The sequence below is a fragment of the Microtus pennsylvanicus genome, chromosome 8 (assembly GCF_037038515.1).
Source record: "Microtus pennsylvanicus isolate mMicPen1 chromosome 8, mMicPen1.hap1, whole genome shotgun sequence".
NCBI classification, from domain to species: domain Eukaryota; kingdom Metazoa; phylum Chordata; class Mammalia; order Rodentia; family Cricetidae; genus Microtus; species Microtus pennsylvanicus.
The window spans coordinates 92,564,398-92,636,486 of NC_134586.1; the positions used below are offsets into that span (position 1 = coordinate 92,564,398).

General features: G+C 41.7%; 2 protein-coding genes and 1 pseudogene across 2 annotated transcripts in view; 2 read left to right on the forward strand and 1 right to left on the reverse strand.

Annotated features, from left to right (window-relative positions):
* Positions 1-10,715: 10,715 nt before the first annotated feature.
* LOC142855626 (ferritin light chain 1-like) lies at positions 10,716-11,552 on the forward strand (annotated as a pseudogene).
* Positions 11,553-12,405: 853 nt separating this feature from the next.
* On the reverse strand, positions 12,406-40,645 carry Ddx1 (DEAD-box helicase 1). Its single transcript, XM_075984026.1, has 26 exons — positions 40,240-40,645; positions 37,575-37,626; positions 37,234-37,297; positions 36,491-36,520; positions 35,460-35,556; positions 33,840-33,887; positions 32,207-32,290; positions 31,635-31,718; positions 31,056-31,132; positions 30,230-30,302; positions 28,935-29,011; positions 28,714-28,828; positions 27,876-28,014; positions 25,763-25,823; positions 23,206-23,304; positions 22,002-22,091; positions 21,079-21,267; positions 20,408-20,459; positions 18,753-18,899; positions 17,482-17,573; positions 16,065-16,137; positions 15,919-15,991; positions 15,799-15,841; positions 13,989-14,084; positions 13,442-13,562; positions 12,406-12,732 (listed from the first exon to the last, which is right to left on the reverse strand). Exons 1-26 carry the CDS (start codon positions 40,253-40,255, stop codon positions 12,602-12,604), a joined length of 2,223 nt encoding a protein of 740 aa, XP_075840141.1. The 5' UTR covers positions 40,256-40,645; the 3' UTR covers positions 12,406-12,601.
* A 23,216-nt stretch (positions 40,646-63,861) lies between these two features.
* Positions 63,862-72,089, forward strand: part of Nbas (NBAS subunit of NRZ tethering complex) — a 327,757-nt gene continuing 319,529 nt past the window's right edge. Inside the window, exons 1-5 of the mRNA XM_075984028.1 lie at positions 63,862-63,995; positions 66,208-66,262; positions 67,830-67,866; positions 69,212-69,289; positions 69,615-69,662. Of these exons, the coding sequence (XP_075840143.1) occupies positions 63,882-63,995; positions 66,208-66,262; positions 67,830-67,866; positions 69,212-69,289; positions 69,615-69,662 (332 nt within the window). The 5' untranslated portion in view covers positions 63,862-63,881. The remainder of the gene's footprint in view (positions 63,996-66,207; positions 66,263-67,829; positions 67,867-69,211; positions 69,290-69,614; positions 69,663-72,089) is intronic.

Here is a 72,089-nt window from a genome sequence, read left to right on the forward strand (position 1 = left end):
AGGTGACCGCTAGAGTTGCAGGGTTGTGGCTGGGTATGTGTTCGTGTGTGTTCATGTGTGTGTTTGCATGTGTTCTCGTATGCAGGTGCATGTTAGTGTGGACATGTGTCCGTGTAGAGACCAGAGACCAACACAGAACCTTGAGCTCTCAGACTCTGCTAGACTGGCAGGCCAGAGAATTGCAGGCATCCTCCTGTTCTGTTGCCCTGGTGCTGAAACTTTTATGGCACTGTGGTGTGTGCCCCCCAAGACCAGCTTTTTACCTGGATGTTGGGGATCTGAACCCATGTCCTCACACCTGCATAGGAAGGGCTTTGCCCACTGAGCCGTCTCCCTCAGCCCTGAAGGAGCTTCTTTGAGGAAGGCGTGAGCTTGAGATAAGTACAGAGCAGAAAGCCAGAATGAACCGGATAACTGACGACAGAGGGTCAGCTTTATCAGCCCCAAACTACCTGAGGCCTCTATGTCTTTTTCAAGAGGGCACACAATAGAACCTTTGTGCCGAGCTCTGGCTGGCAACGCTGTGGTATGCGGCTGCACCGCGCAATAACTGATACATTCACGACTCACACCGGTGTTCATGGGTTACTGTCTCTTCCTTTCATTCTCGTCACCAAATGAACTAACTCCGTGTCTGACAGCTTGAGCAATGGACATGGGCGAGGCCTCGAGGTGGCACCCTCTGGGAGACACAGCCATTTCTCAGCTGGTCAGATACAAGCTCTTGTTCATCACTTTCTCTGGGGCAAAAAGTGCATCATCATCATCAATTTTACTAACTTTATGATATGGAAATTTGAGATCACTAATTCCAAAATGGAATTAAAGCTCCCATTTGAAAAAAAAATTTAAATGAACGGCCCTTTTCCCCATGCCATAACAACCTCTTTGACAGCAGGTGGGAAGGCTGTGGGGATCAGATCCATTGCCTGGCCCCTTCCTGTCCTCAGCCCCAGTGGATCAAAAGGCCCAGAGAATGGGGAGGCTCTGCTTCTGCAGGACAGCCCCCGGCTCTTGAAATGAATGACCAACTTCTTTAACAGACTTCCCCCTTAACCCCCACCTCTGAGTCTCACATTCCCCATGGTTGGTGAGGCAGAAAATTCGTAAGAACAAAGCTCTTGCCCTAAAAAGATCTTTTCAATTTAGGGTCAGTTCCACATCCGAGGCTTCCAGAGGAGTCACCTTTAATTGAAAAAAGAGAGCAAAGAAGCCGTTGCATTTAAGCTCCAGGAGAACCACACACGGATGTGCATGGTGTCTGCCTGCCCCCCCCCCATATTCTTCGTGGGAACCTGGCAGGTTTGGAGGCCCAGAGTAGCCCGAGGAGGTGGGGCAGTACCCAGAGGGCAAGGGAATCCTAATCCCTGGACTCCTTGCCCTCACACGGTGGGTTGAGTGCAAGGTTACTTCCACAAGCCTCGGCCGGCACTCTGCGCCCTCCTAGCTCCAATTAGGCAGAGAAGAAGACATCTATAAGACTTTGTCATCTCCGCTGGTCCTGAGCTGGCCGCATGCCACTCTAGTCCTGGCAAGTGGTAGCATCCATCCCACTGCACAGTTAGCTGGGGTGAGCCAGAAGAATATACACACCTGGGTGCATGAAAGTCAATACTGCACACATTTTTAATCCTTAGGAAATGGCAGAAATCTAGGTTCTATACATGGACCTGAGATCTTGAACCCTGTTCCTAATCTATGACTCTGCGGAAAAGCGGCTGGGTTTGAGGGCTCCCTTGAATCGGCTCCATCTGAGGAGGGGCCAGTCCTGAGTGTGGGCAGTATCCATTTCTCTGGGAGCCCAGAGTGGGGACAGGGCAGATGAGCTTCCCCGCCTGGTACCCAAGGCCAGGTCAAGGTGATCAAGTTTCTCTTCAGGCATAGACACCACCCCTCAGGCTCCAGGGTAATAAACTCGGTGTCAGGGCTTCAGCTCTAGCCCGGTTCATTTCTGGGCCAAATCTCTGAAGGCGAAGGGTTTATTTTTAAGGACTAGCAGTTTGCTGCTTCCAGCTTCTCTCATCAGAAATTGTGCGATTCAGCTCGATCTGCATGGGAAGCATAATTTATCATTGTACACAGATGGTAGCTAAGGACGGGGAGGAGTGCGCTTTTCATTTTAGTTCAGCAAACATTTCCGGAGCCTTTCTTGTGTGCCAGGCACAGAGTAAAACCACTAGGGATGTGCGAGTGAGTGACAGGAGTCCCTGGTCCTTGAGCACTTACAGGCAGAGTGGGGAGACAGAGCCATGTCTGAACCTGGCCACAAACCTTGTCTTATTTCTGACATTCCCTGTCGGAGTCACCTTGGGAAAACGACCTCATCTCTTTCTAGACAAAGCCTCGCCGGCTTTGTTGATCTTGCTGAAACACGAATCTTTGGTTCCATTGATTTTCTTCTGTTGTTTCCATTTTCTGTTTATTAACATCTGCTCTGATCTTTATTATTTCCTTCCATCTGCTTGCTTTGGGATTTATTTTCTACTTTCTTTCACCCTGCTTCCTTAAGATGGGAATTTAACTTAAGATTCTTTTTTTTTATTATTAAAAAATTGTGTGTGTGCGGGGGGGAGAGGGAGAGAGAGAGAGAGAGAGAGAGAGAGAGAGAGAGAGAGCCTACATGTGCCTTGTGCTGTCTATTGTCCTCAGAGGCAGAAGGGGCATCAGATCCTCTGGAACTAGAGTTACAAGTGACTGTGAGCCACCACCTAGGTGCTGGGAACCCAACTCAGGTCCTCTGCAAGAACAGCAAGTCCTCTGAAGGCCTGAGCTGTCTCCTTAGGGTCCCTCTCTTTCCCTTTTAAATAGGGTGATTCATAGCTACAGAATTCTCTCTAAACACAGCTTCGCTACCTCCCATATCTGTCTTTGCCTTTTCCACTTTCCCCGTTGTCAAAGCAGTTTCTAATTCCCTTCATGATTTCTTCCTTGGCATAGCGGCCTTTTGTTCCTTGTGTTACGAGCTCAGCCTTTCTGTTATTGACGTCTGAGTTCAGTCTGGTGTGTTTGGTGGATCTACTTTGTATGGCTTTAATCCTTGTAAGTAGACTGAGGCATTGTGGACTAGCTGTTGCCGGGTCCTCTAAAGATTGGGTCTTGTCAGCTTATATTCTGTTAATGTAATTAAACCTTTCCTGTTCTTGTTGAAAGTCAGGTATTGAAGTATCCAGCTAGTCTTCTTGACTTTGTTACTTTAAGTCATCGTTTTCCTTAAAGGACAATAATTATTCCTGCTTGACAGAGGGGTAAGAAACTCAAAACAGTGGTGACACATATCTTTAATGCCCGCACACCTTTAATCCCCACACTCAGGAGGCAGAGGCAGGCAGACCCTGAGTTTGAGACCAGCCTGGTCTACAGAGTGAGTTCCAGGATAGGTAGGGCTACATAAAGAAACCTAGTCTCAAAAAAACCAAAATAAATAAACTAGTGAATGAACCTAAACATAAACAAATGAACTGAAAACACCAGGACCCAGCCTGCCACACAGTGAAGCCTGCGGCAGGGGCTGAGAACAAGGGGCAGTGCAGCACAGTGTGCGAAAAAGATTTCCCCCAGCGTAACTGGATGGTTCTGTTGCATTCTGGAAAAACACAACCCACTTGGAAGGATCGTCAGCCCTGGATGGTCCTACAACCTAATTTCCAGGACCTTCCATCTAAAATAATAACTAAAGTTCTAATTTCTCATCCTAACTAGATGACTCCTCAGGAGTGTCTGGTCGCTTACACTGTCTACTCCTCTCTCCTCCCTGCCTTTTTTCAGTTTAACAGGTGCTTCCCAGCAGCCTTTGCGGGGCCAGACTGCCCTCTGTCCCAAGGATCCTGACCTTGGTTAGCCTGCGGTAACTGTCTAAACAGGTGAATCACAGGAACGGTACACTGTGGCGAGAGAAGGAACAGAAAGGCTTGCGGCACTGCCTGGTAGGGACAGAGGAGAAGCAGTAGGAGCGGTTCCCAACACAGCAGTATTAAACACTGACAAGTGCAGTCCTCCAGTTTCAGAGCCCTCCCTGTCCCTACCAGCCCTCTGAGGTGGGAGGGGCCCAGGGGAGGAAAAGGAGGAAAACAAGAGGATGTTACACCGAGTGAGTCATCCAGCCTCAAATAACCGAGAGCTGCTAAGGCAGAAAGTTCTCGACTTGGCACTTTGCCAACTCCAGTGCTGCAAAAATAGCCATGATGAATTCACATATTTCTTTGCGAGTGTCGGTCCTTCGAACCAGTGAGATCTCAGTCAGAGCAAACTGGAACTTGGGGCCCATATGCTCAAAATCATGCTCAGATTTTAGTCAAAGGTTTTTATTTTCTTGAGAAAGCTAGAGAGCTGTATTTCCTACTGAAAAGTTGTCTATTCTCCCATCCTGCTGGGGTTATTGGACTATGGGATATTGTTTCCTGTTCGGAGTGAAAACTCTTGTTTTCTTGTTGGAGGTTTCTAATACCTCAGCAGAATATTCCTGTCAGTCGGAAAGCTCCCCATGATAGGAGAGATAATGTCCTGCCTGTACCCACTCTGAACATAGTAGAGGGCGAAAAGGGGGTGTAGCCCATCCGCCTTTCCCTAGATGGCACCTTGATCCATCTGGAATAGGGAGGGGGCATGGAACTAAGTTAGAGTGTGTAGAGGTGACAAAGGGATGTGCTGAGGTGTTCCCTGAGGCCCACAGCATAGCAGGAAAGCCCACCTTCGAGGGCTTGACCAACTCAATACATAAGATCCAGCTTGACCTCCATTGAGCCTCAGGTTCAAAAAAGCTAGCACTGGTTCTTCCATGAGTCAGAACACAAACTATCTGGCTTCTGGGTGGCATTCCAGAGCATAGTTTCCAGAGTCTCTCAGCAGGGTGGAAAGGATGACTCAGGTCCCTGATCGTCAAGAAAGTGGGAAGATCTCTCAGCAGGCAACAGCACAAGAATAGAGACAGAGCCCCATTACTTCCCAGCCATGCGATCTCTAAACTAATCACTACCCTGCTGGTGTTTAAGCTTCCTCATCTGCAGAAGGGCAGAGTGATGATAACTCAGCTCCTGGGTCATCAGGACTGAACGAAGATGCCAGTTCACAGTCTAGACCAATAAATGTGGCCCTGTTATTTTTACATATGGAGGGGGCTGGAAAGACCAGAGGGTTGGTATGAAGTGAGAGGGAGTAAGGAGTGCTGAGAAATAGATTATAATGGACTTTAAGTGCCCATCTGAGTTGGGAGCCAAGTAACACAAGAGAGTCCTACCTCGGGTTCTTGAGTGGGTTTGACACTGATTAATAGGTCCAGCAGAGGATGCTATCGAGACAGTGTCGTAGTTAGGGTTTCTATTAGTGTGAAGAGACACTGTGATCACACCAACGCTTATAAAGAAAACACATCTGAGGTGGCGGCTTACATTTTCAGAGTTCAGTCTATTATCATCACTGGCGGGAAACACACTGGCATGCAGGCAGACATGGTGCCCACTACATCTTGACTGGAAGGCAACAGGAAGTGAATTTTCAAACTGAGTAAAGCTTAAGCCAAAGAAACCTCCAAGCCTGCATCCACAGTGAGTGACACACTTCCTTCAACAAGGCCACACCTTGCTGGGCTGTGGTGGTGTATGCCTTTAATCCCAGCACTTGTGGAGACAGAAGTTTCTGTCCTGTCGGTCCCCCAGCCATTCAGTCCCCACCAAACACACAGAGGCTTATATTAATTACAAACTGTTTGGCTTATTATCTCAGGCTTATTATCAACTAGCTCTTATAACTTAAATTAACCCATAATTCTTGTCTGTTTAGCCATGTGGCCTGGTACCTTTTCTCAATAAGGCATTTTCATCTTGCTTCTTCTTGCAACTGCATCTCTCTGCCTTTCCTCATCCCAGAATTCTCCTAGTCTGGTTGCCCTGCCTATACTATTCCTGCCTGGCTACTGGCCAATCAGTTTTTTATTAAACCAATATGAGTGATAAATCTTTACATTGTAGAAGAGCATTATCCCACAGCACACTCGAGAGGCAGAGGCAGGTGGAGCTCCATGAGTTCCAGGCCAGCCTGGTCTACAAAGTGAGCCAATTCCAGGCCAGGCTCAATGCTACACAAAGAAACCCTGTCTCAAAACACCAAAACCAACCAACAAACAAAACCCACCACCGCCGCCACCATAGCAACAACAAAAACAGAAACAAGGCCATAATTCCCTATAGTGCCAACCCTATGAGCTTATGCGGGTCAATTACATTCAAAGCACCACAGTTAACAACAAGCCTCCTGCTTCCAGCACCCAAGATAGCAGAAGGATGGGAGCTGATGGGATGGCTCAGCACTTAAAAGCACTTGTTGCTATTGCAAAGAACTGGGTTTGGTTTTCAGCACCCATATTTTGGCTCACAATCATCTGTAACTTCAGTTTCAGGGGATATAACACCATCCTAGGACCTCCACAGGTACCAGGCACACAAAACATGAATATACATCAAATAAAGTAAAAACAGAAAACAGAAGTCACTTGCTGAGGAGTGAGATTCTGGAAGAGCACCACTGGGATGACCAACATTCTCATTTTTTCAGAGGAGAGCTCATGCACTGCCATGTGAAGTGACTAGACTCATTGTGCTGGGTGAGCCCACGCAGCCTGCCCTTGTCCTCACCCACACCCACCCACAGGCAGGCAAGTCCACAAACTTCTACATCAGCTGTAGAAGAGGCAGGAAGTATGGTGGGAGTCGGCAATTAGTTAACATGATACCCACCTCTCTCCATTTGGGGCAGGCCTTTCAGAGACAGGCAGAGTCAAAGGAAACAACTGAGAAAAAAAGCACTCCAGGTTCTAGAGATGCTAATGAGCACAGCAATTAGCCTAAGCACGATCCTGACATGTATAAAGTTCTGTACACAGAGAAGTCTCCAGTGATGGGCCCTGGAGAAGGCAGGGGTGGTGGTTCACCATCACGTGACAGGAGGAACCACCCAGGCACTAACCATGTGGGGCCAATTCATGGGGGAAAAAATCCCAATACACGTTTCTTGGCCTTCAAGATCTAGGGGGAAAAAAAAGACCACAGCCTCTGTCAAATGTAATGGGGAAATAATTCCTTTGAATCTGTGAATTTGCTTAGATGGGAAAAAAGGGAAGTCAGGTGATCCTTAAGTGACCCCAGGTGGCAAAAATACACCAGCACATGCGTTCAGGCCTTTGTGGGTACTCATGGCGTGACACTAGCGCCACCTAGTGCACACAACTGGGACACAAGCCACAAACCCACAAACCCCGTCACATCTGTTTTGTTTTGCGGTGTTTTCTTGCTGCTGGGTTGTGAGCCAATAGCAGTGGGAAAATGAGCAGCAGTTTATGGATGGACATGCATTACAAGATTTGTTATCACAGCCTACAGCACTAATACTAGTATGCCAGTAAACAGTATGTAACTGTACAGAGAGGATCCAATCTCTCCACATTGCCTGCATTTTAAGCACCGAACAAAATACCTCAAACTCTAGTCTGGGTCTGCAGGCTAATGGTTCTCATGCCAGCACGTCTAAGAATTCTTCAGCTAGTCCTTACTAAGTCTGACTGCTGCTAAGCACGTCATTTCATCAACCTTAAATGGCTTCTCCAGAGCTTTCTTGCTCGCTCCCCTTGCACCCAGCCTCTCCTACTACAGTACTTTGCCCAAACACAGAAAGGACTTTCTCCTCTATACCCAAATCATACCGACATAGTTGGCTGTTAACACAAAGTAGCAAGCATGTGAGGGTCTCCAGGGATTCACAATGTGGGAAAGAAAGCCAAGCTCAGGCCAGACATCACCATAATGGACACGCAACAGTCAAGTAGAGTGGTCTCTCTCCTGTTCTGTCAGGGTTTCCAGCCCAGATTCTCCTCCACAAGACCCTGCAAACACACACATGCACACATGCGCACAGGTATGGCACTAAGGCGCGTGCAGAGGAGGAATCAGACTCCATGTACAGCAGCTTGGGACATCCGGGGCTCCAGTCCCGAGAGCAGCTAAAGCCAAGTTCCTAGAGGTGAGGTCCAGACACTGGTATGTCACTTACAGCACAATCAGCTGTCATGCCCTTTGAGTCACCTTTGGGTAAAACCATGCCGTGAGAACAAAAGCTCTGGGAGCTACTTCTTCAAGTGCTTCTCCAATCGTTCATGGTCCCTCAGCAATCCCGACTGGTTAAAATGCAGACATTGTGCGCCCCCCCTTTGGGCTGACAGACTCTGCATATGGGGAGGCTAAAGAGAAGTCTGTAACTATAACCGCAATCAAATGCAGGTCTCCTAGATTGCAAAGCCTTCCAGATTTCCCCAATAGTTTAACCAGAAGTGTACTATCAGAAAGAACCTAACTAGAGCTTTAGAGGATTTTACATGAACCTGAAACTGAAATGGACAGCAAAAATCTCACCCCTAAGGGAACCTCCTGTAACCCCCACCTTCTCATCCCCCTAAAGAAACCCTCTACAATGCCCAATCTCTGTCCCCAGAAGAACCCTGTAAAACCCATCTCCTCCTTCCCTAAAGGAACCCCATGCCCCCTCCTTCCTCCCTTGAAAGGGATCCTCCACAATTACTTTGGATTAGAAAAATAACATTCTTCCCTCTTCATCCTGCACCGTCTTGGTTTTGCTCTGACAGACTCCTCCCTGCCCTCACAAAAGATCACTTCAGCGTGCCTGGCAGTACTGTAGAAAACGCCTCTGTCTAGAGTCAAATGATGAGAGGGACGGGAGAGTTTACCCTGAGCTCCCTTGTATGTTTCCCCCACATTGTCTTCGTTCCACACCTCTCACTCAGACGGCAATGGGGCACATATTGTCTAAGCCAGAAAGTGAGTAAATGGCTCTGCCCCTTGGATTGGCCAGGAACCAATTCTTTTCTTTAAGTCTGGGGCAGTTCTGAGTCATTGCCACACAGTTCTACTTTGGGAAGGGTGGTGTGTGGGGTGTGTGTGAAAAAAGAAAGCCAAGTGCAAGCCTAAATCTTAGTTTATATTATAATTCAACACAGTGGTGGTGGTAGAAGCCACAGGGACGGAGGGTCAGGGCTAAGGGGACAAACGGGAAGGTCTTCTGTCTTCCTCTCACTGGCATTGAAGGTCTTCTGTCTTCCTCTCACTGGCATTGATCTACACACTCTAAACAGGCAACATGAAAGCAAAGGCTTAGGGGCAATGAGCTCTATTTTCGCTCATAAAATGTATTGCATAGGGTTCTTTCTGTGTTGTTAATGTGAACGCCAAACAGCACAACCCTTTCAGAAAGTAATTTGGCACTGGCAGCCTTGAAAGATATCCATAATGTTCATACTCTCGAAATCCATGTTTAGGAAAGCATTCTGAAACAGAGGCGGCACACTGCAGTACTGTATGTAACACAAGGACACTGAAAACAATGCGGACACTGAGAAACAGGGTATGAGTGCCTCTCATCTACTGAACTTCGCTGAATGCTTGACAGACTGCTGAATAATGCAAATTATTTTCACGAAGGAACCACAGCTTACAGAAGCTAGTGCCCGTGCCCTCTACTGTACTGAAAGTATGGGTTCAAACCAGATTCCATCCAGGCCTACGTGAAGTCCACATGCTTTTCAGTTCCCATTGGTTCTCGTCAACATTGGGGTGCACTCTGACATAATCATTGCACTGCTTCAGTGGGTTACAAGTTTAGTAAGGCTGGAAACATCCAAGCCCCCAAGCACAGAACCATCCAGTCACCAAGCAGGAGATGCCCTCACAATCAAAGGCTGAAGACAGTGGGTGCTGAAGTGGAGAAAGCTGTAGAGAGGACTGACCCTAGATCTGTGAGTAGCATCTCAGTTCCTGTAGAATTTAATAAACAAGGGACAACAAAAAAGTTGGGTCAGAAACACTACCATTTACAAGTTAATATTTAACATGTTCTAGCCTTTCAAAGGCTTCTAGTGTTCTATGAGGCAGAGGCCAAAGTTCTGTGACCAAGATCTGATCATACGCGCTCAGATAAGATCCAGTTACTTAACAGACAATTCACAGAGAATGGGCAGCTCTTTTCCAGGGTCAGCCAGGTCCCTTATTAGGTCTCTGCCATTTCCCACTATCACACTGAACTAATGATTTATCTACTGGCTCACTAGAACTGCCTCCAAGGTCCAGCCTGAGTGAGAGGAAGGACAGAAAGAGGAGGCCCAGAATGACACAGGCTCGGTCATCAGTGGGCACCAGACTTAAAGAATGACTACAGGCTCACCACCGACAAAGCAGAAGGGGACAGCATCTAAGAGGGAGCCAACGGAATGCACCAGTGAAGAGGTGGGGAGAGAGACAGTGGGTCAGGTCAGACCTCCAAAGAGCACCCCACAACCCCCTCCATCCTCACATTGGGTCCATTTACCTGAAGCTTTCTCCTGAAGTGAGACAGCAATCTGAACTGCAGACAAAGTTAAGCAACCCTCAGCTGCACTCAGCTCAACTCAGCACTGCTCTTAGCTGCCGGGGAATGTCAGAATCATTTTCTAAAGGGGTTTGGAGAGCGAACAATGAAACCAAAAATTCGAGTTCTGTTTATAGCTCTATCAACCAAAGGTTTGTTAAGCTCAGGTCTGTAACAGGAGGATTAGGTAGGGTCTTTCTGGCTCTTAGCATTTAGCCAACCTGAACTTCAGTCCTGTTGTGCTATGATGCATCAAAACATCCATTTCTAAAGTGGTTAAAGTGAGCAGCCTTCGGAGATCCCTTGGATGTGTCTTGCTTCAACAGTGTTTGGACGGAACAGACCCGGGGCCTCCCTTTGTTAGCTTCCACAGCTCCTCATCTGCAGCCGCAGCCTCTGGGACCATCACCTCGCCACCTTCTGCTCCCAGGACCAACCAGCACCGCCTCTTAGAGGGTAGCTCCAGACTACGTCTCAACCATGACCTCCCAGATTCGTCAGAATTATTCCACGGAAGTGGAGGCTGCCGTGAACCGCCTGGTCAACCTGCACCTGCGGGCCTCCTACACCTACCTCTCGCTGGGCTACTATTTTGACCGGGATGACGTGGCTCTGGAGGGTGTAGGCCACTTCTTCAGTGAACTGGCCGAGGAGAAGCGCGAGGGTGCCGAGCGTCTCCTCAAGTTGCAGAACGATCGCGGAGGCCGTGCACTCTTTCAGGATGTGCAGAAGCCATCTCAAGATGAATGGGGTAAAACCCAGCAGGCCATGGAAGCTGCCCTGGCCTAGGAGAAGAACTTGAACCAGGCCCTCTTGGATCTTCATTCCCTGGACTCTGCCCGCACAGATCCTCATCTGTGACTTCCTTGAAAATCACTTCCTGGATAAGGAGGTGAAGGTCATCAAGAAGATGGGCAACCACCTGACCAACCTCCGCAGGTTGGCTACTGGGCCCCAGGCATCTCTGGCCGAGTACCTCTTTGAGCGGCTCACTCTCAAGCATGACTAGGAGGCCTCTCCTTCCAAGGGGCTCCCACCTCTGCTCTGCACCAGCCCGCCTCAGGACCTTCACCTGAACCTCTTAAGAAGCCACTAAGCAGCTTTGTAACGCCCTGGAGCCCCTCTCAAGTCTTGGACCAAGTAAAAATAAAGCCTTTTGCAACAGCAAAAAAAAAAAAAAAAAAAAAGTGGTTAAAGTGCTGAGCATGCAAAGGCTGCCGCCATACAGCCATAAGAAGTGATAGGAGTTACAGGACATCTCTAAAGAAACTCGTCTAGAAGCTAAAGACTGGCATCCTCAAATCATTTGGCACAGAGCTTGGGAACTGAAGCATCAGTGATGGCTTTCTCACTAATCTGTTTCTATACTGGATTTCACTCAAGATATTGCTGTATGATCTCATTGCTAAAAGGTCTGAAATAAAATCCCATGCTCTTAGGGGATCCCTAGGATGAGAATAACTCTACCCCCAAAACTACTCCATCAACTAAAAGTCCAAAGGCACAAAAGACCAATTTAATAGTCTTTCTCCTTGAGGTATTATAATCAAGGGGCAGAAATTAACTGATTTTAGAACACAGAAGAACAGCAAAGTTGTTTTGTCCTTCCTTGCATCATCTGCAAAGGAAGGTTCGTGAAAAAAAGAAAATCCAGAGACACCTTCACTGGCATTAGTTATCAATACACATATACCAAACCATACCCAAGCCCTAAGCAATCCCCTGGCTTCCCAATTAGTCAAAAAGTCCTTCTACCTTGAGATCCTTGGCTTTTCTTTCATGTTGCAACTCTCCTCAGTTTCATGTACTTAGAAAGCCTTAAGTATCTGAAAAAATCACATGAACCTAGCATTGCTCCTGTAAAAAATTCTACTTAAAGGATATTTGATCTGGTTTCATATGAGTCCTGGGTCACATTCATGCATCCATAAAATATATTTCACAAGCCCATAGTATTCTTAAAAGAAAAAAAAATGTAACTTTAAAAGAAGACACAAACCTTCATTAAAATATAGTTGTCAAATTTATTTTCATTAGGTTGCCATTTTATGAAGAATTCCTAAGATTTGTGTTTCTTGACATGCAAGAGTTAGCAGTCATAGCTCAGTTACTATAAATACTGCTGCTTGGAAGCAGCACCACCATGTTAGAGGTTAGACTAGAGACTTTATTACTGAGAACCTATTCCGTCTACATGGAATCAGAAGGTTCTGAACAGCTGGTTGGGAAGGTAGCCAAGGTGCAGGAAAGATGTCTGTGCTTCCTTTTCAAGGGCAGCCAACTCCTGAACAGTAGGTGCCAGGATATCCACATGGCCTTTATAGTTTCCACCTGTACCACACACACAAATCATAAAGCAACGTAAATGACACGCTTGAAGACTTGTCAGGAAGACGTAGGCTCAAGTATCACTTCATACACTGTTTCCAGCATTAAGCTTCTGGGCGAGTTATCTGCAGCATATTTAGCTTTAACTTTTAAAGTCAAGAACTTCAATATAAATTAGTATTCAAGCTTCACTAATATAACAGTTGCCTCAATAGCCATACCCACCATTCCCTTGGTTTGCAAACCACTAGTTTACCCTGAATCAGAAACATTCTGGGCAAAGAGAACATTAAACAGGTTGCCAATTACATTAAAGACTTCTGATTCTTTGTTCAAAATCACCTATAATACCCATTTTCTAATATTTCATTAAAAGTTCAAGTACTCTTGATATGAATACTTTAAGACAATCAGCTAAATTGCTGTCCCTCATTCACATACAGATCACATAATAAAATGCTGCAAGCCAAGCAATAATAATAAAGCACTGGAGAATAATTAGTAGAAAATAATTAACATGCTAATAATATACTATTAGCATAATGGAACAAAATCATTGTCTTCATAAACTGACATTCAAATTTAGCTAGGTGTGTTAGTACAGGCTGAGGCAGGAAGATCCTGAGTTTCAGGCCAGTCTGGGCTACAAAACAGCGGTGCAGAGTGGAAAGGCAGGCAGGTGGACAAGACACTGACAGGTCTGACAGCTTACCGCCAGCAGCCCTCTTTTGACCGTAGGTAACTTTCCCATCAAACTCATCCACTGGAACCTTTATATCTGGCTCAACCTGGGAAATAGTGCAGTTCAGGTGTTCTTCTATCTCGGAAAGTAGCTAAGAAAGAATGAGAAAATGAAAATATTTCAAATAAGAATTTCACTTTAATAGTTTCACTGTAGCTGTACTAACTAAAATTAGGCAGGCCTGATGCTTGGACAAATGGAAGCTAGATCTCTGAATCACAACTCACAAACAGCATTATTAGCCAATACCGCTATCTCATCGCTGACAAATATATCAAAGTAGAGTTGTAATTTTTCTTTTTATTTAATAATTTATTTAACTTTATTTTATGTGCATTGGTGTGAAGGTATCAGATCCCCTGGAACTGGAGTTACAGACAGTTGTGAGCTGTCATGTGGGTGCTAGGAATTGAACCTGGGTCATCAGGAAGAGCAGCCAGTGCAGTACCACTGAGCAACTTATCCAGCCCCTAGATGTAATTTTTATAGATGAATGCACTGTTTATCAAGGTCTCACCTGCATTTCATTGTACCAGATGGTACAGCCACCATCTTCCTTGAGCCTCGTGTTATAGCATCCTTTCCCACGGTTGCTGCATACATGATACCAAACCTACAGTAAAGGAAGAAAGAAATATCAACACGCATAGAGACAGAGAGAAACTAAATAATTTGCTCTAAATTTTGGGGTTTTTAACTTTTTATTTCCTTAAAACACTAAAAAAAAAAAAAGGATTATGTGTTTCATGCAATGGCTCATTGTATTTTGTATTCTGAAAATACAAAAGGGTGAGAGCTACAGAAAGAAATTTTCAGAGTGACCGAACAGTGAACTGACATCACAACCTGAGGTCCAAGGGGCGCGGGCGGCGAGGTGTGGCGGAGCATGCCTGCAAACCAGCACTCAGGCCTCAGCAGGGAGGACTGAGTCTGAGGCCTGCCTGAACCACAAAAAGGTGGGTATGGGTAGGAAGGGGATAAATACTGGAGAAGGTTACATCAAAATTAATATTCTGAAGACTGTTATAGGCAAGAACAATAAAGTACATAAGGGACATGTGCACATGAATTTGAGAAAAAGATGTATGAGATCTTATAAAAGTTTTCCTACAAATCCCTCATTACATTTATAAAGAGCCTGTGTCACCCCCAAAGTGTCCTATACTACAATGTTTAGAGAGTTTTTGTTGACAACTATATTAAGGCTATTAGGAAAATTCATATATTGCCCTTTTTACTATAAATCATATGCTATTATTTATCTATTCAATCCATGCAGAGGAAAGAAATGCCATAAAATGTTCACTTAACCCAGACCTACAAAGACAAATATGGTATGCACTCACTCATAAGTGGGTATTAGATGTAAAGGATAACCAGGCTACAATCCACAACCCCAGAGAAGCTAGGTAAAAGAGGACCCTAAAAGGGACACACACACAGAGCCCCAGGAAAGGCAAATAGTAGAAGGGAGGGGATGGGGATGGGAGCATGAGGGTGAGATGGTCAAGTTGAGGGAGAGACAGAGGAAAGGAGCAATGAAAGAGATATCTTGATAGAGGGAGACATTGCGGGATTAGGGAAGTTCTCAGGAATTCACAAGGATGACCCCAATGAAGACTCCTAGCAATAGTGGAAAGGGTGCTTGAACTGGCCTTCCTCTATAATCAGTAACTAATGGAAGCAGTTGCAGAGATCCATAGCCAAGCACTGAGCTGAGCTCCCGGAGTTCAACTGAAGAGGGAAAAAGGATAGTATGAGCCGGGGTATGTGTGTGTGTGTGTGTGTGTGTGTCAAGATCATCATTGGGAAAACCAGAGGACAGCTAATCCGAGCTAGTGAGCGCTCTGGACTAACAGCTGAGGATCCTGCATGGGAGACTCAACTAAGTCCTCTGAATGTGGGTGACAGTTATGTGACTTGATCTGGGGGCGGGGACCGGCAGTGGGACCAGAACTTATCCTGGGTGCATTAACTGGCTTTTTGGAATCCATTTCCTACAGTGGGATATCTTGCTCAGCCTTGATACGAGGGAGGGGCTTAGTCCTGCCTCAATTTGTCATACCAGACTTGCCAAGGGAGGGCTTACCTCTTCTGAGGAGTAGATGGGGGGTGGAATGGGGGCAAGTAGGGGAGGTAGGAGGAGGGGAGGGAGGGGGAACTGGGGCTAGTATGTAAAATTTAAAAAAATTTTAAATAATAATAAAAAACCATTCACTCACTTCCATTTGTGACTGACTCCAGTTTCAGAGGGAAAACCAAACTGCTTTTACTTCCCAATCAAACCACAACTCACAATGACTCTAAGAGAACACAGGGAAGATTACCTTTTCTTTCTCTGTTGCCACCAGGGAAATGGCCAGGCCCATTCTGAAAGATTTTAAAGCCTGTATTAGACGTTAGTTCTGAAACACGGGAGCTCAAAGGGGGAAGAACCTGGGCAGTACCTTTCAGCTCGCCCTACTCGGCCAATCCGGTGCACGTAGTTCTGTTTTTCATCAGGCAGGGTGACATTTATAACTGCAAATAAAGACAATGGTTAACAACTGCCACGGTTTGTAAGGTTAGAGTGTAGGGCAGTAAGTCTTCTTACCATAAGGAACACCATGGATGTCAATGCCTCTAGCAGCTACATCTGTGCAAATCAAAAATCTTACGTCTCCTTTCTAAAAGAACCAAGAAAAAGGAGTCTGTCAGTGAACACACAAGACATAAAAGCAATCTTTCCACTAACAGAGCTAAATGCTACTTTCAGATTAGCTTTTTGGACATAATCTACTGGACGAAGTGTTGGCGTTTTCCTCTATTATCTGCAGAAACACAGTATAAATGTCTGGCCTTGTTTTCTTTACAGCAGTGTTATTAAACCTGGCTTTATCTTTAGAAATATGTTTGGAAACTCAAAACTATACAATAGAACAGAACATAGAAACTTAGGTGTTGTCCTTACTCATATTAAACTAAATCTAGGGGCTGGAGAGATGGCTCAGTGGTTAAGTGCACTGACTGATTTCTGGTGCTCCGTTCCCAGTGCCTACACAGCACTAACAACAATCTGTAATGTCAACTCTAGAGGACCCAACACCCTCTTCTGACTTCTGTGAGCACTGCACACATGTGGTGCAGGAAAAATACCCATACACATTCAAAAGAAAACTTCAAAACCAAAACCAAATCCACACTACTAGATGCTTTACCCCAAAAGTCACAAAGTAAAGGACAAATCCCCAAAGAGTGGCAGGGAATGAGCCCCTAGTGCGTACAAAAGACATACAAACTAGCCTTTGGATGCCTTTGTGCAGAGGAAACTTGAGATTTGGCGGTGAGAGGAGCACAGTGATTTTTGGTCTAGTATAATCCCCGAATGGCGGTGTACTTGTGTAATGAGACCAGGGAACACCAGCGATACACAGTATGGAAGCATAAACCAATCTAAGCCCAGTAAGTCCCACATTTTCCCATACCACGGGTTTTAGAAAAAAAACCTGCTCTGGTGAACTGGAATGTCAGTGGGAAGAAACTGCTGATGTTTATCTAAAAAGCTGAGGCCTACTAAACACACCAGGAGCTCTGAAAGCCATTAGTATGCAGAAGCACATGGAAGTGCACCTCAAACAACAGTAAAACACTACTAAACTCTAACGACAATTCCTTTAATAACAAAGTAAATTCTCTGTAAGTATTCATGTCCTCTCTAAAAAACTTCCACAGACATGGTTTACCTATGCCATATTTCCACAAAGTACCTATGTGAGGAAAGCAAGTATGTATTTATGTATGTCAAAGAGCAGGTTACCGAACACACCATCCAGGAGCAGTGGATCAGGTACTAACTACAGTGCTGTCTGCCTACCTGATGGGGAACATGACACTTTTTATCTGAGTGTCAAAGGACTAATTCCTGCTACAATGAAGATGTATGGGTAAGAGTTCAGTTGTTAAGAGACACAAGAAACACTATAATCAGCCAGTTTAAATAATAAGGAAATACAGGCAACCAGGCCCCGTACCTTAAATCTTTCCAAGTTCTGCTTTCTCTCATGAGGCTTTCTGTCACCGTGAAGACATACACATGAGAACTGGTGTCCTTTTTTATCAGGTCCTAATGAAAAGCATATTGAACAACTGACCTTGAAAAGCATTATGCAGAAGACTACAGACTAACAGCACCTGTCTATAAAGATCTGTATACCCAAGTTTGGCACAAATGAAAGCAACAGCTTTTCTGTCATAGGCAAAATGCCATTAAAATAAATTCCATGAAAGGCTGGGGAGGCAGCTTAGTTGGTAAACGTAAGCATGGGCAGTGTCGGCATCTTTAACCCCAGCTGAGAGTGGGGATGGACAGGTGGACTGGCGGAACTCGCTGGCTAGCAAGCCTAGCTGAATCCATTAGCTCCAGGTCCAGGGCAAGAGCAAGAAGATAAAGACCCCTTTGGCCTCCACAGGCATGTGTACACCCCACAGGAACATACACACCTCCCCTCCCCTCAAACACACAAAACACAAGTCAGCAAATGGTTTTTAATAATTTTCTTGAGTTTTTGGTATGTTCTTTGTAACGACATATGCCTAATGTTTGTCTAGAGTAATACTCTATGTGACCTTAGCATAAGACTTCAGTCCACTGAATTACTGAATATGTAATATATATTAAATATATATGAATTAAATATATTCAAGATTTTTACAATACTGATCTTATTCTGTGATTTCTAATATGTATTTTCTCCTCCAGGACTAGAGATGGAACTCAGAGCCTTACTCATAACCAGGCAAGTTCTATCACTGAGCTCTCTTATCTCCTGTTCTTTGGGTTTCTGAGATACCATCTCATTATGCAGCTCAGGCTGCCCTTAAGTGACCTCACGATCCTCCAGCTTCTGCCTCCCAAGTGCTGGGATTACATGTGTGTGCCGCAAGGCCTGGCTTCTTTCTTCCTTTAGTCTTATTTAAGGCTTCCCCCTCATTCCTCTTTTTCCTCTTTACCAGTTTAGAAAACACACATTCTGTATTAGTCATTATTCTTTAAATGTTAGTATTAATCCGAAACCTAGATCTACAGCCTTAGAATTCTGTGGTTCAGGTTTACTCTAATGAAGACTGCAGCAGTGTGGAAAGGTTCTCACTATTTACCCCAGGGTTCATCCATGAAAATGTAGACAGACACTGCTAAGTTACACTGTGCCATCACTGCTTCCAGCTCTGTGCACGCATTCTGGCTTTCATCAATGTGACCTCAACAGTCTGTGAAATGAGGATGTAAGTGAGAAAAATTTACCTCCTCCTTGTTGCATAAAGTACTGCTCCAAGTTATCACAGTCAATTTTAGTTCTACAGAAGATAATTGCTTGATCCATCTTGTGTTCCTTGATTGCTCGGACAGCATACTCCCCCTTAAGTATTTTAATAGCTTCAGACCACATCTCTTGATTACCATAGCAACAGAACAAGCAACAGAATGTCAATATGAAGCTATCATGAGCACACATTATCAGTCAGACATACTTAACGCTCCTAAAAATCTCTGCTGTACAATAGATAAGGCAGAGTATGGGAGTGAAATACTGAGTTAATTCATTACTTCATTTACTTTTGTTTCTGTCAAGGTCAATGTTACCTACTTTTAGGTCTCTCTCTCTCTCTCTCTCTCTCTCACACACACACACACACACATACACACACACACACAAAACCACAACCATTATAAACACAAATGTGCAAACAGACTAGCACAAAAGGCACACACACCAAAACTTGTTACTTTCCTCTCAGGCATTAGTTATATAATTGGTCTTGCATTAACTTCCCTTCCTGCTCAAGACATGATTATTGGATTATCTTAAGACTTAAGGAAATTAATAAATCTAACCAGCCTAACAGCACTCCACAAAATGAGAACCTGGCTAGAAGTTTCAGCCATGGGAAGTGGTGCTATCATGTTACCTGTCTGCTGATGCCCAACCTGTTTCTAAATGCTCTCTGGTCGTCTCCAGCTGCAGGGCAATACAGTAAAATGGGTATTTGGGAAGTGCATTCTCTATCCATGGGTTAACAGTATGGGCTTAACTAGTACTTTCTCTACTTTTCTCTCACAGGGAGGAAAAGTGAGTATAAATAATGCTAATCTGGAGTTACACATAAAACTGAATTCAAAGAAACTCCAATCAAGATTTCAGTCAATCCACCTTTCAGACGTATATCACAAACCTCTCAGTGAACTCAACCAAGAAGTAAAACAGCTCTGACCTCTTCTAAGGATCCACTCAAGACATCCGGTGTCAGACATGCAGTCTGATGAGTCTAAGGTCCTTCCCTTAAGTCTTAGCATCTTATATCCTACTGCACCTTCATAAATTCTTGGAACATTATGAACACAAAACAAATTGTCTCATAGGCTATCTTCACTGAGTTCAGACTAATGTTAATGCTTTTCAGAACTGATCACTGAGTAGAGTTTCTTGTTTGAGAATATGAAGTGTATGATTGAACAATACAAATGTTTAATGCCTTGAATCACATACCAAAAAAGTCACAATGATCACAAAAATAATCAAGAAAGCCAGACTGTCTTTCAACATTATAGCTAAAGGCATTTCCCCCTACCATCCCTCTTCTTCATTTTTCTAGAATTTCAAAGTCAATATAAATCTGTCGCGACAAATTTGTTGGTTTTCTATAATCTATAATCCAAGACTTATAATTTTGAAGTCATAAAAACAATGTCTAAGTTCACTGATTAACATTCCCCTTCCCCAAGCTAAATGGATTTAGTGTGCCCCATTTTTCAATTATTCTTATTGCTTTTATTTTTCCCATTCTAACTTTGTAGGTCATATCTCACATCCTTTGGGAGACTAGTTGGAGCAGAAACTCAACAGAGCCAACAAGTTATTTCCCAGATCTCTAACACATCCTAGTAATTTTTCAGCTCACCTGGACTGTTAGCACCAGGTCTTGTGTTATCTTTTGCGTGGACATCATCAGTCTGTTGGAAGGGAGAGACAGAAAGGGATGTGGATATTAAAGAGTGATTAAGAGCAGGTGCCATTCTATTCAAAGGAAGAAATTTATCTGTCTTTGGACTGAACTTCAAGCATGTCTTTATAATCTGTACACAAAACCATTTTCAGTTCAGAAAATTTCTTCATTAACTAAGGAAATTAAGTATAAATGTAACAAAAATAAAAATGTGGCTTTCAATCTATTATATTTAATAGTTGAAGTACACTTTTATTACATAAAAATAAGTGTAGCAAAAGTGGAGAAAAGGACAAGATGGGCAAGTGAAACTGACTTTTATGAGAACAGGGCACATCAAATAACACAAGGCAGCTCCTACTGAAATGTTACTAAAATGGAAGTTTCTGCACCTGAAATTTGACATAGGTAATCTTTTTTACAAAAATTTTATCAAGGAAGCTAATCACAAAGAAAAAAGTTAAAGATGAAATTTGCCATTTATTTGGTGCCTTTTACACACCTAAGCTTTCACAGTCAAGACACGGCTTAATGTGAGGCTTTGGTACAAAAGCTCAGTGCTTTCAGCACCACTGAGCGCCCAGGAGACTCGTTCACCACACCAATGTTCACCACACAGCACTTACTCGAATGTGGTTCTTCCCCAGCCTTTCCCAGAGCTTGTCAGTTTTCGGATTTACAGGGACGACTACATGGTGCACAGTGTCTGGAACAGAATCTTCCCCTTTCAAATCGACCCATGTGGGAAAATGCATTATCTTCTCGGATAGTTTCTTTACATCGAAAGAATGCAGAGTAGCAGAACAAACAATCACCTAAGACAGGAGAATATGGGTGTAGATCAACTCTATAACAATCAGCATCATATTACACTCATTTTTAAAATTTATTTCTTTTATATTTTGAGACTCACACAAATAATGAATAATATGAGAACAAAGTATAGTAACCAGAGGATCCAAAATACATCCAGTACCTGACTCCATGTACTAAAGAATAACAGTGTGACACTGGCAGGCTGTGGGCCAAGACAAATCCAATACCCCACTGCATGTAGTAACTATTAACTATGTGACACCGGCATGCCATCAGTACCCTCACTGTCAAACACAGAGCATGCTAGCTCTCCCTCTAGGAAGTTTTTTGTCTTGTTTATTTTAAAAGTCAGAGTTCATAAGTTATTAATCATCCCGTTCTCTAAAAAGTCTCTCTTCTCAAACCACTTCCTATAAAAGGATGAAGAAAGGAAGGGCAATGTTTTCAGAAAGAACCACGACAAAGATGAGTGACTTCAATAGCTGAACCTACTTCCGCGCTGCACAGGAAGCAGCACTGAGAATGTCTTAGGGTTATCAGTGGTGACTAAGAAATCACCATTATTTCTAAAAGCAGCTTTTAAGACTATCATCTGTGTGTGCATGTGCACTACTCGGTAACTAGATGATAACAAAGAAAGTGTTTAATCAGTGAACTTATTCAAAACTCTTGGTTCCTCCAGCAGTGGTACCGCTGGCTACACATAGTTGGAGAGGCACTGGCCACCCGATACCTGGAGTCTTTTCCCATCAGAAGTAATCTGAGGAATCTGACTGTGCATCCTGTTAATGAAGTCAGAGTAACCTTGAGAGAGAAGCCCATCCTGCAGAAGAAAAGAGTTTCTAATCAGTATTAAAATCTTTTAATTTTAAAATTTAAAATGCAAGGTAAACAAACAAACAAACAAACATATAAACATACATATCCCTGTATTTACAAAATAATTATGATCCGTTAAATACTTAAAGACAAGTTATAAATTCAACTTTAGTTTCCTTGTGACTACAATATGAAAAAGGTATAATAAATAAACCCAAACGATACCCCAATATTCAAAAATTAATACAACAGTTTATAACACATGTCTTTAAGATAATGACTTTAATTTGAAAACTGAGAAAGTTTCAGTGATGGGAAATTAACCCAACCATCTTGAGAATAATTTGGAAGAGTATTTCAAAGCTTCAAACACATTTATGTTCTTCCAGATGGTCCACATTTTGCATCTCTGATATAAATAATTTGTATAAGAAATAATGTATGCACAAAAAATCATTAGGAATAAAAAAGGCAAACTACCTATGTAAATAATTTGTTGTATAAGAATAATGTATGCAGAGTTATTAGGAATAAAAAAAGCAAACTATGCAACTAGTCAGATAATAAACATACCATGATATATCCATAAAACAGAACATTAAATAGCCTTCAAAGAGTAATTACGAATAGTGATGTGAAAAGTTTATAATTCTTTTTTTATAAATGTTTGCAAAACTCCCCAAAGTCGAATTTTAATGACCTACAGTAAGTCAGTGCCAGAACCCCTACTGGATCCCGAAATTCAGCTGCTCAAGGTCTTGGTGTAAAGCTATGTATATTCCTATGTATATTCTCCATCTACTTGAAAGCAGGCTTAGATTTCTCATACCTGTGTGCAATGTAAATAGTTGTTACACTGCATTAGTTATGCAAAATTATAAGTCTACATATGTTCAATATAAATGGGATTTTTTCTAATATTTTCTTTCAAGCTTGATTTAATATGCATATATAAAAAGCCAACTGCATGTATATCAATATGTAGTGTATGAAAATGTGTTTAACTGTGATATTTAGATAGTAGGATCATGGCTAAAGTGTATTTTTTTCATCTTATAAATCTTATATGAAAAAGCACAAGCATATTCTAAAGAAAACATGAACATATTTCAACATACTGCTTCATCCAGAACCAAGAATCTAACTTGAGACAAGTTGAGCTTTCCCGTTGATACCAAATCATCTAATCTTCCCGGAGTACCGACGACAATATCAACCTGAAAAGCCAAAAGCAACACCCAAGGCAAACTGAAAAATTACTATGATTACTTTAAACAGCTAAGTGTCCTTTTCCACTCACAACAAAACATAGAGTATTGACATAGTGACAGTGAACGCAAAGGACATTTAAGGTCACTACGAATAAATAATGCTATACATACATCATCTGTGCTTCATTTGAAGTTAATATGACGACTTTGGCAACTGATTTTGGACAGCTTTAACTTTTAAATATAATCTAATACGTAAAATTTGCATTTTACAAGAAGAAACATATGAATTTACATGAATTCTAAAATTCCCAAATGACAACTTCAATACCAGCTCCACCATTATCCCACTATGAGGCCATGAATGATGTCATTCAGTATCAATTTCCCATTTTGAGCAGGGGACTATCTTTATCTTACAAGATAGTTTTGATAATTAAGAGGAGGCCCACAGAGCACTGGATGCCTTGTGTGTGCTGAGTGCTCACTGTATTTTCTTATAATAAAGAGTAATTGTGATTAGACTGGTCAGGAAATAATTATAGGGTCTGTCAAGTAGTCAGAGTGAATAGACACAATGCTAAATTTCTTCCAGGTTCCATCCCTGTGACACAATTAAAGGAATAGATTATAGTGTGGACCCATTACTACGGTCACAGTACTGGATATACCACTAGTAAGTGCCCACACTGAGATTCAAACTGAATCTATTAAGAGGTCTGTGAGGCTGGAGAGGTGGCTTAGGTTAAGAGCACTTATTGAATTTGCCGAGTACTGGGTTTGGTTTCCAGTGTCCAAAGAACAGCTCATAACCATCCCATAGCTTAGTGCCAGCAGAAAGAACACTCTCTTCTCACTTCCACAGGTGGAGACAACAACAGTGGAAAATGTGGGAAGGGAAATAAAGAGAGCACAGCATCTCCTTTAACAAAACAATGGAATAATACTGCCTTTCCTTTGCCACTGGCTTCAGTAGTATCCTGAGCGTGTGAATGTCCATGCGTGTGCACATGCACTGTAGGTCAGAGGCTGACATCAGCTATCTTCCACCTTATTTTTTGAGACGGGGTCTCTTACTGAGTAGGCTACGGCAACAGGCCCTAGGGATCTTCCTGTGGTTACTTTTCTAGCACAGGGATTATACGTTCAGGCCACCATGTCTGACTTTGTCCAAGATGCTTTTCCTCCACCTCCCAAGTGCTAGGATGAGAGGTGTGTCCCTCCATGCATGACTTATGCAGTGGTGGATATTGAACCCAGGGATTCATGCATACTAGGAGAGCTCTCTGCCAACTGAGATTCATTCCCAGCCTCACATCTGGCTTTTATGCTGGGGTTGGGGACCGAACTCAGATCCTCATGCTTGCATAGCAAACGCTCTACTGCAGTCTAAGCCACAAACTATGAAACATGACTGATGGAAGCAGATCTAATGCTCTCAAGGTGAAAAGCCCAGTACATTATGGGAAAACTGACCTGAGTTTGAAAAACAAGGGCCATGAATGAAACTATTAAATTTACTAACCAATAAAAAACAAACAAACAAATAAAAATCACATAAGAATATAGCAGAGAAACACTATCCATTTTAAAATAGCATTGGCAAGTACATTATTATGATGCCTTGTTCTTAATATACTGTCAAGCCAAATTTACAGTTCATTCAACATCAAATTTAGTTTGGCAAGGATGGAACTGAAAGGAACCGGACATGGTCTAGATTTCACAATTAGATATTAAGGAAAGGAAATAAAAGGGAAATCTGTAAGATGTTCATTTCATAAACATAAATATAGAATTTTATAAAGTCCCAAATAATAGGGACCAGAGAATCTTGGCTTTGTCCTACACAATGGCACATCTAAGCAGTTTATAAGACTTTCTTCATGTGTCTGAGCTCAGAGGCTGTCTCGGTATTCTTCATCATTTCAAGGCTTGCAGAAACTTTGACATTTTATCTCCATAACCTACTCATCTCCATATTTATATTGGTTATACTTAGCACTGGGCTTTTTTGTTGTTGTTGTTGTTAAATAAATAATAAATACATCAGGCGGTGATGGCCCACGCCTTTTATCCCAGCACTTGGTAGGCAGAGGCAGACAGATCTCTTTGAATTCGAGGCCAGGCTGGCCTACAATGTGAGTTCAAGGATAGCCAGGGAGAAACCCTGTCTCAAAAAAAAAAAAAAAGAAAGAAAAAGAAAAAAAAGAATAAATAACTAAACATTGACTTTTAATCAGAAAGTCTAGAAGGAAATTTCCAGGGAACCAAAGCATAAACAAAAAGCATGGTGGAATTTTGGATGGGGAATTTAAAAAGGACCGCTGCCCTCTAACTTCTGGGTAAAAAGTAGGTGTGCCCACAAGGTGTCTTCCAGCATTTGGTCTTGTGCTCATTTAAGCTTCAGTCGATTTTTCTTGGAAAAAACAGAATTTATTCCCAAGTTAAAAGTACAACTTACCCCATTATCCAAAACTGAGAGCTGATCCCGAGCCGCCACTCCCCCAATTATGAGCAGTTCCCTGAAGTGAACAACAGAATAAGGGGGAGATTAAAGTCTGTCCTGCAGTTTGCTCTACACTCTTTTCAGGTAAGGTCACTGAAGAAGGGCTGCATTAACGTGAGTCCAGGAACATGGAAGCTGAGCACTTCACCCCCAAAACCAGAAATGGCGCTGGGGCAACTGAGCGCTTACAGTTAGTCAGTCCTCATCTACACAGCCTACCACATGGAAGCTCTTCAAAACCAGACTTCCACCTTTTAAAACACACTTGTCTGTAGTATAGAGAATAGGAGTCAGGGTAAAAAGAGGTTGCCTTCAGGAAGGATAATCAGAAACTGAAGGTAAGACTTGTATTTAGTGTTACTCATAGCTTGTTAAAAGAAAATTTCTCATTAAAAGAAGATTTATAAGCTGAGTGGTGGTGGTGCACACCTTTAATTCCAACACTTGAGAGGCGGAGACAGACAGAACTCTCTGAATTCGGGACCAGCCTGGTTTACAGACTGAGTTCCAGGACAGCCAGAGCTACAAAGAAAAACCCTGTCTTGAGAAACAAATAAACAAACAAAAATATTTTATATGTATGGATGTCTTGCCAACACGCATGTATGTGTACCACACACGTCAGCTGCCCATGGAAGGGTGTGTCAGATGTGCTGAAACTGGAGTTACAGATGGTTGTGACCCACCTTGTGAGTGCTGGAAACCCTCTTGATGGGTTGCCTGGTGCTCTTTACCACTGAGTCATGTCTCTAGCCACCTCATCCCCCCTTTTTGAAACTGGGTCTAATTATGTAGTCCTGGCTGGCCTCAGACTCACTGTGTAGGATGGGTAGGGTAGTTTCAAATAGTCACTAGGGCTTCAAGTAAGGCAAGGGCTTATTTGTATTAAATACCAAATAAGTAATCTATAACCCATAATTTCACCATCCTCCCCAGTGAACTGTTTTCTACCATCCACTTCCCCTTGCGGACTTTGTCTAAGCACATTCATTTTATAGATAATGACAGCAGCAAATCAAACTACAAAGGCATTTTACCTTTACAAAGGCTTCCAAAACTGCTCCTCTGAAGGTCAAGACTCTTACACTGAACAGGAGCTCTGTTACCAACTCCTTAGGAGCTTCCTTTTCCACATGCTCAAAATGCTTCCCCCAGTTTTCGTATTTCTCTCCTCTCCACACTATCCCACAATCCCACAATGAGTTCTGTGAAGGTGGGGGCAATTCTCACTACTGGAGCCCAGTCTAGATCTTAGGCACAGACTTTACAACACAGGGTTCTTAATATCTGCCAAATAAGTAATGTGTCAATCCATTCAATAAAATTAAGGATTATTTTGCCTAGTATAATTCATAACTAAATCAGTCTGCTTAACTTGTAAGTAAGGTCACTATTAACATCAGAACCTCTAAGTTTCTGGAATAAAGAGAGTAGCTATGATCACATAACATTGTTAATATACCAAAACCCACCTAAATGTACATTTCTGAACATGAGCTTTATCACCCAAATTGCTCCAAGAAAAAAAAAATTAAAAAGAAAAAGTTAAAAACAAAGTAACAAAAATTATTAAGCATGAAATCCACAAGTAGTTTTCTTAAAGGATTTGGCTTTTCACAAATTAAAAAGGATTCTGTGCTGAATATGGTGGCTCACACATGTAATCTTAGTACTTAAAATGCAGGAGGATGGTGAGTTTGAGGCCAGCATGATTACACAGCAAGATTCTATCTCACAAAAGGAATAAAGGAACAAAGAAAGTCTCCCTCCACGGAACACTTGGAGACGGAGAAGACAACACCGCAAGGGTCTTAGAGTCACTCTCAGGTTAGGGCTAATGACAGTCTTCACTGAGCCACACATTTTCTAAGCAGTGAAGAGATGAAATTAATTTAACACTGAATGAAATCAGCCTCTGCCCAAAGGAGGACAGTCTCAGTGGAAACACCGCTACTACAAAGTCATAGTGTTTTATGTTGTACACCAATGCCTCCTTTTGTTTAACTTTCCTCTTCCAGAACACTTTAAACAAAGACAATAAGCATCTGAGCTCGAAAGGAAGGCTTACCGTAACTTAGGGTTATCAATATATTTCTTAAACTGCTTGACGTTGTTCAGGGTTTGCTCTGCTAACTCCCGGGAGGGTTCCACAATGAGAGCTTTTGGAGCATTAGGGAGAAATTTTGTTTGTGAAACCTGTGCATTACCTTAGGAGAACAGAAAAGACCACAGGTCACATAAAACACACCTGAAAACACGTCAGTTAAAAACATGAGTGCTAATGTTTCAGTTATCAAACTTTAAGTAATAATTGTAAAATATAGGAGACAATCCAACAAAATAAAGCTAAAATTCCTAAAATAACTTGTGGGTTTTTTTTTTAAAGTCAAGTTGGGCTGAGTACAGTTGATTGAGGCTGTTATCTTGTGACAAGGCAGGAAAATGTACTTTAAGTGGGTGAACTATACCAGGCAATCATATAGAAAATAACATAAGCTTTCAAGTCAAAACTGCTTGGATCTGAATTCAGTTCTAGCACTTATCTGCTCTGAGACTTTGGGCAAATGATTTCAAATCCGTATTCCTCAGGCCCCCTGTAAAATGTAAAGGCTACCTCAGAGGGCTGTGGAAAGATCAAACAATCTGTGGCAAGCCCTCAGCAGGCTGCTATGGCACTTCAGAAGCACAGGAGCCAAGCACACCACTGCCATCAAGACTGAGATAGCCTAAATGCCTTAACAGACACAAAATAGCTAGCTCATCAATTGTGTTTGAAACTGAAGTTTACTAATCTGTTAATCACAGGGGTGGATTAAACTAGAGCAGGAGAAAAATGAGACTTACTAAGAGAAGCCCTTCCCATTCGGGTTCTCTAAAACCCTCACCCTCTCCGGTGCAGTAAGTACCTGTGTGCTGCGACTTGACAATATAACTATCAGGGGCCTTGGAAATAGCAACAAAACCATCTTTTGGTGGAAACTTAAATTCTTCTTCACCAAAGTTAAATTTCAATTCAGCATTCTGGCAGTGAATAAAAGGGGAAAAAAAGGTTTAACATAATGGCAAACTGCCCAGTAAAATATAATAAAAATCAAACAGTTTAGATCACAGCAAAACTTCTAAATACCTTCAAAACACAGGCGGGGAAGAGAGCTTGATTTTTTATATGTGCTGGTATTTCAAATGCTAGACCAAGGTCTTTTCCTTTAAAACAAGCAAACAAAACCAGAGAAATTAAAATGAAAAAGAATTTCCACATACACACTAAAATCTACCAACCTGCCTCTCTTTCTCATGCTCTCTGGAACCTATGGATAAAGGTGGGCTGCCCAGAGCCAACCTGCTCAGCGTTTGACTTCAATAACTGTCCCCTCTTCGTGTCTACATGTCTAATTACTCCCTATTTCCAAGACCTCTGCCTCTAGAGACATCATAGCTCACATACTCCACATTAGACACAAAATCCTCCCTTGGATCCACAGTTCCTTCCATTTCACTTGTATTTTTCTTCTCACTTATGAAGTAAAATCCCTGATTTCCATTTTTAGGACATCCTTCCTTCTGCTCATCTCACTGTCTACATGTCTGACTCATGATCACCTACCACCTTTCCCTACCAAATTAGCTACCAAGTACCAAATCCTGAGGCAAACTCACTCCTGTCTCTCTTGACAATACCTTCAGCAGTACTGGGCACAAACCAACTTCTCCCTTGAGTAGCAGGAGCCCATGCGCCCCATTCTCTCCTTCTCTTCTTCTCTGCTAGATTCTCCTCCGTTAGCCAGCTTTTAGCCACAGGAAAGCAGGCCTTGGATCTTTACTATTATTTATGTCCAGTTCCCACCTCCTCATCTGTTTTCGACACGGCTGGCCCATGCTGCTGAGAACCCCGGGGTTTCTCACTTACTCTATCTCACTGAGCTAGCACTTCAGCCCCTCACACCTGCACCTCCTCACTGTTGCTAAGGCAGTGTGGACACTTATACCTAGAACCTTCCTTTGCCCTTCCCTCTTCCTGAAATGCTCTTCAGTTCTCTGCACAAACCCTCCCCCCTCCATGACTTCCTTTTAAATGTCTTCTCATCAGCAGAGCCTTCTCTGAGCGCCCTCTAGAAAAGCACATATCCCCACACAGCAACTGACTCCTTTGCCTTGCTCTTCCTCTCCTCCCCACTCACTACCACCTAATGTTTTATTTGTAAATAATGGCTGTCTGCCTCTCCTCATCAGTGTGAAAGCACCACAGAGCTACCCTTCATTTGTTCCACCTTCTGCTGCGGTTTCATCACTTTCCCGTGCACATGGCACACAGCAAACACTCAACAGAACAAATACCCACTGAAATGAAAGGTAGGTGAATAGGGTAGAGGATTTAAAAACAGAGTAAGACAAGTAAGAAACAAGAATCATAAATATTCTTACCATTCTTAGAGAACTTCACATGCCCTTTATCAATATCTAAGTAGCACCCAATGGTATCATGCATAGTGAATTCCTGAAAACCCAGAAAGTGAAACGTCATGAACAGAAAGCTCTGAAACGAGGTTAACAAAGCACAGGCAGCAGCAGCAAAAACAATGGTGGTGTCTCTAAAGACTTTAAATGAAATGAGGGTATCTAAACGACTACCACAGGCGGGGATGGAGACTCACTCCTGTAATGCCAGTATTGGAAAGGCTGAGGCAGAGGGATCACCAGGCTCCTAGGTTACAGAGTAAGATTTTGTCTTAAAAAAATAAACCACTAAAAACTTGTCAGAGCACACATCATATCTAATAGTAGATATATCTGACATACTTCTCAGAATCAACATGATATTAAAGATTACTGCCATGGACTTACACACAGAAAACTATATTTAAAGTCTTCATAATCAAAACTAAAAATTGAGATGTAAGCGGACATTTCCTGTACTGACTGCCCGCTCCCCTATAGATATATTGGTTTTTTTCAAGACAGGGTTTCTCTGTGTAACAGCAGTGGCTGTTCTGAAACTCGCTCTGTAGATCAGGCTGGCCTTGAACTCACAGAGATCCATCTGTCTCTGCTTCCTGAGTGATCAGGTTAAAGGGGCATGCACTACCACCCACCTGGCTCCCAATAAAAATTTAAGCCCTATCTACTTATTTAGTCTTAAATATATAAATTTCTTTCTCAAGTCCAAACCTGAACTATCTCAATCATGTCTTAAGTGATCAAGAATGTAAGACTTACAAATGCTGTTTCAATAGACAGCATCAAAGCTTACCTCTCCGTAATTATCAAACTGTTTATTATGAGATTTCTTTCCTGTTCCACCGAAGCCAAATCCAAACTTGTCAGTACCTAGATTTTAAAAGTAGTTTACTAGAGGTCTGAGCTCACCAGGAGAATTAAAAGCCCTGTGAAAGAAGTGATTTTGTCCTTGCAGTCTGAGAGTCCAGACAAGTCTCCCTGGGTTTCGGAGCCCTGCATCATCTGGGACATTTTCAGCCAATGCAGAATATGCAGCAGACACAAGTGACACCACCTCACTACTGGCCGTGGTCACTAAACGAACTCACAATAATCTGAAGTGTCTCTGCAGTATGCTCATTCTAGCCTGATCTTCATTCATTTTTAGTCTCTCTTATTCCATATTGTCAGAACAAGGAATGGGGTGCAAACAGGAAGCAAGCAGTAACTTATTTCAAGTCTTTTCTGGAACCGAGTGAAGTACAGATAAATATTTTTTGTGTTCATAAAATTAAGTTCTAATGCAATGAAGCTCATTCATCTATCTCCAAAAAAATTAAGATGTTAAAAATGTATAAATATAAGACAGCTCAGTTATTACAGAAACACTTACCCAGGTCTAAGGAGGCCTGCATGGTAGACCACCCAACTCTGCACAGGCCTTGGTCATGACAGGATACCTCATAGTAGTGTTTCCCTGTAATGGTAAAATTCCATGAGATTAACACAAACTGCATACATATGACCCATTTACCAACCGCTTCTGAGTTACATTTGTATGTGACAGAATGTACCATGAAGATGGTCAGATCTCTGCATTAAAGTGCCTATGGAGAATTCACATACTGACAGTTCAACCTTAAGCAGTTATGAAGGCTGGTGCAATACCTTTTAGAATTCACATACTGACAGTTCAACCTTAAGCAGTTATAAGGCTGGTGCAATACCTTTTAGAATTCACATACTGACAGTTCAACCTTAAGCAGTTATCAAGGCTGGTGCAATACCTTTTAGAATTCAGATACTGACAGTTCAACCTTAAGCAGTTATAAGGCTGGTGCAATACCTTTTAGAATTCACATACTGACAGTTCAACCTTAAGCAGTTATAAGGCTGGTGCAATACCTTTTAGAATTCACATACTGACAGTTCAACCTTAAGCAGTTATCAAGGCTGGTGCAATACCTTTCAGCAGTCCTCTGGTCGCTCTGCACCCGTGCCACTCCTTCACTTCTCTGCTCTGACAACACAGGCCATCTGAGCCAATAGCTAGATGTGGGGAAACACAGAGATGTACATAAGTACAGGCCACACAAACCATTCTTCAGGAAATAAAATAATTACTCAGTCTCATCAATAAGAGCTTTACTTCTCAGAGTGTTCCAGACTTTAGATTCCTAGATGACAGCAGTCTTCCCCTTTATCCCTGCATCTCCTGGGCTTCTATACTGTCACTGTTAGGACAAGAATTCACCTGAGTCCAGGAAGATGAGTATAACTCCTAGAGTATTCTGCCTGAATAACAGCCTCAAGGCCAATATGCGTGTTCGTCCTTCTTCAGTGGTGGGAGAACAAGACTGCTAAGGAATAACATGGGACTATTCGTCACAATTTGCTGCTCTGACTATTTAGTAAGAAGCATACAAATGACCAGAGTGTGTTACTGGGTAGTACTGGGGACTCTAAGAAATGAGGTTTTACATTACACACCAGAGTCAGACAGATGCAGATTAATAAAGATTTAGTTTTTGTCTATACTGGGAAAAAAAACTGTATCTTTTGCCACATTCATGTTTTTCCAAGTCATGTTCAGTACCTGGTAAAGAACAAACTTGTAAAATACCACTTTTTTCATTTTTCAATTACCTAATTTTTCAAAAATTTTAAGTTCTTATTCATGTGATAATATTAGAAATCTATGTAAAAGGATCTCTAGTGAGCTGCCTGCAATCCCAGCACTTGGGAGATAGAGAGAAAGGAAAATCAAGAGTTCAAGAAGGAAATCAAGAGGAGAAAGGTAGATGGATGCTTGTAATTAAAACACAACGTCTGGGGCTGGAGAGATGGCTCAGTGGTTAAGAGTGCCGTCTGCTCTTCCAGAGGTCCTGAGTTCAATTCCCAGGAACGACATGGTGGCTCCAAACCATCTGTAATGAGATCTGGCGCCCTCCTCTGGCGTTTGGGTATACATGGAAGCAGAAAGTTGTATACATAATAAATATATATATATCTTAAAAAAAAAACACACATGTCTGTACAAATGGAATCCCAATAAATCCTAATAGTTTACACAATTAATGTGTCAATTAAAATAATAAAACAATAAACACAAACATTCTTTTATAATTTCTAAGTCTTCTACTTGGATTAGAAAAGCTTCTCTTCTACTAAATGATATATGCTAAATTGTACATGCACATATACGTCCACACACATTTTTTGTGTGTATGCACGAACACATATATATAATTTAAATCTCAAGTACATGTGACATCTATTTCTAGTTAAGATACATAGAAGCCAGTTTTTGGCTGTTTCAGATGGATCATCAATGTCGTCCATGTCTCCCTTCCCCATGGAAACACAACACTACAATACTACATTTTTGTATACATTACACTGTCATTTCCACTAGGATTTATTTCCATCATATTCTACTGTCTCTTTCTAGTTCAGCACTATACTATTTACATTTAGTGACTATATTCTAATCTCTGGAAATTAAATCATGCACAATACTTTTTCATAATTTTTTGGTATTTTCATTTTTTTTAAAGTTTCTGAATTATCAATGAGTAGGCAGAATTTATCCACTTACCAAAAGCAGATCCTCTGTCATATGGGTTCATCTGCCATTTGTTGAGCACTAGACAAATTAATGTAAGAAAAGTGAGTCAAACCATATGCTACATAGCTCTATGAAAACAGAAGATAGTTTGTACTTTACACACCAATGCCTTTGATTCAACATGGTTTTGTACATCATTTGTAATGTTCACATATATATGCAGCTGTTTTTATTAAAGACAAACTAGCCCTGAAAATCAAAAGGTATCGATGAAAACCACTGGCCCACTCGGGACTGCAACCCAGTCTCCCCTTGTTTCAGTGCACTCTGGGTACAGGACACTGATCTCTGTCACTGATAAAGTGAAACTTAAGTATCTAAGCAACTCAACCTTGAACATAGAGGAAATAAACGATCTTATCAGCCAGTCCTTTAGTTTAATTCAATATGAAATTTCAAGTCATACTTTTATTTTTCTTCCTGTTTTTATACGATTGGTATTTTTCCTTTTCTAAAATCTTGTTGGCCCATGAATAATAAAAAATTACAGTAATTAAGGAGACTTTACATGCATTTTAGCCCATTTCCCTGTTCATGGTAGAAATCTTTTCTGGATCAGGTCTGTCTATCTGTCTTTCTGAGCAAGAGCTGTCTATGAAGTTTATATACTATGAATGCTGGAGACCTATCTTCCTTAGGGCTCTCCCTTATCAGCTCATCCTAACCACTAGCAAGTCCTAAAGGTAAGAGATCCTACACATTATCTGTAGGCCTTTCTGGGCCTTGTTCCCCAGAGCAACCATTTTCTTTCCACATTTCTTTAGTCATCGGCTGTCATCGTCTCCCTTATCCTTCATGTTTACAAATGTAGGTTTGTGTTTCCTCATCAGAGATGAGTTTTAGACCCACCCTACTTCTGTCTGGCCACCTCAGAAACATTCCTGTCTTGCATCATCTCTCATAAATGATGGCATATGGCTGTTAAAAGTTCTGAAACTATTTTAAAATAGGCCAACATTACAATGAATGTGTAATTACATTCATTTTTATCTCTCACAATTCATTTATTCATTCATTCATCCTTTATATATCAAAACTAAAAAGTTGATATGCCAAGTTCATTCAAACTTGCTATTTTTCATAATTCTGTTTTGTATCATAAAACAAGTTACTTCAAAATATATAATACATTTGTTAAAACATAACAGAAGCAGAGATGAAGAATAAAATTTAGGAACCCTGGAAGGAAAAAGATTGTTACTTAAAGATAAGGAAATGAAGGTGAGATTATTCATAATAGGATCAACACCCAGTAAGAGGATCAGCCTTCGTGTAAGGAAGACAAATACCACTTTGCACAATATTCATCCTTACTTGTAGACATACACAGCTATATATGGTTAAGAAAAACACAAAAACAACTAAAGGTAAATTCCAAATGCCAGTGTATTCTCAAAAGACACACCATTTGCATTTTAGAATGGATGATTTGCTAATTAGGTCATAAATGTCACTTTTTATCCTTGTTTCCAGGACACAACACTGCAATGCCGTACTGTGTACACAGCAATAAAATGCATACCCCAAACCAAACCAGCAAACAAGAGAATGACTAATTTTCAAAAACGAAAGTATCAATATAATAGTTACCCGAAGCACCGGTTTTAATAGTAGTTTTCCCTTTCTTTCCTTCCTGTTGGTCTTTCAGGGTCTCATACACTATCTGGATAACTGGAATACTAAAGGCCTGTCAGAGAAACAGTTTCTGTTAGCAGTCGGCTACTGAGGATAGTAGTCAATATAATGGCCAAGGCTATGCATGCACATTAGAAAATATCCAGAGAACTGCTACTTCATTTACCCAAACCTAAATGCCAATCAGATAATCAAGAATTGACAGACAGAAGTCAGCTGATGCCCTGGAACATACACTGAGGAACTTCAGAATGAACACAGAGCAAAGCGGGAAGATGTCTACTCAGACGGCTTCTCTAGTCTAGGATAACAGACACACTTTCTGGGTGCAATCTTTTTAAGAGCACTGAAATTCTAAATTGCCTGTAAACATACAAAATTTGTGTCTCTTTCTGTAAGACCGCTTTAAATGACATCCTTAAATCCATACCCTTTACAAAGCTTCTTAACTTGTCAACAAGAGAAACAGTACTCCGAATGGCTAGTTTTACATCAGCTGAAATGAGCTACAGTCATTGAGGGGGGGATCTCAGCTCAGACACTGCCTCCACAGACCCATGGGGCATTTTCTTAATTATGAGATGGGAGGGTCCAGTCCATTATGGGTGCTAAAAAAAAAAAAAAACCCAGTCTGAGCAAGCCACGGGGAGCAAGTCAGTAAGCAATACTCTGTGACCTCTGCTTCAGCTCCTGCCTCCAGGATTCTGCCAGGTTTGAGTTCCTGCACTGGCTTCCCTCAACGGACTGGGATTTAGGATATGTAAGCCAAATAAACCCTTTCCTCCCCAAGCTGTTTTTGGTCATGGTATTTCATCACAGTGATAGTAACCATAATTAAGTCAATGACAAACTATCATTTCTTATATATTAGAAGGTGATGTTTGAATTAAAAATTTCAAAATATAAGCTGTTCAAATACACAAATATATACTGTTCAAACATACTTTTAAATTCAGGTTTTAATTAAATGTAAATGTATTACTTACACCAGTCTTTCCACTTCCTGTTTCTGCTGCCTGAATAAGTGGGGGAAATTGTAGTTTAAATTGTGAATTAAAAGAGATTAAACTTAGCATAATAGCATGTAGAAACCTTGTAATACTTGACTAGCCAACTTTATTTCTAGTGTGTCAAGATTACTCTGTCTCAGTCAATTTTGATTCCTGTCAATCAAGTCACCTCTCCCAATTCATTAAGAATCTGCCCTTTTCTTTCCTTTCCCATTACTACCACCCAACGGAGGCCCATGTCATTTTAACCTAATTATTAGAGTATACTAAGAGTATCTAACCGCACAGATCTATACTACAATCTGCTATACAACTGATATTCACAAAACCATAATTCTAACCTACACCTACCTGGCAGCTTTCCATACTCCCCACTGCCAGCAAATGCACAAATTATTTAACTTGAAAAAGAATCCAATCTGATTAAATGTATATTTCCTATTGTTATCGCAAGTGATACCACCATTCCAGCTATGTATTTTATGCTCCCACCCACCATTACCTTCAATAAAAACTGAAAAGTCACTCCAAGCCTATCCCTACCACTTTTATAGAATACGCTGACCACAGTATACATGTTAAAAATGCCGGTTAGTGAATAAAAATAATATGGTAAAACAATTCCAGACTCAAGCTTCTGAGATATCTTAAACAGGGTCACACAGCTCCAGAACATGTGTGCCCCGTACCACCAACTACCTTATTAGATGTAAACCTACCATAAGTACATCTCCTCCTCCTAGGATCAATGGGATAGATTCTGCCTGGATATCAGTCGGTAGACTAAAAGAATCACATTTGAAGAACTGTAGTTAGTTAAGAATAGAGAATTATCCAGGCTAATTAAGTCATGCTAAATCAACCTAAAAGGAACTGTACGTGGCAATCCAACCATTTTTTTTCCAGCTAGAATTAAAAGTTCAAAGGAGACATTTATGATGTAAAAAATCACCATGAACTAAATTTCACTTACTCAGCTAGATAAAAATATATTTGACAAAAATTACTGTTCACATTAGGAGATTTCTGATACAAACACATTTAAGTTTTATATACTTACAGCCAATCCATTTCTTCCACAGCTTGTGCAATCTCAGGCATAACACCCATCTCTGAAAACAAAAAGTCATTTTAATAATCAAACCTATTAATAAGCCATCTTTTCTTAAAGCTGATTCATAGAACTGGGGAAAGGCTTTGAAGTTTGGCTCTTATATTGGTCCTTTGTATGGTATTGCTGAGTGTTGAGTTTTGGAGACAGATTTGAGTTCAATCCAAGGTCTCATTTACTAGAACAGGACCTTGGGAAAGAACTACCTGTTTTCTCTGCAGAAAATGGGTCTTGTCGTACCTGCTTTTGTGGGGGTATAGGAAAATGTTCCTGTAATACTGCTGACATGGTGCCATTAGCCCGTGGTAGCTCGTAGCTCGTGGTGAAAAATCTGGTAGGCTCCTAGCCCTGCACCTCTAGTTTCACCGGGTGAGCTAAGAAAAACAAACAGCCCACCTTCCATGGCAGCCATAGTCAAAATTCTGTTCATCAGGTACTGTGTGCCTCAGACTAGAAGAGGCTTCTTAATGTCCTTACTATAGATTTGACAAGTTTAAGGTAATGCTCACACTATTTACTGAGTTAACTATTATATTATGAAGCATATTCATAGACGAAAACTTCACACTGTACCTTTTAACTACATACAAATACTATATTTCAATTAAAAAAAAACTTCAAAAGTTTAAGTAAATCAAAAACTCCCAAAGACAGGAGTAACTTTTGGTCACCTGCTCAGAATCTCACTCTACTCAAGCTTGACACTGGGGTCCTTCTTAAGTGTATACAGCCTCTCAGCCCCCAATACACCGCCCAGCACAAGGAGTGTGAGGTGTTTTCACAGTCAAGACACTGCTTCAAGGAGGAATTCCTTTTTCTAAGTTTGAGAAGTGTTTGTATTTTTAACATAAAAAAACAAATTCTGATTAACTGATGGCGGGGAGGACAGAAAGCCTGAACAACGGGCGCTGTCAGGTGAAGACCTGCTTTGTCAATTGTCTGTTTAAATACTTCTGCATTAAGGCCAGCCATAAATGGACAAAGTGGGCAGTTCCTGAGTGTTCTGTCATTTTATCCTTCCTCAAGTGAAATCAATTATAGTAGGTAGATTACTTAACCTTCCCTTCCAAAGATAAACTAATGAAGCCCAAAAGATGACCAACTAGACTGGTCTAATAAACTATGCCTAGAGTTTATTCCTATTCTGACCCCTAGAATGCAAACTACTGGGAAAAATGGGGGAGCAATGGGCCAGGCTCAGGGGCTTAAGGCACTTGCCACCAAATCTGAAGACCCAAGTTCAAGTCCCTGCTCCCACATGGTAGAGGATCAACTCCAGAAAGTTGACCTGATCTCCACTGGGGAACATCCATGTTCAACCCCTACCACAAAAATATAAATTAAAAAGAAAGTGATAGCCTTAAATATGTTACACATGGAAAACTGCAAGCTCGAGCTGCTTGCAGGACTGATACAAGCAGCAACCATGGATTGCTTTTAGCAAATTTTAGACATTTTCCCCCAGATCCTAGTCATGTGCTGGGCATATTTTCTACAGAAACCTTATCTTTAAAAAAGTGCAACAGTTAACCTTTTAAGGGAAACGGGTACGTGTTCAAATTCTTTCATTTTACTTTTGTCTGAAATTTGAGCATTTCTCCCAAAGATGTGTGCCTATAAAACAACGACCCACAACTTCCTGGCAGATTTCAGGTCTAAAGTGAGAGGATTCCTCTTGGAAGACGTGACTTTAACAGAAATGAAATGTTTCCCCTGTAGCCTGAGATTTGGAATTCTTGATATTCTTACAGAAGAAAATGGAAAAAGCAAATGATAGTAAAATGCCATTTAAATAGGTTAACAACATGAAAAGATAGCATGCCAAACTCATTGCTATACATAAGCATACACACACACACACACACATACACACATGTACATACACACACATATATAGATCATATTTAGTATATTCAAGGCTGGTTGGAACTTTGCAAAACTGTGGGTGCATAAAGAAAGGTTGATTGAGAAAGTGAGAAACATCAACTGGAGAGTTCAATACCCCATCCCAAATCCTGTTTGCTATCACAAAGCAAGTAACTAATTCTAAAAAGTTTTAGTTAGTATGTTCATGAGGGGGGAAAAATTGCTTTAGCTTTGACACTGAACGTTAACCCTCAGTGTGCTGTTTACCAAATGACGATTAGACTTATTCTTGATAGTTTTACTCGTGGAAAGGCTTGTGTGTGGACAGGGGACCCCCCAACAGGGCAATCATCCTTTTCCCTCAAAATATCCCTTCCCCACGCTACTTGCTTCTTGGCCTGGCCAGGACCAGATGTGTCGCGGGGCAGAAAAATGTTCTCGGTCACTGCCACGTCAAAGAGGCAGGAGGCCGGGCTCCGCGAGCGCAGACACCACGGTCGGGATTTGGCAGGTGGCGGAAAGGCCCAAGGCAGAATGGGGCAAGAAAAAGCGGCTTGGCGAAGATTCCCGGGCAGCGCCCGCGGGAAAAAGCCCGGCCTGCACCGGCCGCCCCTGCCCGACAGCGCGGGTGCCCGGAGGACGGCATCCCTCCGGTCCCCCGCCACCCCACCGCCGCAACAGTAGTCCCCACCAACTCCCCGTGGACCGAGACGAGCCGCTCGCAACCCCTCAGCTTCCCACTACGCACCGGAGAAGGCCGCCATCTTCGCTCACTCCTCCGCAGCTCGCTCGGTCGTTCCTTCTCTCCCTCCCTGCAGACACGCCGACCTGCGACGGCCCGCGCTTCCGGTCCGCGCCCTATGGTTTTCCCTCTCTGGGCGAGGACGCAGACCCAAGACAAAGGTTCCGAGAAAGAAAAGACCCGCCGGTCAGCTCATGCAGGGCTGATGGACTTTGGTTTCCCCAATAACCATGTCTGGTTATTATCAGCCACGTTTAGAGTTACGATTGTACCTAGAGGAAGTCGTGTGCTATTGAGATCATCCTTCCTCGATAAAGAAGCCACGATCCTCAAACAAGGAGCTAGCATACCCTGACAGCAAAACTGTGCCCTCTGACCTCAATTTCACAAGGATGACAAGGCCAAACGGTTTGGGAATGACTTGGGAAAACACTGAATTCATTGTCCATTTAACCAGGACTAGCAAATGTTGTCACCCATAGGACCTATTAAATATTTTTATTGAAAAACTAGAGGTGTAGTTTCGTTTACTTACTTCAATCATGTTTAATGCAGTATTGATAATTTTAGGCTTGACTTCCAAGCTATTTTAAGTCCCCTTTCTTTTCAGAGTGATGGATCAGTAAAGGAATGATGGCTCCTCCCCATACTACGTGTGTTAGAATCTTTAAATATTCATCCATGATTCTGGAAAAGTTAATAGTTTATGTAATGCCACAGAACTACTGCTAAATTGTATCGTGGGATCTATCTCTGGAGACCATTCCGTGCTTTCTTCCCAAGAAATCAGGGAGATACATGAAACCTTTAGTCAATGTAGGACTAGAAGCACAGACTTGAGAGCTGGACATCCTGGGTCTGAATTCTAGCCTTACCACTGGCTAGCTTTGTAATCTTAAAAAATTATACAACATTTCTGAGTTCCATTTTATTCATCTTTAAAACAGAGATGAATGCTAACATGAATGGCTATATCATGGTAGATAGCTTGATAGATAAAGTTCAGAGCAGAGAGAGAATAGTGGACTGAACATGAATGGCCAGCAGATTCAACTGGGCCATGAGAGGAGAGGGGCATGAAGATCAAGAGAAGAAGAGGAGAGGGGCAGAAGAGGGGAACAAGAGAGAGCCGAGGGGACCAAGGGAACCAAGAGAACCAAGAGAGGGAGAAGAACCAAGAGAGTGCATGGCTGAAATGGCAGATGTTATAGGAATCTGAAGCTGGGGGGGGGGACAAAGCCCCTGGGATGGAGAGGTTTAGGGTAGGGGGCAGGAGTAAGAAGAGGAGGGAGGAGTCACAGGTACTGAGTGAGCCCACAGGCTATCATGTCCTTTGTTATATGATAATAGGCACACACTTAGCCATTTGTCCTGGGTGTCTTTGGAACCTGACCCAAAGCTCTTAGAAGAGTAAATAACACATGATAATAATGAATGTGGTGTTCTAATTATCACAAATAACCGGAACAGAAATCACCTAAATCCCCAAAGGCAATGGAGAATCTATTCAGGCCTGTAGCTTCACACTCCCAGAGGCCACCACTCACATAATTTGTAATAGTTATATACTTTGTGGAAATGATACTCCTAAGAGTTATGTAATGCAAACCTTGTGAGCATACACCAAATATGACCATGGACCAAAGAGAAGTACCAGGTCGCATACTGGGCCACATGCCAAAGTAGAATCTGAAACTTGGTATTTGTGCCTTTAGCTAGCACTCACCCTAAAACCATGGAAGTATTAAGAGATGAGGTAATGTGGATGAGAAACGTCTCCACCAGTGTGTGTCTTGGAACATGTGGTCCCGGCTGGTGGCACTGCTTGAGAGATGTTTGTGTGCTACAACGTTGTCAGAGGACAGGCTTTTGAAACTAAAAACCTCATGCCGCTTGCAGTTTCCCCTCTGTTTTGTGCTTGCAGTTCAAGATGTTAGCTCTTGACTTCCTGTTCCTGCCGTCATGCCTGCCACCTGCTGCTGTGCCTCTACCCCTCTATCATGGACTCTTAGCTATCTGGAATGACAAGCCAAATATACTCTGTCTTCCTTACGTTTTATTTGGTCATGGTGTTTTATCACAGCCACAGACCAGAGGCAAGTGAAGTATTTTTCTAAAAAGGAGCTGTTGATGTCCTCTTGTGTTTTCTCTTTCAAAGGAAAAAGCATTTCCCAGGGTTCCGTTCAGAGAACCTTTAATCTCAGGAGTTTGAGTCTTATAGATGGACAGAAGAGAAGAGAAAAGAAGAGAAGAGAAGAGAAGAGAAGAGAAGAGAAGAGAAGAGAAGAGAAGGCTGTTGGAAGAACACAGTGCATTTTACATAACCGTGGAAGAAACATGACTTTTCCCAGCAAAGGCCAATTGAACACATAAGAAGTGAACTTCAAAGGAAAGGCATTTAAAATGAATTGCGCACTGAGGCTGAGTAGTTCATCAGATAAACTCTCGAGGACCCAGACTGTTTCCACACCATCCAGCGGGAGCAGGGACATCACCCGCAAAGAGTCATGCCCTCGGGACTGCAGTAGGAGAAGTGCCAAGATATGCCCTTTGAGGGAAAGAATAAGCCTTTGTTACCAAAGCTGTTAGAGTCGGAGCTTGGGTTTTGACATCCCTTACAAGTTAGCATCAGCCACTAGTCCTCTACAAGTCAAGCAATCACACAAGTGACAGTGAAAAGAAGAAAAAAGATATCTGTTCAATATGGACACATTGGGAGGAACAACAAAGTAGTCTGGAGATGTTCCCTTCATGGCCATCCTTGGCATCCTGCCATGAAGTATGGGTTTAAATAGAAGGCACGAACTGTGTAGAACTAGGCAAGTCTTGTCAAGGTGTGGTCCTGCCCATCATCATTGTCTCAGCTCCAGTCTTTGGTAGCCTGATGGGCCTTCGGGACTGATTGAAATCTGTTGCCGGGATACAAGTTCTTCCTCTGTAGGCACCAGGGCTTCGTCATTTTTCTCCTTTTCCCAGCATGAGATTCCAGGGGAGATTGCAAGTTCTCGGGATGCTTCGTTTCACTGGTCTTATTTCCAAAGACAGGGAAACCTGTGTCTCTTCAGAGTGATTTTATTCTATGTGCCTTATGCATGACTGAATCAGGGCTTTGCTAAGAGGAATTTAGATTCTATCTTGACTTATGTGTCAGAAACAAGCCTGTGGTGGTTTGAATGAAAATGGCCCCATGGCTCAGGGACTGGCACTATGAGGAGGTCTGTTCTTGTTGGAGAAGGTGTGGCCTTATTGGAGGAAATGTGCCACTGGTGGGGGTGGGGTCTTTGGGGTTTCAGAGACTCAACCCAGGCCAAGTGGCTCACTGTCTCTTCCTGCTGCCTACAGATCCAGATGTAGAACTCTCAACCACCCCTCCAACACTATGCTTACCTTTATACAACCTCTTCCTACCATGACTATCATGAACTAAACCTCTGAACTGTAAACCCACCCCAGTTCAATGTTTCCCTTTATGAGAGGTGCCGTGGTTATGATCTCTCTTCACAGCCATAAAACCCTAAGCCAGAGACTTAATCTGAGAGTGGAGAACAGAGGAGAACAAATGCCCTGTCCCCTGCACTGCAGGCTTGGAATAGGCCAAGCTAGGAGCAGAAAAGCTATGCCTTGTTAAAGTAATTACTCTTAACCACTGTACCAGACTTCACAGTGTTAGGTCCTAAAGAAACTCAGGACAGTTAGCTGAGGTGACTGTTAACATCCCAAAGCAGACATTGGCAGCCAGGTTTACCCAGCATCCACATACTTGTTACAGAATCCTGGCTTCTCTCAGAACTTCTCACCTCAACCCCCTACCACCTTTTCATTCCCTGAGCTTCCCTTCCCTTCCACCAGCTTCAGATTCCTATATAACCCAGTCATTTGGCTGTACACTGTTGGTTTTTCTCCTCTCCTTGTCCTCCTTCTCTGGGTTCTTCTCCCTCTCTTGGTCCCCTCTCTTGCCCCTGTTTCCCCTCCCCCATGTCCATGATCTCATCTATTCTCCCAGCCATGCTCATTCTGGACTCTTCCAGATGCCTCTGACTATTCTCTCACTCATATCTACAATAAAACTCTTCTCAACCAGACCCAGGAGTGGTCACGTCCTCATTTTCTTTCAGAAAGATAGCTTAATTATAGAAATAAAGCTGTGGTTGTGATTATAATTAAAGTAACCAAAACACCAATTAGTTGAAAATGACCAGACAAGCTCTAGAAGTAGGCCAAGGATTTCATTTAGGTCATGGAAAGAAATGAACCTCAGAGGGTCAGTGAGATGACCCAGCAGGAAAATCAGCTAGAAGTAGGCAGAGAGAATGGGCTTCATAAGGTTTTCCTCAAACGTCCACATATATACTGTGGCGTGCATGCACACATACAATCATACATATTCTAATTTAAGAAAAGAGAGAAAAACACATAGATTATATCTTAGTGTAATTGACATATTTTATATGAGCTCATGTAATATATTGCTCTAGTTATAAATGTGTGAGTTTGTGTGTGTGTGTGTGTGTTGCAACGCCTTCAAGAATGCAAATAAAAATTCAGTGTGTATTGTTTCTTTAGCTGGTGGATTTGAGAAAACCAGGTAGAGATGTTCCAGGCAAAGAAAGGACTAGAAACCAGAAAAAAAAACAGTCTTATGAAAAAAATTCTGATTAAATGTGTCTGCAGAAGGAGATTTCTAGAAACTCTTGATCCCACAAATCCAGTTAGCAAAAGACAGGTACCACGGTTGGTTCCAAGTGGCAGGTACACAGGGAAGACATTATCCTGAACTATCCAAGCTCCAAATGTAGTTTTGTCCCCAGTGTTTATTTCTGTGGCCTCGTAATAAACTAACAGTTTATGTAATTAATCATGATACAGAATCTTACTATATCATCCATATCAATCAGACCCCATTAGGTATTTGTTGAGTAAGCTATGCTCCACTACAGAACAGATGGTTTTTGCAAAGGCAAGAAAGCCTAAGGAAAATGACATTAAAATACCCAGGATAGTGCATAGAGATTGGACTTTGCAAAGCACCTTAAATTGGCCACCACAAACCATGAAAAATGGTTTTATATATGAAAGCCTACGTCAGTTCATTTATATTGTAATAACAAAATACAACTTCCCAAATGATGAGTTTTTAAAAATATGTTGGGCAGCTACCAAAAGAGAAAAATTAAACTGTTTAACTAATGGAGAAATTTTCCGTTAGTTAAGAAACAACAGTTTGATCCTTCACAGTTCTTTAGGCTGAAAAATAAATCCAAGATTTAGATGTTGGTATGTTTGGTCATTGGCGAGGAATAAATCTCAACTTGAGAAATGGCCTTTTGAATACTGCACCCTCTGAAGCGCTGGAATGGTGGGTGTATCCTAACATGACAGAAGATGAAAGGGCAAGCCCCCAGTGCTGCATGAAGCCTCTTTTGGAAAGCTTTAGTCACATTCATGAGGGAAGACTATATTCACCTTTTGAGAGTCTTGTCCTTTAGTAGTGTCACAAGACAATGCCTGAATTTGGTGGGGTTACATTCAAACTGTGATAGTGTTCTCCTCTCCCAATTTCTCTATCTTTGCTATAGAGGTTGGAAAGGAAAACAGCAATAACAAATCAAACAAAGTAAGCAAACAGACAAAACAAACAAACAAAAATATTTCCCCCGACTCCTTTGAATCATCAGAGTCTTGAGACCCAGTTTTGCCTAGAGAGGTAAATGTAGTTCCACACTGGGTCTTCTGTGAACATTGCACAAAAGATGACAATCTGATCAGAATTTTTTCTTTTCCTCTTGAAACATTGACATGATACAAAAAAAGATAACATAAAAAATATTGTCCATAAGGCTGTTGTAGCACAATATAAAAGAAGACTAGATTCTCCATGATGATGATGAGTTAAGTTACCAGTACAGGTATGTCTACTTTGAAAGATCTCTTTTTTATTTTAATTATTCATTGTTTAAACATTTATTTATGCACTTATTATGGGAAGGCATACCATGACCTGTGTGTGTAGATCAGAGGAGATATTGCAGGATTGGTTCTTTCTTTCCATTAAGTAGGTCCAGAGAATTGAACTCAGGTCGTCAGACTTGGCAATAAACACCTTTACAAGCTAAAACACCTCAAAAAACCTCTCGAGACCCCTCATGGTTTGAAAAATCTCTCCATCAGTTAAACCATTTAAACTTTTCTTTCGTCAGCTGCCAGACATACTAAGAAAACTCATCATTTTGGAAGCTGTATAATCAGTCTATTGAAAAAGTTCAAGAGAGGGTTGGGAAGATGGTTCATTAGGTAAAAATGCTTGCTGTGCCAGCACGACGACCCGAGTTTGCATCCTCGACACCCACTTGTGTGCCAGGCATGGTGCTGTGTGTCTGTAACCTCAGCACTAGGAGGTGGAGAGAGTTAGCTCCTACAGGTGCCACTCAGCAGCCAGCTTAGCCAAATCATCAATCTCTAGATTCAGTGATCCTGTCATCTGGGAAACAGAGAAAGGGAGGAGCTAAACTTCCAACACTTCTTTCAAGGCCACATCCTTAACGAACAACTTTCTACTAGATCCCTTCTCTTAAAGGGACTTTTATCTTAAAAGATGAGGGGGAGAGAGAGAGAGAGAGAGAGAGAGAGAGAGAGAGAGAGAGAGAGAGAGAGAGAGAGAGAGAGAGAGAGGAGAGAGAGAAGAGAAGAGAGAGAGAGAGAGAGAGAGAGAGAGAGAGAGAGAGAGAGAGAGAGAGAGAGAGAGAGCGCTGACATTCACCACCTCTGGTCTTCACATGAGTATGCATGGGCCAGTGTACCTCTCAAAGAAATCTATTGTGGATCCAAGAGAAGCTGATATGTGGCTTGAGTTGTGAATGTATCATTAAAATGATCCTTAAATATTTGTTTTTTCTTCACAACCAAATGGGAAAACAAAAACAAAAAACAAGCAAACAAAAAAGGAAGTGTGCCATTCCTTGTGAGAGCTGTGACTCTGAACCCAGCTGAAGAACTATAAAGCAAGCTGCTGGTTTAATGCTTCCTTTTATAAGTTATTAACTTGCTGCCTAGTTCCTAGTCTCGGGTTCTTCTTGGAAGAGGAAAAAAAGCTGCCAAGTTCCTGAAGATTTAGCCAAGAATGAAACAGCAAGGGAAGATACTGTTTTAAACTAAAACAAACCTAGTAGACTATGTCTTCCATACACGTTCTCCCAGTCCCTACTCATAGTACCTGATACACACTCATCTGTCATCCCACAAGATAACAGCAATCTTCTCCCTCTTAAACACTGCCCATGAAAATTGCCCTCAGATCCATGAGTTAATGAAAAGAATTCAGGGAGCCCTTGCTGTTCATATTGAATCTTGACCTTCCCTCAGCCTTCTCTCCTTCATGACACGTCTTGATAGATGAGGCTCTTGAGTTTGTGTTTGTAAGAATGGCACACACCAGATCTTCCACTTCTAGACTCCCAATGACTTATTACCCATCACTGTCTTCCATAAATTTTACTTTCTAGCCTATCAAACTAAGTAGAACCCATTGCACACACCAGATTGTTTTGTGGCACCATATATTTTTCTATATATGCTCTTCCTTGCAACAAGAATAGCCTTCCTTTCTAGTTCTTGGTATCAAAACAGTGTAACAATCACTGAAAACTTAGTGGCATAATATAACAGCCAGTTTCTTAGCTCATAATTCTGTAGGCCAAAAATTGGGGCTAAGCTTCGACTGGGTAGTTCTCCTCTATGTGATAGTCCTAGGATCCTTCATGCTGTTGCATTTATATGGTATAGGGTAGGTTAGGAGGTATGAGAGGACCGTTTCTGTGGATGGTGCCTCAGCCTTCTGTTTCATGGCCTTTGTTCCATGCATGTGATCAGTCTGGGTCTTCTCACAGCAGGATTAATACCAGGGATGACAGACTTACTACTCACTAACTGGGTTCCATCAATATGTGTTCCTCTAATGCAGACTGCTTAACTCTTGAGCCTACACAGTGTCACTTCAGACAAAGTCTATTGCTGTGGGAGAATGCTCTTGTGCACAATAAAGATTTATCACTTGTATTAGTCTAATAAAATGCTGATTGGTTAATAGCCATGCAGGAAGTATAGGCGGGGTGACCAGACTAAGAGAATTCTGGGAAGGCAAAAGGCAGACAGTCATCAGTCAGAAGCAGAGGAAGAAAGATGAGAATGCCTTACTGAGGTACCAAGCCCCATGGCTAAACATAGGCAAGAATTTTGGGCTATTTAAGTGGTAAGAACTAGTTAATAATAAGCCTAAACTAAGAGGCCAAACAGTTTATAATTAATATAAGCCTCTGTGTTTTTCTTTAGTACTGAACAGCTGCAGGACCAGGCAGGACAGAAACTTCTGTCTATATTCTACTGGTCATACAATCAACCTTTACTCTTGTAGCAGGGACAGAAATACATTCTGTCTCCTCAGGGTAATCAATGGCAAAGAGTCTGCAACAATTTATATTAAAATTATCATGCATAAACTCATTGGGCATATAAAATATGTCTGTTATATCTTCCCACTATATTTTCTTGGATTTGTCATTCTGATTCAGATAAGCTAGCATTTTGCTGAAATTCTGTTACTCCAGTGTTCACATCTCATTTCCCTTATAATTGGGACTTCTGTCTATACACAAAGCTACCCATGATGAAGACTGCTTTTCCGTCAGCTACTTCCAGTCACTAGACATGGATGTATTCACCGGTTCTAGTAAGTGATGTATAAACAGCAGTGTCATATGGACCTCGGGGAAATATCTTTAAGTAAGGTATTACATGCTTCTTCCTCCTTGTGGGCTAAAAATGGGATATAGTAGCCATATTGCACCAAGTAAGTGGAGCCCCACATGGAGTATTCCCCACAATAGGAGAGTGTAGTAAGAAGCTGCTGGTTGCATTCCTGCCACCAGCTCCTGGCCGCCTGGCTAGCTTAGGCCCTGAAATAACAACATACAAATTGTATTCATTTAAACACTGCTTGGCCCATTATATCTAGCCTCTTCTCGGCTAACTCTCGCACATGGACTAGCCCATTTCTAATAATGTGTGTAGCACCCCAAGGTGTGCTTACCGGGAATATTCTAGCCTATGTCCATCCTGGGTCGGAGCTTCAACGTGTCTGCCCTGGAGAAGAGCGGTGGCCTGGCATCTGAGCTCACTTCCTCTTCCTCCCAGCATTCTGTTCTGTTTACTCCACCCACCTATGCTCTAACCCATCAGGGTCAAGCAGTTTCTTTATTAATTAACCAATGACCTTCCTCCATCAGGAGAGACATAGTCTGAGTCACAGATGCCATGGAACACCAAGTCAACCCAAAATTTAATGACATGTTTCTTATGTGACTCTCTTCATATTGGGGTCTCTGTTCCGTGAAACCAAATGATTTTATCCTGTGGACCTCCTCTAAGTTATGCATTACTACAAAACAAGTTGCCTCCACATCAGTCACTTAACCTAATATGTGTTTATCATTGCTCAGTCTCTGTGGACCAGGGGCAGCTTGGTGGGGCAGTTCTGCTTTGATCCTTCTTTTAGTGACTGTCACTGGTAGGGATTGAAACCATCCATCTAACCATCTGACTGTAGCTGGAGATCAGCTCTAAAGGATCACTCAGTCACGTGACTGTGTTGCTAGTTGGCCGAAGGCTCCTATTCTTCAGCTGTAGCTGGTCTCTTATGATGTCATGCTATGACTGGTGACACATTTCCCTGCCTTCGCCATTAAAGCCAGTCACCCCAGAGAACAAAACTGAGAGGTATCTTTGTCGGCAAAACCATCAGAGTCACGTGTGGTCACTTCTAGATGTGGGATTCCCCTCTGTATGCTGTGATTACCATTGGTTAACAAAGAAACTGCTTTGGGCCTAGAGCAGGGCAGAACAGAGCTAGCAGCGGGGGGGGGGGGGGTTGGGGATGGGAGGGGAACTAAACTAAACTGAATTCTGGGAGAAAGAAGGTGGAGTCAGAAAGAAGTCATGTAGCCACCGCTGGGAACAGATGCCATGGGACCTTGCCAGTAAGCCACAGCCATGTGGGGATGCACAGATTAAAGGAGATGGGTTAGTGTAAGATATAAGGACTAGCTAAAAATATGCTTAAACTATTGGCCAAACAGTATTGCAAATAATATGGTTTCTGTGTGACTATTTCGGGTCTGGGCATCCGGGAGCAAACTAAAAGCCTCCGCCAACAATGTCTGCAATCTCTTAGTTGCCCACAGATTTGTGTAGTGTGGAGGGGGACTATACAAAAAGTTGCTATAATTGTCAAATAAAGAGAACCTTCTAGGCCATCTTCCATGGGCTGTCACATACCCTCATTTCCGTAACAGACTCCGTGTTGCGTTCACTTGCAAGCGGTAACCCTTCCATTCTGGAAGGACACTGACGCACAATATCCTCTGGAATAAATCCTGGTGCTTTTAAACCATCCATTCTCATTAAATTTGTTGCTTTACCTTCCCATGCTTTTAACAATTTACCTGACTCAGAGCAATTTGGATAAGGGGAGGGTCGAATGTAAACCTTCTCTTTCGTCTTCTTCTTCTTCTTGTTTTTTTTTTTATCACTGTATTTTCTCCAGCTTCTGAGCTGAACAACCATCATTGAATTTTATGCTTTTGTCAAAATAAGCTGTCAGAAACTGGCCCGGATCTATTAGAAGGGAGCATCATTCTCCCTGCCCCGGCATTCACCTTATGGTACCGGGACCAGAGGGGGGCTGGCAAATACACATAAATCCAGAGATCTATAACTCTGTATCCCCTGAAGTAGTGGCCATAAAGTCCTTCACTCCAGATATATGGAGGGAGGGAGACAAAGGGGCAGCCAGGAAGAGCTGCAGAGGGACTGTAAAACAGAAAAAAAGAGATCTCACTAACTGTCGGGCTCATTATAAGGAAGCCTGGCCAGGCCATTATTTATGGCTTGATGCTTACTGGCAGGAAGGCAGGCAGGCAGGCAGAATTGCAGTTCTTGCTCTCCCACGCCTGCGGCCTGTCTCCTCCGCCCGCCATCTTGCAGGCTCATCAGGCCCCGTGAGTGATGCTGCTGAGTACATGAGAACAGAGTGTGCACCTGGCAAACATTCTAAATCCCAGCATCCCAGAGACTTCTTACATCTCTCTCTCTCTCTCCTATCGCTTGCTGAAGAGAGCTATTTTATATCCATACATGGGAATTGTGGCTTGCTTTCTCCTTCCCAGAGTCCTCATTCATGGCACCTCCTATGCACCTGTGACACTGATTGCATGGGCTGTATGTTAACTTAGCTGTGATTACCTATCTGGTTAAAATAAGACAACTTGCTGTATCCAAAAAGGGGCTACCTAACAAATAGGATGGTCACAAATGCTTCAAAATATCTAGCAAGAATATCCTAAATATAAAAATTCACGTTACCTCTTCCCCTTGCTACAGTAATAAGAAGGGGAATTTGCAAAGGCTGATTCAACTGTAGCTCTGAGTGACAATGTTCCAGTTACTATGGCTGCATAATAAATCACCAGCGTGGCTTATTTTATTCATGAAGTCTGTGGGTGAAGAAGCCAGTCACGGTACAGTCTGGATACATCAACTTTATTCTTCAATGCCTAGCAGCTCCACTGAAAGACTCCAAGGCTGGGCTAGACTCAAGAGAAGACTCAGATACATCACTTGGGTGATGTTCATGTTCATGAACTCCTGGCTGGGGCTGGGGCTGGGGTTGGTTGAAGCATTACATTTGGCCCAGGGCCCGGAGAGTTTGGGTTCCAAAGGTAGATGTTCAAGCATACACACCATGTGGCTTTTCTAACTGAGCTTTAAAATTCAAGCAGCATCAGTTCCCTAAATTGTATTAATTAAGACAATTATTAAGGTCAGTTCAGTTTCAAGAGAGCAATCTTTATTCCAAGAGCTCTCCATTTCAGAACAGTAATCCAATTTCTTCCTGGTAATCAGAAAAAAAAAGCACCCTAGCTAGCACAGTTAATCCCTTCTTTGCCTATTGGTTCAGAAGCATAAGCATCTAGAAATGGCCATATGGTTGTGCTAACTTCTCATTTGCTGGACTCAAGAAAGCTATGAATAAATCAGGCTAGCAATACAAATTTATCCAAGGCATACTTTCAAGTTGAGGGTGCAGAGATTAAAAAGACATTCTTGGCTAGATGTGGCATAATCCTTAAATCCTAGCACTTGGAGGCAGAGGCAGGCAGTTTCCTGCAAGTTCCAGCCTAGCCTGGTCTATATAGTGAGTTCCAGGCAAGCCAGGCTACATAGTAGGACCTTGTCTTAAAAAAATTGTCACTACTTACAAAGAAATGTATCTCCTTTTTAAAATTTCCCCTTGAATTTCTGAGTTGCTGGTGTTATTTGAGTCTCCCTAGGTACCCCCACATCTGTAGACACAAGTGGAAGCCACTTTGATGGGAAGCAGTGTAATTTCATTGATCCTGTTCCCTGTTGAAGACATGAGATGCCATGTCACTAATAAAATCTTCTACCACATACTTCTGGGGAACTCCAGAGGTGGTTGGGGCGTGTTGGCAAACAAATTCATTCCTTTTGGACTCTGTCAACTATTTTCTTTAGAAGCTACTATTGCTTTGTTTGGTCAGTGTATCTGTAAGCTGCACGGCTCTCTGAGGTAAAGCTAAGGAGAAGCCAATTGTTTTCTTCTGCTAGGTTTAGTGAGCTTCTCAGGCAAGCTGACAGACAAATTTTAAAAGAGTTCCCCAAATACCCAGAGGACATGCTAAAACACAGAGACAAAAGCAGAGCTTTAAAAGTGAATGAGTGTGAAGTCCCAGGAGAGAGAGAGAGAGAGAGAGAGAGAGAGAGAGAGAGAGAGAGAGAGAGAGAGAGACCTCTTCCAAGAATCTATTTGCAATTGATACCATACCCGTTGGTAAAGGAAAAATCAGTTTTCTTCAATGAAGTGTCAGTAGGTAAATGAATCACACTCCAAAGCAGTCTCCATGCCCAGGGGTAGCTGACCAAAAGAAATGAACTCTGCGTATTGTTGACTTTTTGTTTTGACACACACATGCTGTGTGTGCACGTGTGTTACCTTTTTGTTTTTTTATTTTTATTTTTGACAGATTTGTTTGTTTGTTTGTTTGTTTTGGAGATTATAAACTTAAAGATTATTTAACAATTTCCACCAAAATTCCAAGAGAAGTTTTACTTTATCCCTCTTTATCTTTTTAAAAACATGTATTTATTTTAAAATTCATTTTACATTTCAACCAAGGTTCTCCCTCTCACCTCTCCTTCTGCCCCCCACCGCTTCCCTCCCCAGCCCAGCCCACCTCCCATTCACTCCTTCCAACAGGTAAGGTCTCTCATAGGCATTGACACAGTTTGGCACCTTAATTTGGGGCGGGACCAATCCCTCACCCTCTGCATTAAGGCTGAGTATGGCATCCCCTCATAGGAAATGGGTTCCAACAAGCTAGCTCCCGCACCAGGGATAGATCCTAGGCCTACTGCCAGGGGCCCCTCAGATAGCCCAAGTTCCACAACTGACTTCCACATACGGAGGGCCTAGTTCGGACCCATAGAGGCATCGCAGCTGTCTATGCAGAGTTCATGAGTTTCCACGATCTTGGCTCAGCTGTCTCTGTAGATTTCTCCATCATGATCTTGCTCTCATTTGTTCATGTATTCCCTCTTCCCTTTGACTGGATTCCTGGAGTTCAGCCTGGTGCTTGGTTGTGGATCTTTGCATCTGGTTCCATCAGTTACAGAAAGAAGGTTCTAGCTTCTCTGGACCTGTGAAATGTAGACTGAATATCTTTTGCTTTGTTTTATAGTTTCTATCCACTTATGAGTGAGCACATATTGTGTTTGTCTTTCTGAGTTTGGTTTGCCTCACTCAGAATTTTTTTCTAGTTCTATCCATTTGCTTGAAAATTACATGATAATGTTTTTTACAGCTGAGTAACAGTTCATTGTGTAAATATACTCCTTTTCTTTATTCATTCTTCAGTTGAGGGGCATCTAGGTTGTTTCCAAGTTTTGGCTATTTGCAAATAATGCTGCTATGAATATTGTTGAGCAAATATTCTTGTGGTATGATTGAGTATCCTTTGTATATATGCCCAAGAGTGATATCACTGGGTCTTGAGGTAGATTGATTCCCAATTTTTTAAGACGCCACCATACTGATTTCCAGAATGGCTGTACTAGGTGTGGAGGAGTGTTCTCTAGCCTCCACATCCTCTCCAAAACAAGCTGTGCTCAGTATTTTTGATCTTGGCCATTTTGACTTGTGTAAGAGAGTATCTCAGAGTTATTTTGATCATCCCTGATGATAAAGGATGTTGTGCAATTCCTTAAATGACTTTCTGTTATTTTAGTTTCTTCTGTTGAGAATTCTCTGTTTAGTACTCCACCACATTTTAAAAATTGGATTATTTGGTATTTTGTTGTCTAGTTTCTTGAGTTCTTTATATATTTTGGAGATCAGCAGTCTATCTGATGTGGGGTTGGTGATGCTGTTTTGTCTTATTGACCATGTTCTTGCTTTATAGAAGCTTTTTAGTTTCAGGAGATTCCATTTATTAATTGTTGCTCTCAATGTGTGTGCTACTGGTGCTCTATTTAGGAAGTGGTCTCCTGTGCCAGTGCATTCAAGGCTACTTCCCATTTTCTCTTCTATCAGGTTAAATGTAACTGGCTTTATGTTGAGGTCCTTGACTCACTTGGACTTGAGTTTTGTGCAGGATGATAGATATGGATCCACTTGCAATCTTCTACATGTTGACATCCAGTTATATCATCACCATTTGTTAAAGATGTTTTCCTTTTTTATTGTTCCTTTTTGGCTTGTTCATCAAAAAGGTGTTAGGTGTTCATATGTGCATGGATAAATATCAGGATTTTCAATTTGATTCCATTCATCCACATGTCTGTTTTTACATCAATACCATGCTCTTTTTATTACTATAGCTCTATAATAGAGCTTGAGGTTAGGGATGGTGATACCTCCGAAAGTTCCTTTATTGTACAGGATTGTTTTTAGCTACTCTGGGTTTTTTGTTTTTCCATCTGAAGTTGAGTGTAGCATCTGTACTACTATGTGTACTATGGTCCTGTAGAACCTGTACTATGTGTACTATGGTATTATGCCTGTAGTGTACTGCCTGCACTACAGGACCATACATGAGCGGAACAAAGGCCTGGAGATTGACACACACAGAGACAGAGACATGGGTCATCCTTAAATTCATCAAGAATGTTCCCTTTGTTGTATCTCAGGGCAGCTTATATAGGGATCCTTAACTGATTATCACACCCCAACCAAACCCACCAGAACCCACTCTCCTGCTCAGAGCAGCTTCAAATATAGGAAAACAAATTGTTTTGCTCAGAGCAGCATAACAAGTTGTTTACATGAAATTCAGGGTCTCAGGGTCCACAGTTCCCAACAGTTGAGTAATGTTCTCTCAATATCTGTGAAGAATTGTGTTGGGATTTTGATGCGGATTGCATTGAATCTGTACATTGCTTTTAGTAAGATTGTCATTTTTATTATGTTGATCTTACCTATCCAAAAGCATCAGAAAATTTCCATTTTCTGATGTCTTCTCCAATTTCTTTCTTTAGAGAATTAAATTTCTTGTCATACATGTTTGGTTAGGGTTACCCCAAGTTATTTTATGTTATTGGTGGCTATTGTAAAGAGTAATGTTTCTCTGATTTCTTTCTCAGCCCATTTGTATATAGGAGGGCTACTTATTTTTTTTTTTGAGTTAATCTTGCATCCCTCCACATTACTGAAGGTGTTTATCAGTTGTAGGAGTTATTGGGTAGGCTTTCCAGGATCACTACAGAACTACATGAACTATGTTGAATAGATACAGAGAGAGTGGACAGCCTTGTCTTGTTCCTGATTTTAGTGGAATCATTTGTGTTCTCCATTTAATTTGATGTTGGCTGTCGGCTTGCTGTAAGTTGCTTTTAATATGTTTAGATATGTTCCTCGTGCCGCGACAGCGCGGGCTGGAACCAAGAGTCTCGGCGGAGGGTGTCCAGGTTGAATGAATACACAGAGCAAGAGCTTGAGGTGGAACAGCTTCTCTTTATTGTCTGCTGGGCTGGTTTTATAACATGGCACCAAATGAGGAGGGGGCTGCGAAGGGACTGTAACCTGACCCTGGCAGGGATTAAGGACCAGTCACCATGCACTTAAAATTCCTTCCTTCCCCGCTCCAGGAGCAGAGGGAATTTATTATGTTTTCCTTGCAGATAAGCACCTCAAATGGGGGCAGAGATATCAACTCGGGGCTGCAGTTCCCACACCTTGTATCCTTGATTTCTAAAAGATTTTTATCATGAAGGAGTATTGGATTTTGTCAAAGGCTTCTTTGGCATCTAATGAGATGATCATGTGTGTTTTCCCCCCTTTCAGTTTGTTTATATGGTAGATTACATTGACAGATTTCCATATGTAGAGCCAATGCTGAATCTCTGGGATGAAGCCTACTTGATCAGGGTGGATGTTTTTTTGATGTGTTGTTAGATTTGGTTTACGAGTATTTTATTGAGTATTTTTGCATCAATGTTCATGTGGAAGATTGGTCTGTAGTTGCATCTTTGTGTGGTTTGGGTATTAGGGTAACTGTAGCCTCCTAAAAAGAGTTTGGCAATGTTCTTTCTGTTTCTATTGTTTGTAATACTTTAAGGAGTATTAGCTCTTCTTTGAAGTTCTGGTAGAATTCTGGGCTGAAGACATCTGGTCCTGGACTTTTTTTGGTTGGGAGACTTTTAATGACTGCTTCTATTTCCTTTGGGGTTATAGGTCTATTTAAATGATCTCATCTTGACTTAATTTTATTAAGTGGTACCTATCATAGGTATAACCTTCTTTAGGTTGGAAAGGTTTTCTTCTATAATTTTGTTGAATATATTTTCTGTGCCTTTGAGCTGGACTTTTTCTTCTTCTTCTAACCCTATTATTCTTAGATTCGGTCTTTCCGTGGTGTCCCAGATTTCCTGGATATTTTGTGTTGAGAATTTGTTTGCTTTAACATTTTCTTTGACTGATAAATCCATTTCCTCTATGGTATCTTCAACACTTGAGAGTTTCTCTTTTATTTCTTGTATTTTGTTGTTTATGCTTGTCCCTGCAGTTCCTGATCATTTACTTAGCTTTTCCACTTCCAGAATTCCCTGTTTGTGTTTTCTTTATTACCTCTATTTCAGTTTTTAAGTCTTGAACCATTTCCTTCACCTGTTTGATTGCTTTTTCTTGGCTTTCTTTAAGGGGTTTGTTGATTTCTTCTAAGTTTTTGTTTGTCTTTTCTTCCATTTCATTAGGAAAATTTTCATTTCCTTTTTAAGGACCTCAATCATCTTCATAAAGTTACTTTTAAGGTTGTTTTCTTCTGCTTCATCTGCGTTGGTATGCTCAGGTCTTGCTATTATAGAACCATTAGTTTCGGGTGGCGTGGCATTGCTCTTTATGTTGTTGAGTGCATTCTTGCACTGTTGTCTACCCATCTCTTCCTCCGGTTGGTACAGGTGGATCCTGTGCTTCAGGTAGGCCCTCTTCCTCCAATTGGTGCAGGTGGTGGCCATTGATGGCTCCTCCAGATGCAGATGGAGTCATGCTCTGCTCATCATTTCTCTTGGTGCACAGGGGTCTGTGGCTCCTACTGTCAATGCTTCCAGGCCACCAAGGCCGTCACTCCATCTCTGATACTTCTGGGCAGGTACTGGGGTCACTGTTGCTCTCCCTTTCTCTCCGATGCTTCCAGGCTGGGGCCCTATCCCTCTTTATCTTAGTGCATTCAGTCACACCCTGCTCAATCGATACATTTTCTTTATTTTCCATATTCCATCCCATGTTTTGGGAGCTGCATGTTACTTTTTCTCATTTGTAGCAAACATATGACTGCTTTCTCAATAGGTATGAAGTTATTTAGTGCCTGCAGCATTCCCTTGATCCCAGAGAGACCATCTTCCCCTTCTCCTAATATTGAAGATTTACCCTTTTCCAGCATTTTCATATGAAACAAAGTTGAAAGAATTTTGTGATGGATTCTCATACTCATACTGAGATTCTACCATTAATATTTCATATATATGAAGAAATCCCCAGTCCCTTATTTGAATTTTGTTTACTCTAATCAACTGTATTTTCATGCAGGTCATTTCTTCCTCTATTTTTGTCAGTCTGAAATTAAATTGGATGTTACTGGGGAACATGTCCTCCCAAAGCCATACACAATGACAAGTGCATGTATGGTATCCACTAACTCATTTTATATGTTTTATATTTTGAGACACATCAATTATGTTGTTGTTCTGAAATAGAATTTTAAAAAGCGATTCTAAATTCGAAGTCAGCAACTGTTAATTTACCCATATGTTTTATTTACACTATTTATTTGTCTATTGTTTCCATTTCCATCTGGTCATCCACAGCAGGACATTTCACCTCTTCACCAAGTGAGTGCAGCTTTGTCATTTTTGCCAAGCATTCTCTGGGATGTGCCATCCTGTGGAAAAGAAAACACAGAACTCAAACCTGAAGAGACATGTGTGGAATTTGCTCTATAGTGATCTTGGAATTCTGTCTGCCTTGCTTTCCATGTCTGTGAATGGATTTCCAAGCTTCGGTCTGTCTTTCCAAGTGCCAGTCTGTCCATTCCAGGAGAGACTATAAAGATCAGAGAACAATTTAAAGCACACGTAGCATCTATCAATAGCCAATAAAACGGTCAGTCAGCTTGGAAGCGCATTGAATAGCACGTGGTGGCTGTTGCACTTGTCATCGCTTGGGGCTCTGGGAGATCTGTTCTCCAGGGACATCCCATTTAATTTCTGAGTGACAGAAATAGAGGAAGAAATGACCTAATTGAAAGTATAGTGGATTAGAGTAAACAAAATTCAAGTAGGGGGCTGGGGATTTCTTCTTGGCTCAAGTTATGCCTGAACTTTGTATTGTTTTGCCTGCCAAGAGATATTATAGCAGTCTTAGGATATTTATAGACGGTTTGACTTGGATCTTTAGACTTTTGGAGAAAAAAAGAATTTCTTGAATGACTCTATGCAATCAGGTAGGAATGCGTGGCACCTAAGAGAGAATTTCCATGCCTTAATTCAATTTTGTTACACAGTTGTAAATTTAAAATGGAAGGAACTCCAACGACTAACCAATTTCTTTGGTCTCTAATGTGCAGAAGCCCAAAAGGGTTAACTGCTGAATCATTGATGGCTTTTTAGCTTAATGGGCCTCTTTGCGGATAGGGACTAAAAAGCTGAGCCTCATGAGAAATGAGACCATGTCTTAATGATAGCTCTACATGGAAGAATTAAGAGACACAAATTGCATCTTCTGCGACATCATTAAGCAATTTCTGCCTGATGGTAAGGTATAAATGTGTATGACCATCAGCAAAGTCAATTCTAGTCACATTTTAGTTGATTTGAGATGTATTTGATGTGTGGTAAGGGTCGAAGGAGGTGGGGAAATATTACTATTCCCAGCTCCTTTCTGCTCCTCCCCATCAAAAGCTTATATAAGCATCAGATCATTGCTCTTCAGATGAATATGCCCCAATGCCTTCTCTTAGGAATTTGAACCATCAGTATAGACCCTCGGCTGGACCACCATGATGTAGAGATTCAATGTCCTCTTATAAATCTTTCAACATGGAGGGGGCAGGAGCAGGCACACTCCTATTGTGTATCTGTCTCAGTTTTTATTTGTCTTAAATCCTTATGTTCTTCACAGAATTACAATTCGTGTTTAGTATCTGCAGTAATCTTTCTTTTAAAAATGATTTATTTGTGACTTAAAGTATTTGAATTATAGGCATATCCGTAGTCTCTTGGGTTGCTACAATAAAATATCTAAATGAACATTTTCTAAACAAAAGAAATTGATTTCCGACAGTTCTTGAGGCTGAGTTCAAGATCAGGGTACATCTGTTTGGAACTCTATTTCACATATATTGCACTTTCTTCCTGTGTCCTTACATCATAGAAGGAATAGAAAAAGATCGCTCAATTATTTTGTGTGTATACGATGTGTGTGTGTGTGTGTGTGTGTGTGTGTGTGCATGCACACACACAGAGGCAGAGGGGAAAGCTGCGAGTCCTATCTGTCACCCTCTGCCAATTCTCTTAAGACATTATTTCTGTGAAACTGGACCTACGTGGTAGCCAGTAAGTCCCAGCGATCCTCCTGTCCCTGCCTTCTGTGCAGCCATTCCTAGCTTTGTATTATGTGTTTGTGCTGGGACAGGTCCTTAAGCGTGTGCAGCAACCCTTCACCCGCTCTGAACATCTCTCCAGCCACCTTAGTCATCTTTCCTGAACCTTACTTCATTACCCACCAGTTCAGAATATTTAACATATGAATTTGGAGGGAAGACATACTCAGACCATAGAAGATAGAATTTCAACTGCAGGATGATGTTGATTAGATGGCTATCGTAGCACCCAGCAACCAAACTCTTACACAGCACACTTAATAGAGCAGGCTGATAATAATATAAGTCTATCTGCTGGCATAGCACTCCTGGTCAACCTTTCATTTACTTCTTCAACTGTTGGATTGCTTTGTCTACAGTATTGAGTTATCCTTTGCAATACAAATCTCTGCCATGTGCTGCCCTATGGAGAAAAGAACATATGGATCTCAAGAACTATGTTTGCTTGTTTGTTTAAAGGCTCACTATGCAGCTCAGGCTGGTTTTGAACTCAGGAGGATCCTCCTGTCTCAATCTCCCAAGTGCTAGGATTACAGATGTGATCCACTGTGCCTTGCTGAAACACTGGTTCCGTTTTGCTCTATTGTGATCATGGAGTTTTGTAAGTTTGCGGTTTCCCTCTGTGAATGGAGGTTCATCTCTCAAGTCCAAGAACACATCCTTTGTTCATCGCAGCTGTACGATCAGGTAGACATGACAAAGAAAATGGAAGAAGCAGAAAGTCATTACAATTTCTGTCAAAGGAAAGACAGGGGAGAGGTTGGACCAGGAAAGTTGGTATGCCGTTGATGGTGGGTGCTCTTTTGAGGTACTGTATGGGAACCCTACCATCTCCCCTGCCCAGTATTCAGATCTCTGCCTTCTCTGGTGTGCCAGGTGAGACATGCTCTTTGTAGTGATGTAACCTGTTATGTTCTGCAGAGTAGATAGAAAGAATGCTGGGGTTTGTAGTTGGGAATTCGATGAAAAGACCCAGATGCTGTAAAAGAAATACTCTGAGCGTGTAAAAGCAAGTCGTTTGAAAATCCCTGTGTAGTAAGAACTCCACAGAATATAGATGCAAGAGGTTTACTTGACAGTAGGAGTTCCAAGCTTGCTGGTGCCACGTGGTAGGAGTTTGTTAAAAAAATGTTGTTTAAAAATTCTTCTTTTACTCAACAGCAATATAAATTTTGTCCCCTGCTCTGTGCTTGGTATTGTTATAAATGCTGGGAACACAGTGCAGCTGTGTATTAAATTTATTATACAAGATGATGGTGCTCTCTACCAGGTCGGAGCTTACATTTTGGAGGTTGGGAACAGAGAGTGCACAGAGACGATACATTATACATCACATAGCCTATCCAGTGATGACATGTGTCATGAAAAAAGAACACTAAATAACTGAGCAGGCATGGGGAAGGCCGGGAAGCTGAAGTAGTGGTGAAGTGCTTGCAAATTTATACACAGGCAGGTGGTATGGGAGGTCCTTCTGTATATGTGTTGTTTTTATTGGTTAATGAATAAAGAAGGGGGAGACAAGGAGATGCCATGTAGCCACTGCTGGGGACAGACACGGTGGAACCTTGCCGGTAAGCCACAGCCATGTGGCAATGCACAGATTAATAGTAATGGCTTGATTTAAGATATAAGAATAAGCTAGAAATACACTTAAGCTATTGGCCAAACAGTTTTGCAAATAATAGAGTTTCTGTGTGGTTATTTTAAGTGTGGACAACTGGGAACAAATAAGAGGCTCTTCTACTACAGGCAGGCATGGTAGAGTTCAGAAGGGAGGTGACATTTAAACAGAAACTGGAAGGATATGAAAGAGCCACCGTATATCAGGTAGAACCTCCATGATAGGGAACATCCCTGTCAAAGTGCCTGCTGTTTTAGTGTCTCAGAAGCAGTAAGAGTCTAGCTAAATGTGTGTGTGTGTGTGTGTGTGTGTGTGTGTGTGTGTGTAACAGAAGTTTAGCTGTGAGAACACAAGGTGCAGGCAAAAGATATATGGCTTTGAGTTAATTTAACTTGGAGAGAAATGGGAACCATTAGACATGCTCCAGTTGTGCCTTTTAATTATATCTGCCTAATGTGCAGAGATGGTTATTGTACAGTATCATTTCTGAAAGGTATGTTGGGAAATTGTGCTTCTTCTTAATGCAGCCCATGTGGTCATTCAGGTCACAGTTGGCTCTGTTTTCAGTAAACGGTCTTCCACAGAGAGACATTTGTTCAGGAATAAGTAAATGAACAAATGAGGTAAGTACCCTGTTTAGGGAATCCTCCAGCTGTTGTATTTTTATTGTCCTGTATCCCCTTTCCCAGCTTGGCCTCTCTCTATTCACCCTGTCTGTCATCGCAATTCAATTTTTCTATCTATGTCTTTACGTGCTGCAGTCGCTTCTAACATAAATATTCTTTCCAGACCTTCTCCATCAGATCCAGTTTTTATCTATAGTTGAAGGTCCACGGCTGGTCACGGTGGCACATATCTGAACTCTGAGTCCTGGGGAGGACTGAGTCTAAGGCTAGTCCATGTTGTACAGTGATTTCTAGGACATCCTCTGTTACATAGCTGGCAAGCTCTACCTGCCACAGGAAGTCTCCATCAGACCCTCTTGCTCTCACTGGGTGTTTTAGGAGCCTAAAAACACCATCCGTGTGATATTCAACCGTTAGTTTATTCTGTAGATCTGGATAACCCCTTGGTATATTTAAAGCCCTCTGGCCGAACAGTTTCTGTGGTAGAGGATGGCTACCTAAATGAACACCAGTATTTCTGGAGGCATTTGTATCTAGTCTTTTGTTGAAACTGACTGGGTAAGAATGGTTCTGGGTCTCTGTCTCTGTCTCCTTTCATCGCCTGATGAAGGTTAATATTCAGGAGGATGCCTATATGTTTTTCTTGGGGTTCTCCTTCTTATTTAGCTTCTCTAGGATCACTAATTATAGGCTCAATGTCCTTTATTTATGGCAGTGGGTTTTTGATCCTACTGCACGTACTGGCTTTGTGGGAGCCTAGGCAGTTTGGATGCTCACCTTACTAGACCTGGATGGAGGTGGGCGGTCCTTGGACTTCCCACAGGGCAAGGAACCCTGATTGTTCTTTGGGCTGACGAGGGAGGGGGACTTGGTTGGGGGAGGGGGAGGGAAATGGGAGGCGGTGGCGGGGAAGAGACAGAAATCTTTAATAAATAAATAAATTAAAAAAAAAGAATGGTTCTGGGACTTGAGTCATTTTAGGCACAAATGAGCACAGAACGGACAGAGTCCAAGATCTACCTTACACATGGACACAGTCATTTTTCTACCCATAGTATGCCCTTTCAGCAGCCAATTAATTCACTTCACTCTCTTCCAATCAGCAGTGGCCGCGTCCCGGCAAGTTTGACCCGCGTGAGCTACCGTAGGGCCCCTCCTTCTGCCACTCTGTTCCGGGCCAACATGGCGGCCTCCGAGTCAGTGCCGGCTTCGAGTCCCGACTCTGCAGACGAGGAGGAGACGATCCTCTATGACTTGCTGGTCAACACCGAGTGGCCACCCGAGACAGAAGTGCAGGTGAGCCGGACCCTCCTTGAAGGCGGTCGGCGTGACGGGGGCGCTTGGCGCGTGGAGCCACGTAGCGGTGCCACGCAGCCCGGTGGAGCGGGGATGGCAGCTGTGCTGTCGCCTGGCAACGGCCGGGCAGCTGTGTCTGGGGCTCTCTGAGGGGTGTCTCTGGAGTCAGAGTTCGGCTGTCGGTCCTCAGTCAGGCTGTCACCCGCTCGGGTGGTCGGTGTCACTCGCCTGCCTTAGAGGGAGGGGGTCCTTGCCACTTCCGGACTTGGCTTGCTTTCTTGTTCTCTGTGGCGGGAGAATTATTTTGCAGGACCCTACGGTCTTCTCGACATCTCAGTAAGAGGCTTGTAAGTGTGTGGTTTGTCTGTCTGTGTGTGCACACGGTCTTCTTGACATCTCAGAAATAGGCGTGTACGTGTGTGTGTGTGTGTGTGTGTGTGTGTGAGAGAGAGAGAGAGAGAGAGAGAGAGAGAGAGAGAGAGAGAGAGAGAGATCAGAAATCTGCCTGCTTGCCTTCCTGTCTGTCCGTCTGTCCCGAGAGAGAGAGAGACAGAGACACACACACACACACACACACACACACACACACAGAGAGAGAGAGAGAGAGAGAGAGAGAGAGAGAGAGAGAGAGAGAGAGACAGAGACAGAGAGAGAGACAGAGAGAGACAGAGAGAGAGAGACAGAGAGAGAGATAGATCAGAAATCTGCCTGCTTGCCTTCCTGTCTGTCCGTCTGTCCCGGGTCCCAGAGATGAGTTGTCTTCATGGAACTTCCACTGTGGAGGAGAGAAAACCGACCAGTGACCATTTCTCCTTACCAAGCCTTAAGTGGCCGTCTGAGTAAAATGCGAAGTGAGTGAAAAGAAAGAAAGAAGCTGCGGTCGTTCTCCAGTTCTGCAGGAGACGAAGTTCGGTGTTTGTTAACTTATGGACCCTGGCTGGAGTTACTCATTTCCTAGGGAGAGCCTGCTAGCCCTAGGGAGAAGAACAGGAGCCTGAGGACCATTTATTTGGCATATCATACAGAGGGCCTGACACGCCAGTGTATTAGGCCCACTGTATTAGCATGCACGAAGGACTTTTATTAAAGATTTCTGAATCCAGCCTACTGAGCTTCATTGCCATCTTTTCTGAGTGTTTATTCCCCTTGTCTTGAATTATGTCTTGTATGGCAGAGATCTCCATATATTGTTTTCATTATTTCCTGCTTCTCCTGAATAATGTGGACATTTTGTAGATCATGAAACTAAGAGGCTGTTTCGTGCTGCCTTTTAGTTGGATAAAGACACCTGACACTTCTGACAACATCTGTAATAATGTCTCAGCATGCTTAACATTACACATTGATTTAAAAACAGCACAGCGTCACCTTGTACGGAAACCTCTTTGTACTTTGCCCTCTCGCGTCTGTCTTTATTACAGTTTTCCATATCTACTCAACACAGCTATTGACCTTTAGGCTCTGCGTCTGATTCACTTTTCTATACCCCCGCGGTGCCAAATTGTCTTCTGATGATTGCTTCATTTTTGTTGAGTGGGCTTCTTAGGGAATAATGTACCTGCTCTTGCTGATGCTTTTATTCATTATATTCTTGGTAGGAGTTTAATAGTGTACTTACTATACTTTCAAATAGTACTCACCATAGGAAATATTGTTGTTCTTTATCCTACAACATTCAGTTTATAATTATGGAGTCAAATTATTTAATGTACTAGTTATATCTGTGTTTTGTTAATAACATTGTCTCAATGGATATACAATAGATAACTACTTTTCCTCTGAGTAAAATTTGTTTAAGGTTTCTGTGGTCTACTTAAGTCAACTGTTCTGACTTGTCAACCAGTATCGTCTTGAATGGTCAAACCCTGACCTTGTCTGGCCCTACACATGATAGGCAAGTTTCCTACCATTTAGATACACCTCAGCCCTGTCCCTGGTCTTTTTTGTCTTTTTATTTGTGTTTTGATTTGAAAACAGTTTCTAACCTCATTTTTGTGTTTTTTCTGACATGTACCTGTAACTGTCAGTTTCACTCTTAAGCCACTGCACACAGTCTAGATGATGTTATTTCAGTCTGGAAGAAGTTTTAAAATACTGATAGTACTCAATTCTCTGGATAGAAATAAAGAAGTTTAAATTAATATGTTGTAAGTATTGTAAAATTAAAAAAATGTAAGTTTAAAACATTAAAAATTTTTTTTTTAAATTGTAGCTTAGAGGCAACCGAAAGCATGGGGCATCATTCATCATCACAAAAGCCATCAGAGGTAAATATGATTCGTGTTTTATGTATTACATAGTTAGTGGGCTGTTTTTTCTCAATTCACAACTGTGCAATTCTAGACAGCCTAGTGATTTAAAAAGGTTCTTTTAGACTTCTGATATAAAACCTAATGAAGGTAGTTAGCATACATATTATCTGGCTTTAATCTTATATGTAATTATTTCTACAGATTCATGTATGTATGTGTGTGTGCGTACGTAGGTTTTCAGTCTTACCTATCTCTAACTCAGTGTAGAACTAAACTGTAGCCTAGGTTTAGCCATTACCTGTGTTGTACCAGGAGGTGATGAGGAAGCCCAATGTGAGATGCCATTGCACATGTTTACACAGAGGTTCAGATAGAATGTGAAAAATATTCAAATTACAAGTGTGATTAAATTGAGCATTCATTTAACCAATGGTAGACTTTATATATAAACCAGCAAGAGTCTGAAAAAGAATTGAGGACCAGCCTTTTTGAGCTATGAGGACTTTATTATATTAACAGATTAATGTAATTCTTCCAGCAGACTGATAGGGTAGGTGCTGTCTTATATTTATTTATTTCATGTTATATGTATGTATAAATGTATGTGGGTGTCCCTGTGTGTGTGTACCGTGTGTGCAGGAACCCATGGATGTCTGAGGAGATGTAGGGTTTGCTGGAGCTGAAGTTATAGATGGTTGTGCGCCACCATGCCTGTGCTGGGAATCAAACCCAGGTCTTAACCACCAAGCATCTTTCTAGCCCCTACCTTTAATGTTTTCAGATGTGGAAATTTGTTCACATCGTTCTTTGGGAATGTGATTACCTGTCTGTCCTTCTGGCCTTTTAGGCCATCCTTATGTTGGGTATGAGTTCCTTATGAAGAGAAGAATCAGTTCAAAAAAATTGAAAACTTATGAATAACTAAAGTTGTGGTGTATTCAGTTTTCATTATTACAAACAAAGTTTTGACTTAATTTAGAAAACATATATAACTGATTAAAATAATTTAGAAAAAATTTGAAAGTATAAGTAGCTACATATCATAATAAAAATTTCTTCATTTTACAACCTAGATATGATGTTCTTCTTCAGACTTTTCTCCTTCACTCTATACCTAGCTGTATGTACAGGAGTGTGTGTGTCTTTCTGTGTCTCTCTCTCTCACACACACACACACACACACACACACACACACACACACACACACACACGATATAAAGCAGTCTTAAACCTGTGTTTGAAATTTTGTTTATCACAGACTTCTCCAGGTATTACTTACATAGTTGTTGCAAAGTTCAAATTACTATCTTGATTTAGATTTTATACTTCATACCGATAGATTTGTTTTAAAGAGCAATCTACTGTAATTCCTAGTAATGATTTGAATAAGGTTTCATAGTTTAAATTTAGCATCTCAAAAACCATTTTTTAAAATTAGTAGTTGTAAAATATTTCAGTGTTTGAGTAACGTAAGCTTGGACTTTAATATAAACAAATATATGGTCTTATAAAAGTTATAGTGTATATTAGGTTGGTCTCATTTTATAAGTTGTTTGCAAATGGCTGCTTCTTTTTCTTACAGATCACCTGTTATTTTTTCGTCAGTACATCTGGTACAGGTGAGCCTTCAGTTCTTACAAAGATTGTCATTTGTGATTTAATGTTTTGAATATCAGATTAAGGTGAAGATATATATATCTCCAATATATATGGAAATTCAGGCTTTGGAAGTTTGTTCCAATTTGTTGTTGCCGTTTAAGTTTCTTAATGGTGTGTTTGAAAAGCTCAATTTTTTTTTCCATTTTTTTTATTAATTAACTTATTTTACATCCCAACCATGGCCTCCCCTGCCTTCACCCCTCCCCATCCTTCTCTGTAATCACTCAGAAAGGGGCATGCCTCCCATGGCAAACCTAGTTTTTAATAGGCATTTCACAGAATTTGGTGTAAGCTGGTGATGTCTCAGTACACTCACTGTTCCCTTAGTCCATAGTGATCATATCCTGCTCGCTCCATTCCTCTGAAGAGCATCCGTAACTGCATAGGAAACGCCCCTGTGCTGCATGTGTGTCTTGTATATGATAAGCAGCACTTTTGATCTTGTTGTTGCATCAACTCTGTGGTCAAAAGCTGGCTTGCTGTGTTGTAGGTCTTCAGATTTTACCTCTTGTGCTTTTTTTTTTTAATTCTTTGAATGTTGTTATGTTCAACTATGATGCTGATTTTTCAGGTTCAACAAGGACAAGGAAATAATTAATCTGATAAAATGATATAATTCAGCATTTAGCAATGTTTGTAGTGTTTTTTAAAAGTAGACTTATTAATTGCATGTTGCTTTCTCCAAACCTTAAACTTAACAGTTCTAAAGATAAGATAGTTCTAAAATAGAGACCTTTGATCACTTGTAGAACTATTTGCTCAGTGTTTTTTTTTTAATTTTATTCTCTCTGTCTCTGTTTGTGTGTGTGTGCATGCAAGTGTGTGTATGTGATGTGTTTGTTTTTGTTAGTTTTGATTTTTGAGGATGTAGGGCGCAATAGGGTAGAGATGGTTGAGGAAATTGGCTGCATTGGTAATTGTATGAACTATAAGTATGCCATTGGGTCTTTATCTCCTACTTATGAAGTTTCATATATCATATTAGTAGTTTTTGAACTGGGGAGATGGCTCAGCCATTAAGAGCACTGCTTGCTCTTTTAAAGGTCCTGAGTTAAAGTCCCAGCAACTACATGGTGGTTCACAACCATCTATTATGAGATTTTGTGCCCTCTTCTGACCTGCAGGCAGATCACTGTATATATAATAAATAAGATCTTTTAAAAATTGTAAAAAATTGGTAGTTTTTGGATTTAGGTTTACTAATATTCAAGTTTTTTAATATAAAACCCTCTCTTTTAATTTTTCCTCCTTTCCATATGATTTTCATGATTCATTCTTAAGCTAGCTTATGTGTTGTGCTTTCAGCCCTGCTCCGTTTTTGCTTCCCGAGGGACTGGTTCGCTTGGTCAATAAGCAGATAAACTGGCATTTGGTTCTTGCGAAGTAAGTATGTATAAATTCACTTCAAACTTCTGTCTGCATTTCTCCTAAATCTAGATTCAGACATGGATTTTAGGGGTCCTTGTGGCTTTCATTCTTGATTTGTATTAAATTCCCTTTTGTTACATATGGTCATTGTTGCTTGAACATATTAATTTAAGCTGTATTGAATCATTTCTATGATTTTGTACTTGTATATTCATTCAGTTGTCAAGTCAGAAGGTAGATAATGAAAGCAAAACTTTAAAAAACTTACTGTAAAATAATCCCATCAAAGTAAAGACTCCAATACTCACAGCAGAATTTCTTTCTCTTTTCTCCCATGAAGCAATGGCAAGCTTTTGGCAGCTGTCCAAGACCAGTGTGTGGAAATCAGGTAATTGTTAATGTAGGCTCTATGGAAAATTTCTTTTGAGGAGAAAAACCCTCATTCCTTATACATAAGAGCTAAAGTTTTAATCTTTTCATAGGTGATATTTGAAGGGATTTTACTTTTGTGACGTATCAAAGACTGACTTACAAATGACGCTCTCTTAGTGTGGTTTGCTCATCTCTGTACTTATCTGCTGGCTCCCGAGAAGTGATACCTTCTTGCTACATGAAGATAATATTCTAGAAGTCTGGAAGTAACTGTTGCTGGACTAGTTACTGATGAAATAGTTATTTAGACCAATGTAAAATGTCTCAAGATATGAAACAAAGCAGGGCAATGTTGTGTGATATTTAACTCCTTTGCTTTTTGAGGGGCCTACCACCCAGCTCCCAGATAAATCACAAATGGAGACTTATTTTAGTTATGAATGCCCAGTCTTAGCTTGGCTTGTTTTTTTTTTTTTCTGCCATTTTCTTAAGTTATCCCATCTATCTTTGTCCTTGGGGCTTTTTCCTTTTCTTACATTGGTATATCTTATTTTTCCCTCATTCCGTGGCTCACTGTGTAGCTGGGTAGTTGGTTCCTGATGTCCTCCTCTCCTTGTTCTCTTAGTGCTCATCCTCTCTCCTCCCATATTTCCCCTTCTCTTTATTCTCTCTGCCTGCCAGGCCCACCTATCTTTGCTCCTGCCTTGCTATTGGCTGTTTATCTCTTTATTAGACCATCAGGTGTTTTATACACGCAAGGGACCACAGCTTTACAGAGTTAAACAAATGAAGCATAAACATAAGTCATACACCTTAAAATAATATTCCCCAGCAGGGCAGCTTTGCAATAATGGCATAAGTGTGGGAATATAGAACTGTGAATGACCAAGGTGATTACTGGAGATCTGTGTGGTGTCCACTCAGTACATTCAATGATACTATGTTCTTATCTAAAATATCCCTCTAGGGGTTGGAGAGATGGCTCAGTGGCTAAAACTGCTTATTGCTCTTGCAGGGACCTGGGTTCTGTTCCCAGCATCTGTCCTTCATGGTGGCTCACAACTGCCCATGGCTTCAGTTCCAGGGACTCTAATGCCTTCTTCTCTCCTTCATGTGTACCTGTGTGCACACAGTACACATGAACTCACATAGACACACACACATGTACATTAAAAAACGTACTTTTTAAGCTGGCCTGGGTTGCAAACTCAGGAGTAGTTGGTTTGTTTTGGAATTTGCATTAATCCACCAAATATTTGCCATTTCTAATATTGAGGGTCCCCCTTTTAGTAGGCAAAGCCTGCCTATTGGTTGTCAGAGAGAAGTGGAGGGCTTGGGTGATGGCTGAGCAGATAAACAGCTTGCTATGCCATCTAGAGGAGGGGAGTTTGGATTCATAGAACCTATGTAAAAGATGGGTGGGCATAGTGTCCTACCTGTAATCCAGCTCCTGTGGTAGGTGGAAATGGGATCCCCACAGCAATGCAGTTAGCCACAGAAACTGAGAGCGTTAGCTCTGGTTTGAACATGAGACCCTGTGGCAGCATATGAGGTAGAGACTGGTAAGGAAGACACCTGTTGTCACTTTTGGGCCTCCCTATGTGCACATGTGCACCTACACATATGTGGGTGTGGATGCATACTGACATGCACAGCACACATAAATACTTAGATACTAATGGGAATGTCTTCTGCTGTTCCACTGTTCTCACTAAAATAGCACTAGTGCCCATTCAGTTGCTCTTGCGTTGGTGTTCATTTTCTGCCTGTTTTTGGTTTTTTTCTTCCTGTGTATCCAAGCAGAACTGGATTCTCGCAGCTCTTTGGAGGAGTAGAAAAGTCTTTCCCTGTCAGGTACTGGCTTCAAGTGGGGAGGCTTTTTGAGTCCTTTCAAGCCACCAGGGAAATAATGGCAGTGATGACAGTCTTCCCTTGCTCAGCACTTGAACCAGATATGGCTATATAGATCCCTCTGTGTTGTTTTTAAGCACGTTGTTAAGCATCCATTTGGCAGCATTTGAATTTATACCATTAGTAGGGATGGCTAGACTCTCCTATTCCGTTTGTTGCAGTTCTGTGAAGTGTTTTGAGAAACAAGCTTATAGTATATACCTTACTTATAAACAGCAGTCAGAACACAACATTCACTTTTCCCTTGAAAAGAGAAGATGGATGAAGTGATTTTTGATATAAGAGTCAGGGCATGTATGTGCGATCAACATATTTGGGTCTGAGAGGGAGAGCTTGACCAAAGATCCATGGAACTTGCCAATGAAAATTTAGGAGAAAGGATAATTTGCAAAAGCTTTGTAATACACACAAATTTTGGTATGAGATGAGCTCCACCAGGAAGCCTTTGAGAGCACACTGTGTGTGGGGAGCTCCTCACACCATGACACCGGTAACATTGAGCACACGTAGGGTTACTCTTATTAAGTTGATG

Coding starts and splice junctions, on each gene's coding strand:
- Ddx1 (XM_075984026.1), bottom strand. Junction 18,900..20,407: donor ACCTGGTGCTAACAGTCCAG/GTGAGCTGAAAA, acceptor ATGGTAATCAAG/AGATGTGGTCTGAAGCTATT. Junction 15,842..15,918: donor CGAGTAGGGCGAGCTGAAAG/GTACTGCCCAGG, acceptor AAAATCTTTCAG/AATGGGCCTGGCCATTTCCC.